The 72,089-nt window shown below is 41.5% G+C and overlaps 3 protein-coding genes and 1 pseudogene across 3 annotated transcripts; all 4 read right to left on the reverse strand.

Moving 5' to 3' along the window:
• Positions 1 to 9,518: 9,518 nt before the first annotated feature.
• Positions 9,519 to 10,488, reverse strand: LOC119807968 (vomeronasal type-1 receptor 94-like). The gene has a single exon (XM_038320229.1). It carries the CDS (start codon positions 10,449 to 10,451, stop codon positions 9,519 to 9,521), a length of 933 nt encoding a protein of 310 aa, XP_038176157.1. The 5' UTR covers positions 10,452 to 10,488.
• Positions 10,489 to 14,981: 4,493 nt separating this feature from the next.
• On the reverse strand, positions 14,982 to 43,763 carry LOC119807154 (vomeronasal type-1 receptor 48-like). Its single transcript, XM_038319291.2, has 2 exons — positions 42,814 to 43,763; positions 14,982 to 15,054 (listed from the first exon to the last, which is right to left on the reverse strand). The coding sequence occupies exons 1-2, from the start codon at positions 43,761 to 43,763 to the stop codon at positions 14,982 to 14,984; spliced, it is 1,023 nt and encodes a 340-aa protein (XP_038175219.2).
• Positions 43,764 to 66,591: 22,828 nt separating this feature from the next.
• On the reverse strand, positions 66,592 to 67,676 carry LOC121676932 (annotated as a pseudogene).
• Positions 67,677 to 67,809: 133 nt separating this feature from the next.
• LOC119807155 (vomeronasal type-1 receptor 48-like) lies at positions 67,810 to 68,748 on the reverse strand. Its single transcript, XM_042054528.1, has one exon. It carries the CDS (start codon positions 68,746 to 68,748, stop codon positions 67,810 to 67,812), a length of 939 nt encoding a protein of 312 aa, XP_041910462.1.
• Between the last annotated feature and the right edge of the window lie 3,341 nt (positions 68,749 to 72,089).

Raw genomic sequence — 72,089 nt, forward strand, 5'->3', positions numbered from 1 at the left:
GTATGACAAGAACTTTAAGTCTTTGAAGAAAGAAATTGAAGAAGACACCAGAAAGTAGAAAGATCTTCCATGCTCTTGGGTAGGCAGAATTAACATAGTAAAAATGGCAATCTTACCATAAGCCATCTACAGATTCAATGCAATGCCCATCAAAATCCCAGCAAAAATCTTCACAGTCCTAGAAAGAATAGTACTCAACTTCATATGGAAAAGCAAAAAACCCAGGATTGCCAAAACAATCGTGTACAATAAAAGAACTTCTAGAGGCATCACAATCCCTGACTTCAAACTACTACAGAGCTACAGTACTGAAAACAGCCTGGTATTGGCATAAAAACAGAAAGGAGAACCAATGGAACCAAATAGAAGACCTGGAAGGATCCACACTCCTTTAAACACCTGATTTTTGACAAAGAAGCAAAAAAATATCAAATGGAAAAAGAAAGGATATTTAACAAATGGTGCTGACATAACTGAATATCAGCATGTAGAAGAATGAAAATAGACCCATATCTATCACCATGCACAAAATCAAGTCCAAATGGATCAACATAAAGCCAGCCACACTGAACCTCACAGAAGAGAAAGTGGGAAGTACACTTAAACACATTGGCACACAGGAGACCATTTCCTAAATATAACCCCAGCAGCACAGACACTGAGAGAAACAATTAGTAAATGGGACCTCCTGAAACTGAAAAACTTCTGTAAAGCAAAGGACATGGTCAACAAGACAGAACGACAGTGATGTGGGAGGGTCTTCTGTTTTGTGTTGATTTCATTGGTTAATAAAGAAACTGCCTTGGCCATTTGATAGGCCAGCCCTTAGGTGGGTGGAGTAGACAGAACAGAATGCTGGGAGGAAGAGGGAAGTGAGGCAATCGTCATGCCTCTCATCTCTGGGTCAGATGCCATGGAGCCAGCCACCCAGTCAGACATGCTGGATCTTTCCCGGTAAGCCACCACCTTGTGGTGCTACACAGATTATTAGAAATGGGTTAATGAAGATGTGAAAGTTAGCCAGTAAGAGGCTAGAGCTAATTAATGGGCCAAGCAGTGTTTAAATGGTTACAGTTTCCGTGTAACTATTTTGGGTAAAGCTAGCTGGTGGTTGGGAGCTGGGTGGCAGGAAGTGGCCCGCAGCTCTTTCTTCATGACAGCCTACAGAATGGGAGAAGATTTTCACTAACCCCACATCAGACTTATCTTATATTATCTCTAAAATACACAAAGAACTCAAGAAATTGGTCCTCAAAAGGACACATAATCCAATAAAAAAAAAAGGAGTACAGACCTAAACAGAGAACTCTCAACAGAGGAATCTCAAATGGCTGAAAGACACTTAAGGAAATGTTTAACATCCTTAGTTATCAGAGAAATGCAAATCAAAACAACCCTGAGATTCCATCTTACACCTATAAGAATGGCCAAGATCAAAAACACCAATTGCACCTTATACTGGAGAGGTTTTGGGGGAAAGGGGAACACTTCTGTATTGCTGTTGGGAATGCAACATGGTACAACCCCTTTGGATGTCAGCATGGCGACTTCTCAGAAAATTAGGAAACAACTTTCCTCAAGACCCAGTAATGCCATTTTTGGGTATATATCCAAAGGATGCTCAATCGTGCCACAAGGACATGTGCTCAACTATGTTCATAGCAGCATTGTTTGTTATAGCCAGAACATGGAAACAGCTTAAATGCCCCTTGACTGAAGAATGGATAAGGAAAATGTGGTACATTTACACAATGGAGTACTACACAACAGAAAAAAATAACGACATCTTGAATTTTTCAGGAAAATGAATGGAGCTAGAAAACATTATTTTGAGTGAGGTTACCCAGACATAGAAAAACAATTATCACATGTACTCACTCATAAGTGATTTTTAAACATAAAGCAAAGAAAACTAGCCTACAAACCACAATCCCAGAGAACTTAGACAACAATGAGGACACTAATAGAGACTTACATGGATCTAATCTATATGGCAGGTAGAAAAAGACAAGAGCTCCTGAGTAAATTGGGAGCATGGGGACCTTGGGGGAGGATTGAAGGGGTAGAGGAGGCAGGGAGGGGAGCAGAGAAAAATGTAGAGCTCAATAAAAATCAATAAAAAAGACTTTTGCCATGTTCTTTCTGTTTCTATTCTGTGGAACACTTTGAGGAGTATAGGTATTAGCTCTTCTTGGAAGTTCTGATAGAATTATGCACTGAAACCATTTGGTCCAGGGCTTTTTTTTGAGGGGGGCTTTTGATGACTGCTTCTCTTTCCTTGCAGTTTATAGGTCTATTTTAATTGTTCACCTGGTCTTGACTTAATTTTGGTATGTGGTACCTATCCAGAAAATTGTCCATTTCATTCACATTTTCCAGTTTTGTGGAGTACAGGTTTTTTAGTATGACCTAATGATTCTCTGGATTTTCTCAGTGTATGTTGTTATGTCCCCATTTTCATTTCTGATTTTGTTAATTTGGATATATTCTCTCTGATTTTTGGGTTAGTTTGGGTAAGGGTTTTTCTATCATGTTAATTTTCTCAACAAACCAGCTCTTTGTCTCATTGATTCTTTGTATTGTTTTCTTTCTTTCTATTTTATTGATTTCAGCCCTCAATTTAATTATTTCCTGTCATCTACTCCTCCTGGGTGAGTCTGCTTCTTTTTGTTCTAGAGCATTCAGGTGTGCTGTTAAGTCACTAGTGTGAGTTTTCTCCACTTTCTTTATGTAGGCACTTAGTGCAATAAACTTTGTTCTTAGCACTGCTTTCATAGTCTCCCACAGGATTGGGTATGTTGTGTATTCATTTTTGTTGAATTCTAGGAAGTCTTTTGATTTCTTTATTTCTTTCTTGTCTCGGGGGTAGTTCAACAGAGCACTGTTCAATTTCCATGAGTTTGTAGGCTTTCTGAAATTATTGTTGTTGTGAAATTCTAACTTTAAACCATGGTGATGCAATAAGATACAGGGGGTTATTCTAACTTTCTTGTATCTCTTGAGGCTTGCTTTGTTTTGAGTATGTGGTCAGTTTTAGAGAAGGTTCCATGAAGTGCTGAGAAGAACGTATATTCTTTTGTGTTTTATGGAATGTTCTATAGATGTCTGTTTAATCTCTTTGAGTCATGACATATCTATAAGTTCTTTCCTTTTTCTGTTAATATTCTGTCTTGTTGACATATCCATTGGGGAGAGTGCGGTGTTGAAGTCTCCTACTATTAGTGTATGGGGATTTGATGTGCGATTAAACTTTAGTAATGTATTTTTTACATATGTGGGTGCTCTTGTATTTGGGGCATAGATGTTCAGGATTGAGACTTCATCTTGATGGACTGTTCCTTTTATGAGTATAAAGTGTACTTCCTTATCTCTTCTGATTAATTTTTGTTTGAAATCTATTTTGTTAGATATTAGGATAGCTACACCTGCTTGTTTTCTTAGGTCAATTTGATTGGAAAATCTTTTCCCAATCCTTTACTCTGAAGCAATGTCTGTCTTTGAGGTTGAGGTGTGTTACTTGTATTCAGCAGAAGGATGGATCCTTCTTTCATATTCATTCCCCTTAGCTGGTGTCTTTTTATAAGTGAATTGAGTCCATTGATATTAACAGATATTAATGACCAGTTATTGTTAATTCTTGTTATTTATCAGTAGTAGTGTTTGTGTTTTTCCCTTCTTTAGAGCTTGCTGGTATGAGGTTATCTGTTGTCCATGTTTTTGTGGGTACAGTTAACTTACTTGGGTTAGAGTTTTCTTTCTAGGACTTTCTGTAGGGCTGAATTTTTGGATAGGCATTGTTTAAGTCTGGTTTTGTCATGGAAAATCTTGTTTTCTCCATTGATGGTGATTGAAAGTTTTGATGGGTATAGTAGTTTGGGCTTACATCCATGGTCTCTTAGTTCAGGACCTTCTGGCTTTCAAGTTTTCCATTGAGAAGTCAGGTGTAATTCTGATTGGTTTACCTTTATATGTTACTTGACATTTTTTCCTTTGCAGCTCTTAATGTTCCTTATTTATTTTGTATGTTTGTGTTTTGATTATTATATGGCAATAGGACAGTTTTTTTTGTCCAATTTATTTAGTGTTCTGTGAGATTCTTGTACCTTCATAGGGATATCCTTCTTTAGGTTGGGAAAGTTTTCTTCTATTATTTTGTTGAATATATTTTCTGTGGCTTTGAGCTTCTATTTCTTCTATCCTTATTATTCTTAGGTTTGGTCTTTTCATGGTGTCCCAGATTTCTTGGGTGTTCTATATTAAGAATCTGCTGAATTTATTGTTTTCTCTAACCAGTGAATTTATTTCCTCTATAATATCCTCAGCACCTGCGATTCTCTCCTCTATCTCTTATATTCTGCTAGTTATGATTACCTCTGTAGTTCTCATTCATTTATCCAGATTTTCCCTATCCAGAATCCCCTCAGTTTGTGTTCTCTTTATTCCTTCTATTTCAATCTTCAACTCTTGAACTATTTGCTTCAACTGTTTAATTGTTTTTTCTTGGTTTTCTTGAGTTTTTTGGAGAGATTTATTGAGTTCTTTGAATTTTTTGTCTTTTCCTCCATTTTTAAGGGAATATTTCTTTTCCTCTTTAAAGTCTCCATCATCCTCATAAAGTTACATTTAAAATAATTTTCTTTTGCTTCTTCTGGGTTAGGATGATCAAGTCAACTGGGTTCAGGTGTTACCGTGTTGCTTTTTAGGTTGTTGGATGAATTCTTGCATTGGCGTCTACCCATTTTTTCCTTCAATTGGTGCCGGCAGTGTCTTTGCGTCTTGGTCTAATCTTTGCAGTGGCTGTCTGTGTCTTTGGGAACTGTTCTAGGTCTGCTCTGTACTGTCACTGTCTGTATTTCAGGAAGCCACTAGGGTCTCTTTCAGCCCTGTCTCTTGGTCTGTTCTCTTGGTCCATTCTGTGCAGTTACAGCTTGTGCTTCAGATTTCCTCTCTTGGTTCTCTGTTTGTAGTTGCAGCTTGTCTTTCAGAGTTCCGCTAAAGTTACATGGGGCATTGATAGGTTTGGGAGTGGAATGAGATTTGTAACTTTCAGGGCCCAGTGGATGGGATGGGGGTGTTGGAGCAGCCTACCTGCAGGAACCTTGCCTGCTGACTGGCTAGAGAAGCTGAGGAAGGTGGGACTGGCCTGGGATTTTGCCCCAGTATGGAGAGCCTAGAGAGTGGGGTGTCCTGCAGGGTGTATGGTCACTCACCTCTTGATCCTCTCTGGGTACTAGCAGGCTGTGTTTCAGAGTTCCACTGAGGTTGCAGGGGGTATAGAGGACTTGGGAGCAGAGTGAGACTTGTAGATTTCAGGGTCAAATGAATGGTATGGGGGTATTGGAGCAACCTACCTGCAGGAACCTCTCCTGCTGGCTGGCTAGAGAAGCTGAGGCAGGTGTGGGAGGGGCTCAGGGATTAGCCCTGGTATGGAGATCCTAGGAGTGGGGTGTCCCACGAGGTAGGTGGTCACTCACCTCTTGGTCCTCTCTGGGTACTAGCAGGCTGTGTTTAAGAGTCCATTAAGTCTTTCAGCCATTTTAATCTATAGAGAGTTTCTGTTTAGTTCTGTACCCCATTTTTATTGAATTATTTGTTCTTTTGATGAGCAATTTCTTGAGTTCTTTGTATATTTTGGAGATCAGCCCTCTGTTCAGTGTGGGGTTGGTGAAGATCTTTTCCCATTCTGTAGGCTGCCATTTTGTTTTCTTGACTGTGTCCTTCACTTATAAAAGCTTCTCAGTTTTGGAAAGTCCTATTTATTATTTGTTGCTCTTGGTGTATGTGCTATTGGGGTTATATTTAGGAAGTGGTCTCCTGTGCCAATGCATTCAAGTGTACTTCCTACTTTCTCTTCTATGAGATTCAGTGTGTGTGGTTGGTTTTTGTTAGGAAAAAAAATCCAAAAACGGGAAGCTCTGCTGGTGCAAAAAGATCCAATTTGGTCAGATTAAACCAAATTAAGATGTCCATTGTTTTATTAAATGCAGCACTCTCAGGTGGGAATGCATGGCAGGGGGAAAGGAAAGTGAGGAGAACATGCAAACCCAGAACCACAAGTTACTCCTCTGCGAGCCCACTTAGATACCCAGTGGGAGTGGTCCTGATCCTCCCCTGGGTGTAGTGAGGAACAGTGGGCTGTGTTCCTGCCACCCAGCTCCCAGCCGCCTGGCTAGCTTTATACCCAAAATAACAACACACAAATTGTATTCTTTTAAACACTGCCTGGCCCATTTATCTCCAGCCCCTTACTGGCTAACTATCACATCTTGATTAACCCATTTCTATTAATGTGTATAGCACCACGAGGTGGTGGCTTACCAGGAAAGATTCAGCATGTCTGACCTGGCAGCTGGCTCCATAGTGTCTCTCCCAGAAAGGAGAGGCATGGCAATTGACTAACTTCCCTTCTTCCCAGCATTCTGTTCTGTCTACTCCACCTATCTAAATTCTGCCTTATCCAAAAGCCAAGGCAGTTTCTTTATTAACCAATGAGAGTCCTCCATCACCTGGGGAGGGTTCAGAACCTGGCATGCTTGGATTTGGAGAGTTCAGACCAATGCAACTCCCAGGCCAGGGGCCTGGGATGGATGACAGGGGCTGGTGTAATGCTCCTGACTTAACAGTTTTATGTTGAGGTCTTTGATTTATTTGCACTTGAGTTTTGTGCATGGTGATAGATATGGATCTATTTTCATTTTTCTACAGGTTTATATCCAGTTATGCCAACACCACTTATTGAATATGCTTTCTCTTTTACATTTTATATTTTTTGCTTCTTTGTCAAAAATCAGGTGTTTGTATGTGTGTAAAAGAGAAGGAAGCAAAGAAAAATATATAGCTCAATAAAAATAATAACAAAGAATAAAGGAAAAATGCCCAACCAAACTAAACAAAAGAAATAGAGATAAAACTGAATTATTAAAATTAGACACAAAAAGGGGGAGGCTACTACAGATTAAAATGAATGTAAAGAATAATTAATGAATATTTTAAAAGGCATATTTCAGAAATCTGGAAAAGTAAAAGAAATAGACAAATTCCTGGACACTTATGACTTAGAAAAATGGAAAGGTAAAAATATTTATAGAGATACATTGTGATCAATGTGACTGAAACAATATCAAGAAGCTTTTGAACTAAGGAAGGTCCAAACAAAATGGATTCACTAACAACTTTCACCAAACCTGTAAAGAAGGGCAAAAATTAGTCCTTCTCAAAGTGCTGAATGAGGTAGGAGGAGGAGGCCAGGAAATAGCCCAGATGTTCATAAACAGATGAGTGAATAAAGAAAATGTGATATAAAATGGAATTTTGTGCATCTATGAATAAAAACTAAATGAGTACATTTGCAGGAGGATAATGCAATTAGAAATTGTGTTTAATGAAATAAATCAGACAAATACAAAAAAAGTAAACCCTGCATGTAATATCCTTTGTTTAGGTTTTTTCCTGACCATTATTTATAACAGCTTGTATCCAACACTCTAAACAAAGACAAAATTCCATAATCCATTTTGGGGCAATGTGGGAGTAGTTTTCTATGCTACTTCCTGCTGATTGGGGATGCAAGTCATCTTATGCAGATCCAAAGAAAGTTTAGGATGATGGTCAAGTCTTGACTGGAGTGTTCTGTGAGGCTGGATCATCTCAGGCAGCAGTCTTAAAGCTGTTCTGGATGCAGAACTCAGAGGTAACTGCAGCAGAGGTGCTCTGAAATGTTGGATCATCTGGACCATCTGTTCCTGCTAGAGTTTTTTTTAGGACATCTTCCTTGATGAAACCTTATTTTTCTTTAGCAAGAATGAATCCACATCCTCTCATTTCCTGTGGAAACAAAAGCAAAACCTCTTGTCCAAACTAACCTATCTTTTGACTTAAATTTTGAAGTCAAGGCATTTAAAATATATAGGTTGGAATAATTCAGCAGCATTTATAACCAAATATCTTTTAGTAGCCATTGTTCCTTCCTCAGCAGTCAAACAATTCAAAGACAACACAATAACATACAGTATCCATATTCTCTGTGTATTTACCATTTTACATGGCCTTTTTTACTCTATTTTTTTATTTTTATTTTTGATTTTTTTGACACAAGGTTTCTCTGTGTATCTTTGGCTGCCCCGGATCTCACTCTATAGACCAGGCTGACCTCAACTTCACAGAGATCCACCTGTCTCTGTCTCCCAAGTACTGGGATTAAAGGTGTGCTCCATCATGCCCAACTACTCTATTTCTTTTAAAAAGAACTTTATCATTTTCTTTTCTCTCCCAAGCATACGAATATCTTTAAACACACTGTAAACAATTTCAAGGTTTTTTTTTGTCTGAATCTGTCTTTATTGGTAATTCTCTTTTTCTGTTTAATCTGCTAAGAGACATGGCTAGGATTAAAGCTGTGGCTTTGGTGACTGCCTCCACCCCATTCCTTAACTTTTTGGGAGTCCAGCTTCATGGTGGAAGTACAGGCAACAGCCAGTTTATTACCACAACTCTGCAGAATTTCAAGGTCGAAGCCACCACCAAGAAGCCTACCACCAGCTGCTCATAAACACCATTAAAGTATTTTGTAGCAGGGCCTCTTAACAGAGCTGTGAGATTTTTTGCCACTAATGCTGAGTTAGGAGCCGTGCCTATGCTTGCCACTGGCAAACAGAGCCTACCGAAGTAAAGCTGGTTACCAAGAAGTTGTGCTTGACTCTGTTCCTGTCTGTCTAGAATCCCCTTTTTAAAGCTTTCTCAGGATTTATGTGAAAATCCTTGCCAAACATTTGGACACCTTTTGTATACAGAAGTTTCTGTCCCAGCCAGTTATGCAGCCATTCAGTCACAAAGAAACACACAGAGGCTTATATTAATTATAAAAATGGTTTGGCCTATTGGCTCAAGCTTATTATTAACTAGCTCTTATAATTTAAATTCACCTACAATTCTTGTCTATGTTTAGACATGTGGTTTGGTACCTGTTCTCAGAGAGGCATTCTCATCATGCTTTCTCTGCATCTGGCTTTTACTGTGTCTCTGCCTTTCCTCTTCCCAGAATTCTCCTAGTCTGGTTGCTCCATTTATCCTTCCTGCCTGGCTTCTGGCCAATCAGTTTTTTATTAAACCAATATGAATAACAAATCTTTACAGTGTATAAAACCTCTTTCTCACAGCAGTGGTCACATACTTAAAAGTAGGACAGGTTCTCCAAGGCTATAATATGTAAGAACAACCTCATAGTATTCGCTTAAAGACTCATTGTTATGTATATCTAAATTGATATATATGTATATATATAAAACAATGAGTTATATTTCATATATCTTATATATGTGATATAAGATATATATCTTACCACATCTCTAGGGAAATGTGGTTTAATTTTCTGTTACATGTTTGTCGCCACATGGGTAAAAGTAAATAATTGTAAGAGGAAAAAACATAACTTCATAGTTTCATGTACAACAAAGCAATAGACACTATGCTATGATTGACAGCTCTAATGCCAGCACATTGACTTTTCAAAGACTGAATATTCAAACATTTATTACTCCCTTAAACATGGACCTCAACAGGTTACCTATATGTTTTTCAGTGCTCATAAACACAAAAGGACTCACTGTGGCATAGATATGTACCATAAAAAGTTGGATGTAGTAAAATGTTGAATCATCCAGGAACATGGTTCTTGAGCAGGAGACAATGCTGTCCAGGAGGGACATCAACACAAAGAAGCTCAGGAGCAGCAGGATGGTCCAGGTGGCCCTTAGCTCTGGAGAGGCTTTTGGAGAGAGGCTGGTGCTGTGAAGATGCCGGGACAGCTTCTTGTGCCTGCACAGGAGAGTCAGCATGTACCCACTGGAGAGGGCCATGAGACCAATAAGAAAGGCTTCCCTGAGGGCCAGCAGTGTGGAAAATATACTTCGCATGAGATAACTCATGGGTAGAATAGAGCAGGACTGAGTAACAAACATAAAGTTATTCAAGGTCAAATTGGGTGTGGCGATAACGGACACTAAGAGGTGACTACTAATGAACATATAAAACATGCTCAGGAGAAGAAGGGCACATGAGATGTGATAGGGAGATTTGTGCTTGAAATTTGCCAAACAGGAGCTTCTGGGACTGAGGATGATAGCCTGGAGCACACTCAACAGGCTGGTGGTACACAGGGAGAGACCCCTAAAAACTCTGTACAAGTAGACGAGGAATTTACATGTGATGTCATCCCATCCCTGCCAAGAAATAAAAATGTCTGTAGCTGTGACCGCCATGATCAGTAGCATCAGTAGGTGGATTAGGGCCAAGAGACCAATGGGCAGGTCAGTGGGTTTGGGCCTGTGCCCACCAAAGAACTTGAGGATGTGGAAGAGAAGAAGGATGCTATTGGCTGAGATCCCAATGCCAATTTCAGAGAGAAGGGTGTTCCTCAAGCTGGAACTCGTGTGGAGTCTGCTGTTCTCTGTCATCTTATGTGGGCACAAACAGTGGCTGAGGAGATGCAACAATGATACCATGAGCACAACCACATGGAGCCTCCTGACAGCTCTGCTGCCTCGGGGAACACGCAGATGCCCACACCTGTTCCACTGAAGATCTCAGTGCCACCTCACACTCCACTGACCGTCCTCACGCTACCACGTGTCCTAAGCTTCAGAGCCATGGCTGGATGCTGTGTTCCATGGTGGCCGCATCAGTGCGTGAGCTCCTTCCACATTAAAAACAGCATCCACCAGAAATGAGGTCTTTTTGCATTTCCCATGGTTGGGTTTTACTGGAGCAGGAGCAGGATCTTGGTTTTCATCCACAGCGTCTTGATTGCCAGGTCCATTATAGACAGAGCTTTACTATTCAGGGCGAGTTTGAATGCGGATGATTGTGTAAAGGAGGAAGTCAGCCCTTGGCAATGGCAGAGGGTCCAGGGATCGGGCATGCCTGTATTCTATTCAAGGCTGTCTTTACTCGGTTTACTTATTGTAAACTTAAATTTCTTAATATATTTTGGTGGCAAATGTTGGGAACTGTGAACTATGAATCCAGACATTTCACACCCCACACACCATCAGCAGTTTCCTGAGTGTGGCCTTTAGCCTGCTAAGGCTGGGTTCCAATTATCTCCTCTGGAACATATGGACAGTTATGTTCCTGTGTCAGGGAGACACTCGGTGTGTAAGAACATGCTTTATACACACAAAACATGGCCGTGTTCCAGCACATGGTTGTCTCTGTCAGTGTTTCAGATTTTCTAATGCAGCGGCTTATGTTTGTGCTCTGGGAGAGCTAAGACAGCTCGTAGTGACTGGTCAGCTCTATTCATGCCTGAAACAGAAGATAAACGGTAAATGAGAAAATAACTGAACACTGGAGCTGAGTCCTCTCCAGAGAACACAGATGGACAGTTCCGTGTTTGAGCGCTGCTCTATGACTGCGTCTCCAGTGTTTCTAATCCTACCCTAGAGCCATCTCCAGGAGAAAAGCACAGTGTGACTTCAGCCGTGCATATTCCACGTCCTTCTTCAGCCTGGGAAGTCAGGGGAAAGACTACAGCTCTCAGACTCAGGGCTCCCCATCCCACTTTATGGAACTAATTAAAGGAAAATGGTGCAACTCGGTCTTGAAAGGAGGGCTCCATGGGAGTCTAAGTTCCCGCTCTCCTTAACTGAGAAGTGATACTTCACATCCCAAATGCCAACTCCAAGTTTATATTAAGAATTGTGCTGTAAATGTTATTGAAATGTTGCAGTTTATTTGATTAGACACTGACTAATTAAAATACCATATCCAAAAACAAGTTGGGGGTAAGCCTTTACTTCATGTTATAACTGATAATCCAATATCCAGGAAAGTTGGGAAAGGAACTTAAGGCAAGTACTGGGAGACAGAGACAGGCCATGGAAGAGTGCTGCTTACTGGCTTGTGCCTCATGACTTTCTCAGTCTGTGTTCTTAAGCTTCCAGGACTACCAGCCCAGAGTCTGTACCCATGGTGAGCTAGGTCTCTCGCGTCAGTCATCAACCAAGAAAATGTACCACAAACTTCCCGACAGGCCAATCTGGTGGGCACACTTTCTCACTTTCTCAATTGAGTTTCTTCCTAAATGGCTCTAGCTTGGGTCAGTTTGACAAGAAACCATCCAGCACAGTTGACAGCTGACCCCTTGTCAACTCGACAAACACACCACTGTTACACTATAACCTTTCCTTTTTTCTTGTTCCCAAGATATCATACTAATATCAACATCACAATAAAACAGAGTCCAAAATTTAAAAGTTCCACAGTCTTTAAAAGTTAACTCTCCTTAAAACACCCAAAGTTCCTTTCGACATTCAAACTTTCTCCAAAATAGCGAGTCTCTAAAATATCAAAGTCTCTCTATCATTTTCCAAGTCACTCAAAAATCTCCACCATCTCTCTAGAGCCCCAAAGTCCCTGCAAAACATCCACATCTTTTTAAAATGTGAAATCTCTTACCTGTGGAATCCTATAAAATAAAAAATTTAAATGTTTTTGTGTCCCAAAAGGGAAGAACCAGAACACAGTGAAAATCAAGCTCAGCAAGGTCCAACATTGTGACTGCCAGTGTCAGACATCAGGGACTCAGTAATGGTTTTCTGAACTTCTGGGACTCACTAACGGTCCACGGTGCTTGGAAAGCCATCGAAAGCACACACAGCTGTCTTCACCCGACAGAAGCTGCTGTCCTGGTAGTTGGCCCATGATATTGGCATCTCCAAATTGCTTGGCTCTCCACTGCAACTGGACTGCACCTTCATCGGTAGCCTCTACTTGGCTCTCCGCAGGGACTCTAACACTGCCACATGTGCCAAGCCGCATTTCTCTCCATGATCCCTTCATGCCTTCAAAACCAGTACCACCCAAGAAACTCTCACGCTACCAACCTCAGCTGCCAGCATGGTACACACCCTCAGCAGTATCTGGACCACAGTGTCCAGGGGACGAACCTGAGAAAAACGCTTTCAGCAGATTTTAATTGCTCCAGCAAGGTGAATGTTTCACTTCAGTGGTTCTTAATTCAAAATATGAATGACCCTCATAACATCTTTAACGGATTCTCAAACTTCCCTCTGGACCTTCACAAGCCTCCACCATCTGCACTGTTCTCAGCATTATTTTCTAAGATCATGCAGAATAACTCACTAGGATATCAGCATTCAGTGGATTCTTTCAGTCCCAAGTTCCAGAGTCCTTCCACATTCCTCAAAAAAACTCACTGTCAAGACAAGACCTAGTACCCATGTCTGTCCTTGTCAGGATTTCTGTTGCTGTGATAAAATACCATGACCAAAGGAAGTGGGTGGGGAACGTGATTATTTCACCATCCAGCTCATTGTTCATCATCCAGGGAAGCTGGGGAAAGAACTGAAGATGTGAACTTGGAGGCAGAAACCGCTGGAGAGGCCATGATGTGGGGTTGTTTACCAGCTTGCTACTCATAGGTGCCCAACCTATTTTCTACTCCCACAACCACCATTGGCCATACTGAGCTGTGCCCTCCCATGTCATCAATCAAGGTGCTTTCCCCCAGGTCAGTCTGGGTGGGGGCATTTTCCAAGTTGAGATTCTTTCTTCTACAGTAATTCTACCTTGTATTAAGTTGACATACATCTAACAAGCACAGACACCATGAATATGGGGCATGTAATGTTGAAAACAAATTCCTGTTACATAGTAAAAATTTATCAATGAAAGTCAAAGGTGAAGGGTGAAATTGTCTTATACTTATTTAGACCACATGACCTACAATGGGAGATAATAAGGAGAGGGAAAAGGAATAGAAATCACAAGTACAGGGTACCGTTTAAGACTTAGACCTAAGGCTCCTAGGTGGTGAAAACATTTAACAAAGCTGATTTTCCAAATAAAAATTTTATAGCATTGCTAGAAAAGGGTTGATCCTTTATATGATTATAGACCATGTATTCTAGATGGCAGCAGAGTGTTGATTGAATGAGTGGTGTTTAATTATTCCTATTGAATTGTGACATTCTTTATAACCTCTATGGGTTTGTTTTTCAAATCCCGGTCACAAGAATCAGAACACAGTAAGGACTTAGGGACAGCAGGAGGAGGTAGTGACGTTTTCCAGAGATCAGGTAACTTGGCAGTTTTCTCTACTTTGAAAGCTCTAATGTCTGAGTTGTGCCATGATACAGTGGGGAAACAAAGGAGATAGCAGTAGGGCTCCACTGTCTCCCAGCTGTGTGGGACAGACGACACCAGGAGCACACACTCTGAATGTTGCTTTGTGATCTGTGTGCACTGAGCAGCAGGTGTGTGTTTAAGACACTAATTTCATGGAAGAAGGAATGAACCTGTAGAGTTAAAACAGCAGTCTGCATTGCATGCATATCAGCATTGGTGCTGTAGGAAACCCTACAGCCAGTAGCCTTTAAGTTACCTGCCCTTGTGGCGTCTTGTACTATATATGCCAATTAAAGTACGCATCCGGCCTCTTTTCCAGCTGCGGGATCAGTTGCTATTCTCCATTCCAGCAGAGGATATTGATTTATGAGTCTACCCCTAAATAAACAAGCCTCTATTATTCTCAATTCTGAGCTAGTGTGGGATTTCTTTTAAGCTTCCATCTTCATCTGGCACCCATGTGGATTCAGACTCCACACCTCCCAATGGGCAGCCTAAAGGCCATACCAGTCCATGGCCCAGAAAGTCTCCCAACCCTGCCCACTTGGCTTGCTTTTACCTAAGTGGTTTTTTGTAGAGCCCCTGCCACAACGGAGCTTACTGTGACCTGGAAATTTCCCAAGCACATGCACACCTCCCGCCTCCACTGTCGTGTTCCCTGGTGCTCTTCCCTGGCACAGTTCCTTGCTGCGTGGTATCTTTTGTGCAGCATCTGGTTTGTGCTCGCTGCCCATGAGTTCTGGGTTTCTTACTCTGTGTATGGAATTGATTTAATTGCTTTTAATTTGTAAAGTAAAGCGTATTTCTCAGTATTTAATCAGCACCAAGGCGGGAAACTAAGGCTGCTCAGGACGGTTCCTGTCACCACCATTTGCGTCACTGCTGGTCGCGACTCTGTAACCATGACACCTGCTGGACAATAACAATTATTACACCTAAAACAATTTACTGGATCTCATAACAGGTAATTAATAAATCAACATGGCAGACTACATTAATATTGAAACTTTTAGGAACATTTTTGCTAATACTATGAATTGCGTTCTGTAAGGCTTATATGGTTATGGTAATACTTCCATATATTGGATATTGGGACTCAGTTTTTTATTCATATTATATCATTAAGAAAGAATGTGACATGTTTAGAAATGATAGTCTTTACAGACTAATAATGAATAGCTAGTTGACAGAATTAATACCATCGAAAGTCAAAAGTTACCTGAAAAAAATTAATACTATTAAAAAGGGTAACATTAATTTAGCAGACAAAATTGAATCCATATCTAAGGGTACTGAGAAATTATCTGAAAGAATTTATACTGCTGAATTTGACAATCAAAATTTGTTAAAAGGTTATGATAGGTTAGCAGGTAGAGTATCTCTCCAGGATGGCAACGTGCACACTATCCAAATTATATTCAAGGATTAGGTGTTATCTTTAAAGCAGAAACTTCAGATCTTGGAATCACATGTGCAGTATGAGGACCAGAGCCTAGGTGCCTCAATGAAATCACTAGAAATATATACAGGCCAGAAGATTCAGGCTTTACAAAAGAAAATAGTAAAAAGATTTGAAATGATTGAGGAAATTATTGGAGCTGATGAGCAGGGAAAGAAGGCACAAGGGCAGTATTCAACACTGCCAGTAGCTGACAGAGATGACTTACCCAGAGTTTTAGCCTCCTACCCTGTAATCTACTCTGACAAAGCATTAAGTTCTGAATGCCCAAAAGGATCCAAAGAAGGTAGATGGATACCTACAGGAATGAATGATCTAAAAGAAATTAAGCAAGCTGTCGTAATTTATGGCTTGCATTCTGCATTTGTTAGGGAGATGATAAAGACATGGGCTTCTAGCATTAAAGTCACGCCACATGACTGGCTTCAATTAGTTTCAGTAGTCCTGGATGATGGGTCCCAGTGGATGTCTAAATGTTATTTCAAAGAAGAAGCTAAAATTTTAGAATAACAAGGAAAATCAAAAGGACTTAAGACTTCCCAAGATCAAATACTTGGTGAGGGTACTTATGCTGACCCACGGGTTCAAGCTTTTTATGATGAAAAAATCTTGTCCCTATGCCACAAAGCAGCCTTACATGCTTGGGACAGGATTCAAGAACCAGAAAATTTAATTGAATTATATACCAGGGTTAAACAGGGCCAGAGAGAACCCTTTAGTGACTTTTTAAAAAGATTAACTAAGGCTGTACAAATAGGAGTAACAGACCCAGATGCTAGACAAGTACTTATTGAATCTCTGACTTTTGAAAATGTCAACTTAGAATGCAAAAAAATAGTTGGGCTTTTAAAGGTTAGATCATCACTTATGGATGAATGGATCCTGCATACAATAAACATTGAGACACATAATACTGAACCTTGGGTAGGAGAGGCAATTTCCAAAGGAATGAAGAGACATCAAAATGCCAAATGTTTTAAATTGTGGTAGAATAGGGCATCTGATAAGAGACTGTAGACAAGGAATTCCTAGGAATAATATTTCTACTGGGAAAGGCAAGAATAGGAGGACTCAGCCTTCATGTTATGTAGAAGGTGTGGAAAAGGTCAACAATGGACCAATGTATGCAGATCAACAAAAGACAAGGCAACCAGATAGCATTAGGAAACTCCTTGAGGGGTCTCTTGCAGGCCCCCAAAACAAAAGTGTCCCAGTCATTCCCAGTCACTGTGGAGGACATGTCTCACCAGAAAAATTAAAAAATCCATAGCCTTGTGTAAAACACCATACTGTTCTAGATAATGGCATAAATATAGAGGATAAATCTAAACTTCTGATAGGACATAGGAAGCATATATTCTGGCAGACTTCTATAAATGGTCAAAGACCAAAGCTATTGTTCTTATTGTATATAATTTTGCATTAAGCTTAGAACTCTCTTATTTAAACAAAAGGGAGAGGTACTGTAGGAAATCCTACAACCAATTTCCTTTAAGTCACCTGCCCACTTGGGCGTGGCCTCATACTATTTATGCTGATGTAAAGCGTGAGTCCGGTCTCTTTTCCAACTGTGGGATTTAGTTGCTGTTCTCTGTGCCAGCAGAGGATGTTGATTTGTGAGTCTACCCCTAAATAAACAACCCTCTATTATTCTCAGTTCTGAGCTAGTGTGGGATTTCTTCTAAGTGTCCATCTTCACACGGGATATCTATGAAGTCAGGGAGTCCTGAAATCTTTTCTCTTGTGCTGTTTCTGGAAATGTGCGTCTTTCCTTAATTCCACTGAACTAAGCAGAACAGAAAGGGAAGTTGGTCTTCATGAGCACATCGCATTGCCAGTCTGCCCAGGCACTGTGCTGTCAGCTGTGCAGAGCTGGGCATGGCTGTGCTCTTTGCAGCATCTCTTCAGAAACCCAGCGCTGCAATCCTGAAGCACTTCGGAAAGCCAGGCAGGTGCAGAGGCCATGAATCCTCACTGCCATTCTCACCCTCATGGCGTCAGGGATCCCTGCTCTGAAGCCACTGGCAAACCTCATCTTCTGGCAGTGGAATTCCACAGTAGCAAGAGAAGACTGACAGTGACACGGCTGCCTGTGGTCGTGAGCACAGCTTGCCAGGAGATGCAGAGACAGCATCCCTGCACTCACCGCTACCTCCAAATTACATGCACCATACAAACTGATCTGAAGTTTACATAATAAGAATGAGTAAGGCACACGGACGCTAGGATGACGATTTCAATAGAAAATGTTCTGATGCGAATGAACCCTTTTCCAGTAAAAGTCACAAGGAATCCTCTGGCCTGGCCCCTCCCAGATGAACCTTAACAGCTCAGACTTTCCCATCTGAACATAGATTAGGAGACCAGGAGACAAGGCCGACACTCTCAGACCTGCAGAATGACTTAAACGGCATTTGTCTAACAGAGAGGGTGAGAGAGAGTAAGCTGTGAGGGCCTGGAATAGCCTGGGATAGCCTGGGATTTGGATCATGAACTGTGATTGATTTAACACAAAGTAACAAAACAGGCTTTTTCCAGAGACATGAAATTCTGTACATAGTTCCAGGAAAGGTCCCACACTCATGAAGCAGGTTCCATTAGAAGAGTATATATTGGAGAAGAGGAAGGGAAGACATTGGGAAGACAAGAAAAAAACAGGTGTAGAGCAAGAAATGACGAAGAGAATCTAAGCATTCCTCAGTTAAAGCCAACTGTGAAGGCTGCAGCTTCTCAGGACAGAGGAACTAAAACTCCCTGTGCTGTCTGAATCAAGGAATCAAGACTTTAGGCTTTGTGTCCTCCCACAGTTACCCAAACCATGGACAACCCACCATCCATGCATCACCAGAGAGAGGGGAGTTTTAGGTCACACGGGTCGTGCTTCATGCATGTGACTTGAGGATGAGGTTACCCAGTCAGGATGTTTACCTTTGGCAAAACGCAAACTTTAAAACTAGGAAGACACTGGCGAGAGACGACTGGCACACCAGGAAGGGAAAACCATCGCCAAGCATATGCCAGCACTGTTTTCAGAGACCAAAGTAAGTGAACTGGAATGTGATGGGCAAACCATGAAGAGCCTTTGGGATACGGAATGACAGCTGTTTCTGAAAGACTGTGAGAATTGTATTTTTAAATTTTGAAACATTGGAAGCTGCATCTCTGTGCTCAGACTGGCAGCAAGAATGTCACCTGATGTTTCTAAATCACCCTCCAGAATCAGCAGGAGCAGAAGGACAGCCCCAGAAGAACAGCATGGCACAGACTCCAGCCACCAACACGGGACCCTACACAGTGCTTCACCACAACCTGCTTCCCTCACCACCCTGTGACGCCTGCTGAGAGCTTGGCTTTGCTGCCGAGGGCTCTGACCTCCCTGTCAGAGCATTCATTGCCTCAGTGACAAGAGAAATGAGTTCCTGCCCATCTCTTCACATAGTTCATGAAAAGATGGGGTTTGGGAAAAATCTGAACCCAAGTAGAGACAGCAGGACAGAGTGGAGTTGAGTAGTCCAAAAAAAATCTGGAAACAAAATGAGATTCAAATTTTTCCATTATAAAAAAATTATCTACAGTGCATGACAAGAACATAGAGAAAAGGTAAAGCAAGCAACCATTCTTCCTGGGAAGTCCTATACCTAGGTCTCAATGAGTCAGAGAAGGAACCTGCCATTGTGTTCAGTGCAACTTAACAATTATGATCCTGGCAATCTCATCCTCATGGCCACTCAGTGACAGTTCCTACCGGACTGGTAGAGGCTAAGGACCAAGACCTCTGATTTGTGATTTCAGGAATTGGATTAGGATGAATAGTGACCACGAGCAAACACTGGCAGGCACTTTGCAGTCCTGTGATGTCACCCTCTGTGGGATGTGGTTTAGAATCTGCAGCCTCGATTGTTACATAGATTTTTAAACCTTTGATAACTGAAACTCAGAAGAACTTGCATTACTATAGCTCTGCTGCGTGTACCACAGACAGCTGAGGACATTTAGTTACAGTGAGAATTTCTGAGCTTTCAGCTCTCTGATAGTTTCTCTTAGGAATAGGTAAATCAGTAAAATGCTTTGAAACTGACAATTTTTCCAGCTTATTCCTTGTGAATTACTTATTTCTTAGGAATAAGTGTGGATCCAAAATTAATTTTGAGTGTCTGTAAACTATGGAAAAGAATATCCTAAGAAGAAAACACCCTCTTTGTCCTGCAGCACAGTCCCTGTGCCGAGGGGCTGTCAGAGCTCAGCATCTCCTCTGCAGATGTTGAAAACCTCCCTGAGCCCCACTGCTCCTCCTCCCACAGCCTGCCTGGGACCCGACCACCTTCTGAGTGTGCACCTATGTGCAGAGCACTTACCCAGATGGACCTCGGAGATGAGGACTGTGTCTGAGGAGATCTGCCCAGGCTCAGGTAGAAGGGTTTTTAATGAATCTCTGCCTTTTGTAATTTTAGTGTCTGTTGAAGGTAACAAGTTCCCGCTGGGGAGCACGGAAATGTGGCATCCCAGTGGAGCACCATGCCTGCCTGTCACAGTACTTACTCTGTGCTGGATAACAGCCATCTGGGGAGGGATGAGCGCAAACTTTTTCTGAGCTCCCTTGCCACACTTCACCAGGGATCAGAAAGAGTGCCTGAAGTAGACATCCCTAACTTTTCTCAGCTTACTCCTTAGAATTAATTTGGACCAATTTTCTGACCATGAAGCCTCTCTTTCTCCTTATCCTCCTATGAGTTCCCTGTCGACCTGAGGGTTCTCCCTCTATAGTGTGACAGGCAGCTTCTCCTGGAGTCAGTCCTTCCATGAGCTCTTGTTTTCCAGGTGGTGTTGATTCTGGTTCCCAATATCCCCAAACTCCCGTTTTAGGATTTTAGCTGTGAGTGAAATTTGAAAGTGAACTGTAACAGAACTTAGACGGAATGGAGAGGTCGAGGCAGAGCTGGAGAGCCAGGGTGACCAGAGGCATATGGAACATAGCTGAGGCCGAGACCAGGAGGGCTCTGCTCCATAGGAGCCCCAGTGATCAGCACTGTTTTCAGCGACAGAAGGAGGAACAGGCTCTGAAAATAGAAGCGATTTTGCTTCTTCTCCAACAGAGCTAAGAGGTATAAAAAGCATATGAGTCCTGTGACAAAAGGAACCGCAGCTGAAGCCTGCAGTCACGCAAGCCCGGTGGTCTCTCCTGATGGCTGAATAAGAGATGACTCCACAGTTGGAGGCAGAAGGATTGTAAGTGAGAGACTCAATTACAGAAGTAAAAACACAATGATTTCATGAGAAGTGATTAATATTTCAGATACTAGAATTTGAAAAGAATGTTTTAAACTCAAGTCAAAAATTAAGTGGACACTATAAATGGGAATATTATATCTAGAGAGAATGGGAAATCCCAGAGGGATTGAATGTTCCTCTTCTTTTCGAGGCAGAGTCTCACCATGTAGTTGTAGCTGGTCTGGAGCTCACTATGTACATCAGGCTAGCCCTCGACATTCAGGGCTCTGTCTGCCTCTGCCCTTAAAATAACTGCCGACACTAAAGGCATGGACTACCCTCCCTGCATCTGTTCCTGTTTTTACACATTTCTGTTTGGCAGTTTCTTCATGTCTCTCCCTATTCTCAATCATTACACATCTGTAAATATTCTGTCCTTCATCTTTCAATACTTGCAACATTCTTCAGTGCAGCCTATTCCGTTTTGTTAGGCGATGGGCCCGGGGCCAGGCATTTCAGCTAACCCAGTGTGGACAAAGTGGGCCTAATAATCTTTCCTCACGTTGCCTCCCTCTTCACCTAATTTTATTTTAGAAATTTTTTATTATTTATACTAGTCATTTATTTTACACAATTTAAAAATATTTTCATAGATTCTAGTAGCTTCCCCACATGTTGGAAATTTTGTCAGTAAGACAAATTCCCCTTACTCCCCTCTCACGGCTCGTCGGTGGCCCAAGAATTTACTGTGTTCCCATGCACACACAGTCACATGCTAGCTCTTATATATTTACAATATATAAAGGTAATATTGTTTAAGAGTTGCTGCCTTTATTTACATTTTTCCTTTTTATTTGAGTTCTTTGAGAATTTTCTACTGTGTGTTTGATCATCTCGAGCTTTTCCTATCATCTTCCTAGAGTCTCCTCCGTGCCCTTTGAGGACAGTGGAGAGCTGTGGGGAGAGGGAGGGTGAGCTTTCTGGAAGGGTGCAGCTCCTGGTGGGTGGACTGTCCTCCAGTGAAGGCCATACACCCAGGAAAGCATATGTGGGAAGCATAACCTACACTTGGATTAAAAACTCCCATTTTGGTGGATTCTTCCCTTTGGTTAGTAGGTATTGTTTTCCCTGTAAGTACCAGTGCTTACTCACAGGGCCAAGACTAACTGTGATGGCCTATGTGAGAAGCATTTTCCTCAGGCATGTGTTGACGATTTCACACCAAGGCTAACTGTGATGGCCTATGAGAGAAGCATCTTACTCAGGTGTGTGTTGAAGGTGTCACACCAAGACTGAGACTGTGACAAGTTCATTTCAAATGTTTCATATCCTAATCAGAAACAGAATATAACTGTGGTTGCCAGGATCAATACAATGGTAGTTTCCGGGTTATAATGGCATTTGCAAGCTATACAAGGTACAGAAGATTAATGGTTTTTTCCAGCAGATTATTTTTTATTGCTTTATAAAGAATACCATTCAAAATTTCCACTTCCTCCCCTCCTCCCATTTCCCTCCAGCTCCCCCTCTCACCCTCCACCCTCCCTCTCCAGTCCTAAGAGAGGGCAGGGTACCCTGCCCTGTGGGAGGTCCAAGGCCCTTCCCCCTCCATCCAGGCTTAGGAAGGTATGCATCCAAATAGAATAGGATCCCCAAAAGCCAGTACATGCAGTAAAGACAAATCCCAGTGCCATTATCATTGGCTTATCAGTCTGCCCCAATTGTCAGCACATTCAGAGGGTCCAGTTTGATCCCATGCTGGTTCTCTCAGTTCAGCTGAATTTGGTGAACTCCCAGTAGATCAGGCAAACTGTCTCAGTGGATGGACCAACCCCTCATTGTCCTGACTTCCTTGCTCATATTCTCCCCCTTTCTACTCTTTAACTGGACCTTGGGGGCTCAGTCCAGTGCTCCGATGTGGGCCTCTGTCTCTATCTCCATCCATCGCCGGACAAAGGTTCTATGGTGATATTCAAGATAGTCATCAGTCTGATTCCGGGACAAGGGAGCCATTTTGGGGTTGGCAAGAGGCTTGGATCTAGAGGGGTTCCCAGGTATCCACAAGGATGTCCCCAGCTAGGACTCTGGGCAGTGGAGGAGAGGGTGCCTGAACAATACCCCATTTTTTAATTGGGTTATTTAGAATTTTAATGTCTAGTTTCTTGAGTTCTTTATATATTTTGGAGATCATACCTTTGTCTGATGTGGGGTTGGTGAAGATATTCTCCCATTCAGTAGGTTGTCTTTTTGTCTTGATGACTGTGTCTTTTCCTTTACAGAGCTTCTCAGTTTCAGGAGGTCCCATTTATTCATTATTGCTCTTATTGTCTGTGTTACTGGGGTTAAACATAGGAAATGGTCTCCTGTGCCCATGTATTGCAGGATACTTCCCACTTTCTCTTCTATCAGGTTCAGTGTGGTTGGATTTATATTGAGGTCTTTAATCCATTTGGCCTTGAGTTTTGTGCATGGTGATAGATATGGATCTATTTTCATTCTTCTACAAGTTGACATCCAGTTATGCCAGCACCATTTGTTAAAGATGCTTTCTTTCTTCCTCTGTATAATTTTAGCTTGTTTGTTAAAAATCAGGTATTAATAGGTTTGTGGATTAATATCCAGGTCTTTGATTCTATTCCATTGGTTAGCTTCTCTGTTTTTATGCCAATACCAAGCTGTTTTCATTACTGTGGCTCTATAGTAGAGTTTGATGTCAGCGATGGTAATGCCTCCAGAAGTTCCTTTATTGTATCAGATTGCTTTGGCTATCCTGGGTTTTTTGTTTTTCCATATAAAGTTGAATCAAGACCAGGTGAACAATTTAAATATACCTATATATAAATCACAAGGAAATAGAAGCTGTCATCAAAAATCTCCCAACCAAAGAAAAGCCCAGGGCCAGATGGTTTTAGTGCAGAATTCTAGCAGAACTTCTAAGAAGAGCTGATACCTATACTCCTTAATGTGATCCACATATTAGAAACAGAAGAGTCATTGCCAAACTCTTTTTATGAAGCTACATTTACCCTGATACAAAAACCATACAAAGACTCAACCAAGAAAGAGAGTTACAGATCAATCTTGCTCATGAACATCGATGCAAAAATTCTCAATAAAATACTGAAAACCAAATCCAAGAACACATCAAAAAATCATCTATCATGATCAAGTAGGCTTCATTTCAGAGATGCAGGGCTGGTTCAACATTCAGAAATTACATCTATCAATGTAATCCAGCATATAAATGAACAAAAAAAACCAATAAGATCATTTCATTAGATGCTTAAAAAGCATTTGACAAAATTCAACACCCCTTTATGATAAAGGTCTTGGAGAGATTAGGGATACAAGGATCATATCTAAATATAATAAAAGCAATATACAGCAAGCTGACAGCGAACATCAAATTAAATGGAGAGAAACTCAACACGATTCCACTAAAATCAGGAACACGACAAGGCTGTCCACTCTCTCCATATCTCTTCAATATAGTGTTTGAAGTTCTAGCAATAGCAATATGACAACATAAAGAGATCAAGGGGATTCTAATTAGAAAGGAAGAAGTCAAACTTTCGTTATTTGCAGATGATATGATAGTGCACATAAGCAACCCCAAAAACTCTACCAGAGAAGTCCTACAGCTGATAAATACCTTCAGTGATGTGGCAGGATACAAGATCAACTCAAAAAATCAGTAGCCCTCCTATACACAAAGGATAAAGAAGCAGAGAGGGAAATCAGAGAAACATCACCTTTCACAATAGCCACAAATAGCATAAAGTATCTTGGGGTAACACTATACAAGGAAGTGAAAGATATATTTGACAAGAACTTTAAGTCTTTGAAGAAAGAAATTGAAGAGGATACCAGAAAATGGAAGGATCTCCCATGCTCTTGGATTGGTAGGATCAACATAGTAAAAATGGCAGTTCTACCAAAGGCAATCTATAGATTCAATGCAATCCCCCATCAAAATCCCAACAAAATTCTTCACAGACCTCAAGAGAACAATAATCAACTTTATAAAGATTAATGTTTAAACCAGTTTTCCTGTCAAGCCTCTACATGCTTTGCTGACTTCTAGGGAACACAGAGAAACACAAGGTGACCCGAATGTTTCACCTACTGTGGTGAAATCTCAGTTACTCAGGAACTGAATGGCAAACAGTGCTCCTGGATCCATGGGCCTTCACCTCAAAAACCTATGAAGCACGTTCTCAAGGCAGCTAGGCCATGCCACCTCTATGGTTCCCCAATTTCCCTATATCTTCTGATTAGTTTTGGTTAAAAGTCTATTTTGTTAGCTATTAAAATGGCGACACAAGCCTAGGTTAGCCATTAGGTTTGTTTGCTTGGAATATCTTTTTCCAACCCTTATCAGAGGTAATGTCTAAGATACTGAACTGTGTTTCTTGGATATAGCAAAAAAAAATGGATAGAGTTTTCACATCCGTTTTGTAAGACTGTGTCTTTGTTGTGGAACTGAAAGGACTGATACTGGCAGATAACAGTAACCAATGATCGCTTATTTCGGTTATTTTGTTTTTTGTGATGGTAGTGCTGCTGGTGATGTTGTTGCTGTTGGTGACAGTGGTGGTGCTGGTGGTGTTGATAGCTATGGTGTATGTGTGTGTGTGTGTGTGTGTGTGTGTGTGTGTGTGTGTGTGTGTTGAATGTGCTTGTATGTTTACCTTCTTTTAATTTTGCTGGTCTGAGATTATTTATCATCTGTGTTCATATTTGTAGTTAACATCTTTAGGTTGGTATTTTCCCCCTAGCACCTTCTATAGGGTGGGATTTGTAGACAGATACTCTTAAACATAGTTTTATGAAGGAATATCTTTTTTCTCCATCTGTGATAATGGAAAATTTTGCTGGGTATAGTAGCCTGGGCTGTCACCTGCAACTTCTGCAGCATATCTAGCTAGGCTATTCTGGCTCCTAGAGTCTCCATTGAGAAGTCTGGAGTAATTCTAATAAGGTGCCTTCATATGTTAATTGATTTTTTCCCTAACAGTTTCTAATATTATTACTTTATTCTATATAATTAATGTTTTCATTATTATTTTTCAAGTGGACTTTTTTTCTTGTCCAGGCTGTTTGGTGTTCTGTATGCTTCTTGGAGGCACCTCCTTCTTTAGGTCAAAGAAATTTTCTTCTATGATTTTGTTGGAAATATTTCAGGGCCTTTGACTTGGATTTAAACAGATCCATAAATCCTAGAGAAATTGAAATACCGATTAAAAGTATCTCAGCCAAAAGCAAAAAGGCTAGAGTCTGGTAGTTTTACCACAGAATTCTACTAGACTTTTAATGAAGAGTTAATGCCAATATTCCTCAAAATATTTCCCCAAAATAGAAAGAGAAGGAACATTGCTTAGTTGATTTTATGAAGCCACAGCCCTCAGTTACACAAACCACATAAAGACCTAAGAGAGAATAAGAATTACAGTCAGTATCCCTTTTGAACATAGACACAAAAAAACCTCAATAAACTACTTCCATCCTTAACCCAAGAACAGATTATCCTTCATGATCAAATAGATAATTTTATCCCAGAGGTGCAGGGATGGTTTAAATAAGAAAATCAATAAATTTAATCCTTCTTATAAACACACTGAAAAACAGAAACCACATGATCATCTCATTAGATATAGAAAAGTCATTTGACAAAATCCAAAATGCCTTCATGATCAAAGTCCTGGAGAATATAGGGATAAAAGGGACCCACCTAAACACAATAAGGGCAGTTTACCACAAAATTCTAGTCAACCAATTTAAAAGGAGAGAGGCTCAAGGCAATTGCACTAAAATCAGGAATAAGACAAGTTTGTCCTGTTTCTCCATACCTATTCAACATGTTATTTAAGTCTTAGCTAGAGTAGTAAGATAACTGAAGGAGATCAAGTATATACAAATGGGAAAGAAGAAGTCAAAGTATCTTTATTTACAGATGACATGATAGTATACATAAGTGACCTGAAAAGTTCCACCAATAAAGCTCAGCTAATAAACACTTTTAGCAGGTTAGCTGAATACTAAACAAGCTCACAAAAATCAGTAGCCTTCCTATATACAAATAACAAATGGACTGAGAAAGAAACCAGGGAAATAACACCCTTACCCTAATCTCAAATAATATAAAATACCTTTGGGGGGGGGTTAACTCTAACCAAGCAAGCAAAAGACTTATATTATAAAAACTTCAAGTCTTTGCAGAAAGAAATTGAAGAAAATATCAGATGATGGAAGGATCTCCCATACTCATGAATGAGTAGAATTAACAGCAAAAATACCCATCCTATCAAAAGCAATCAACAGAGTCAATGCAATCCCCATCAAAATTCCAATACAATTCTTTATAGATCATGAAAGGACAATTATAAGCTAAGTTTGGGAACACAAAAAGACAGAATAGTTCTAACAACCCTGAACAATAAAAACTGCTGGAGGTATTAGCATTCTGGATTTCAAGTTATACTACAGAGCTCCAGCAATAAAACAGCATAGTATTGGCATAATAACAGATAATGTTGATCAAAGGAATAGAACTGAAGACCCAGGTATAAATCTACGTATCTATGGGCTTCTGAATTTGATGAAGAAGCCAGAAATATACACTGGAAAAAAGACAGTATGTTCAACAAGTGCTGTTAATGGAACTGGATGGCTGCATTGCAAAAATCCAAATAGGTCCATACATATCACCCTGCACAAATTTCATTATCAAATAGATCTAAGACTTCAATGTGATACAAAATAAACTGAACCTAATAGAATAAAAAGTGGAGAAAAGGCATGAACTCATTGGCATAGGAAAAGACTTTTTGAGCAGACCACTATTAGTACAGGCACTAAGATCCACAATTAATAAATGTGACCTCATGAAACTGAAAAGCTTCTGCGTGTTTAAAGACACCATCATTTGGACATAGCAGCAGCCTACAGAATGGGAAAAGATTTTTACCAACTCCACATTCAACAGACTAATATACAAAATATATAAAGGACTCCAAAAAACAAATAAAATAAATATCAAATAAAATAGTAATAAATATGAAAAATACAAATAATCCAACTAAAATGGGGTACAAATGTAAGCACAGAATTCTCAGTGCAGAGACTCAGATGGCTGAGAAACACTTAAAAATGCTCACCATTCTTAGCAATCAGAGGCATGCAAATTAAACTACTTTGAGATGTCTTGTTATTCCTGACAGAGTGGCTAAGAACAATGACACAAATAAATGACAACTCATGCTGGCAAGGTTTTGAAATAAGTGGAACACTCAGCCTTCCTGATAGGCACTTGCACAGCCACTGTGTAAATCACTGTGGTGGTTCTTCAGAAAGATGGGAATCAATCTACCTCATGATAAATATATACCATTTTTGGGAACATACCCAAAGGACACTTCACACTAATACAGAGACACTTGTTCAACAATGTTTATTACTGCTCTATTCATAGTAGCCAGGAATTGGAAACAACCTGGATGTCCACCCAGAAGAATGGATTTAAAAAGTGGTACACCTACACAATGGATTCAGCTGTAAAAACAAAACAAAACAAAACAAAAATGATATCATTTAAAGACAAAGCTATGGAACTAGAAAATCATCCTGAGTGAGGTAACATAGACCCAGAAAGATATAAATGGTGTGTATTTGCTTATATGTGGATATTGACTGTTAAGTAAATGATAACCAAGCAACTTTCAGTAGACCCAGAGAGGTTAGATATAGAATAAGGGAAATGTGTATAGAGGGGGAACATATGGATCTCCATGGGAGGGAGAAATAGAATAGATTTTATGGGTGTACTGGGAAGGGAGAAAGAAAGGAACAGGGTTCTCAGGTGGGGAGAGGGATTGAAGAGGGCTTTTTTGAACAGGAATTCAGGTAGAGACAGCTAGAATTGAGGAGCACTTGAGGGGTAATATGGAAACCTAGTGCAATGGAAACTTCCTAAAATATATGAAGTCAGGCTCAATGTCTTGAAAAACTTGGGGAGATAGAGTTCCAGCTGAATTTCTCTTGTTACCAAGCAAATCTTCTAGTACAGGGACTGAATTACACCCACTTGAGTTGTTAGTCAAAGGGAAGGGATCCCATGGAAATCCCCAGAGAACTCAGAAAGTCCATGATAATAATAGGCTATTCTCCACAAACTGACAGCAAAACCACATTGCTGAAGACAACACCCACATAACTCATTGCACATGGAGAGGTGGAGCTGGAGCCCCTATAGAACCTTGACCCATACCTAGTGTCTTTGGTACAGAAAGGCATTCTTCAGGCTACCCAAAACAAATGTAAACACCAACTCAGCCACAAACACTTTGACCTACAATGCTGTCCTGCCTTTAAAATAACCTAGGGCAATGGTGGAACAAAGTTTGTGGGAGTAACCAACCAAGGTGTGACTTGACTTAAGACCCAGTCTACAAGATGGGACCCATACCTGACACTATGTGGATGACCAAGAACCAGATATTAGCCCAGAGACCTAGGATTAAAACTAACCACTACTAGGCTTAAAAAGAAGGGAACGATAAAATGAGTGATAAAGATAATCTGCTGTACTCATTGATCAGTGCCTTATTCAGTCATCATCAGAGACACTTTGTTCTGTGATAGGAACAAATACAGCAACCCACAGCCAGGCATTAGACATACATACAAACATACCTTGTAATACACAACTCTAAATTTGATCTCTCCATCAAATCCCTCTCCTGAGAACTCAGGGAATCCAATAGAATAGGAGGAAGAAAGAGTGTAAGAGCTACAAGGTATGAAGGACACTAGAACTAGGCCCTCTGAATCAGCTGAGAATGCTCATATGAACTCTCAGAGACTGAAGCAGCAAGCACAGGGCCTACATGGGTCTGCACTAGATCCTCTGTGTATATTTTATTGCTAAAGTTTAGTATTTCTGGGGGACTCCTGGGTGTTGAATGATTGGGTCTCTGATTCTTGGGTTCATAGTTTTTGTGTGACAAATACAGATTAATCACACAACTACATCCACACAAAACCTGAGAGAGCTTGGGGAAGAATTCTAGACATAAAAGAACAGAGTTCAGTGCAGCTTCTTGGTAACCACACTTTTGGAATGGGCTCTAGATTCTTTGATGGAGTTGAAGAAAGATAGTTATAATTATAGAAGATATATTAGATATAAAACTTTAGACACAAAGATAGGATAGATGATAGAGTATTTTCCTTAATTTGTCAAATGTAAATGGATTAAATATTGTAACTATAATTCTTGCTTGAAAGCTGTTCTATTATATGTAATTTTACTATGTTAAAGTTAAACCTTCCTTTTATTTACACAGAAAAGGGAAGGTGATGTGGGATTCCCTTCTGTATGCTGTGAATATGTTTTATTACCATTGGTTGATATTGAAACTGCTTTGGACCTATGACAGGGCAGATTAGAGCAAAGTGGGAATTCCAAACAGAGAGAGAGGAGAAAAGAAGGCAGAACCAATAAGATGCCATGTAGCTGCTGAAGGAGAAAGATGTCCACCAAAAGGAACCTTACTGGTAAACCATGAGCCTCAAGATAAAATACAATATCCAGGAGGATTACTATATATTTTTCTTTGGGTTCACCTTTTTACTATCTTCTCAGGGATCCTGAATTATAGGCTCGATGTCCTTTAATTATGGCTAGAAACTGATTATGAGTGAGTACATCCCATGTTCATCTTTTTGGGTCTGGGTTACCTCACTCAGAATAGTGTTTTCTATTTCCATCGCCGGGCAAAAATTGGGAACTTGAGGGTGGGGTGGGACAGGGCCAAGGGGAGATGGGGAGAGAAAAGTGTGAAGGGGAGAATGGGGAGAGCTCGGGGGAATGGGATGCTTGGGATATAAAAAGGGTGGATATGGGAGCAGGGAAGCATATATCTTAATTAAGGGAGCCATCTGAGGGTTGTCAAGAGACTTGACTCTAGAGGGGTTCCCGGGTTTCCAGGGAGATGCCCCCAGCTAGTTCCTTGGGCAGATGAGGAGAGGGAGCCAGAAAAGGCCAGATCCTATAGCCATACTGATGAATTTCTTGCATATCACCATAGAACCTCCACCTGGCGATGGATGAAGAAAATGACTGAGCCCCACATTGGAGCACCGGACTGAGCTCCCAAGGTCCTGATGAGGAGCAGAAGGAGGGAGAACATGAGAAAGAAAGTCAGGACCGTGAGGGGTGCGTTCACCTATGGAGACGGTGGGACAGAACTAACGGGAGATCACCAACTCCAGTTGGAATGGGACTGATGGAACATGCGACCAAACCTGACTCTCTGATTGTGGCCGATGGTGGAGGCTGACTGAGAAGCCAAGGACAATGGCAATGGGCTTGGATTCTGTGGTGTGGATGGGCTCTGTGTGGGCCTTGTCAGCTTGGTTGATCACCTTCCTGGACCTGGGGGGAGTTGGGAGGACTTTGGACTTAACATAGAGTAGGGAACCCTGATGGCTCCTTGGCCTAGAGAGGGAGGGAGTGGGGGTATGAGTGGAGGGGTGGGGAGGGAAGGGGGAGGAGGAGGGGAAGTAGACAAGATTGCCGGACAAAAAATGGGTACTTGGGGGTGGGGTGGGATGGGGGGATGGGGGGATGGGGAGAGAAAAGTGTGAAGTGGAGGATGGGGAGCGCTTGGGGGAATAGGATGGTTGGGATATAGGAAGGGTGGATATGGGAACAAGGAATTATATATCTTAATTAAGGGAGCCATTCTAGGGTTGGCAGAGACTTGGCTCTAGAGGGGTTCCCTGGTATCCAGGAAGATGCCCCCAACTGGTTCCTTGGGCAGCTGAGGAGAGGGAGCCATAAATGTCCAGATCCTATTGCCATACTGATGAATATCTTGCATATCACTATAGAACCTTCACCTGGCGTTGGATGGAGAAAATGACAGAACCCCACATTGGAGCACCAGACTGAGCTCCCAAGGACCTGATGAGGAGCAAAAGGAGGGAGATCATGAGCAAGGAAGTCAGGACCGTGAGGGGTGTGTTCACCCATTGAGATGGTGGGACAGAACTAACGGGAGACCACCAAGTCCAGTTGGAATGGGACTGATGGAACAGGCGACCAGGCCAGACTCTCTGAATGTGGCTGATGGTGGAGGAGGACTGAGAAACCAAGGACAACGGCAATGGGCTTGGACTCTTCAGCATGGACGGGCTCACTGTGAGCCTTGTCAGCTTGGTTGCTCACCTTCCTGGACTTGGGGGGAGTTGGGAGGACCTTGGACTTAACATAGTGAAGGGAACCCTGATGGCTCTTTGACCTGGAGAGGGAGGGAGTGGGGGTATGGGTGGAAGGTAGGGGAGGGAAGGGGGAGGAGGAGGGGAGGAGATGGAAATCTTTAATAAAAAAATGAGAAAAAATAAAGCTTTTAATATAAAAAATAAACCATGGAAAGAAAAAAAAACAAAAAAAGATAAAATACAAAATAATAGGAATGGGTTAATTTAAGATGTAAGAGTTAGCTAATATCCAGGAGGATAACTATATGTTTTTCTTTGGGTTCACCTTCTTATATAGCTTCTCTAGGATTTTTTTATGAATTATAGGCTCGATGTCCTTTATTTATGGCTAGAACCCAATTATGAGTGAGTACATCCCATGTTCATCTTTTTGGGCCTGGGTTACCTCACTCAGGATGGTGTTTTCTATTTCCCTCCATTTGCATGCAAAATTCAAGATGTCATTGTTTTTTACCGCTGAGTAGTACTCTAATATGTATATATTCCACACTCTACAGCATGGACGGGCTCACTGTGAGCCTTGTCAGTTTGGTTGCTCACCTTCCTGGACATAGGGGGAGCTGGGAGGACCTTGGACTTAACATAGTGAAGGGAACCCTGATGGCTCTTTGTCTTGGAGAGGGGTGGAGAGGGGGTATGGGTGGAAGGGAGGGGAGGGAAGGGGGAGGAGGAGGGAAGGAGATGGAAATCTTTAAAACAAAATGAGGAGAAAAAAAAGAGTTAGCTAATAAGGAGCCTGAGGTAATAGGTTGAACAGTTTTTTAATTAATACAGTTTCTGTGTTAATAGTTTGGGTCTGGGCAGCCAGGAAATGAATAAGCAGCCTCCGTCCATACTTGTCCAACTTTAATATGTTTTTTATCTATTATATTTTATTTTGTTATGTTTTGTCAGTATCTCTTTGAAGCCTGTTTTTTCTAATGAGAGAGAGAAATGGAGTGGATCCAGATGGGAGTGGAGGTTGGGAGTAACTAGGGAATATAGTGTAGAGAAACTGTAAACAGGATATATTGTATGAGAAAAAAATATACTTTCAATAAAAGGACAAAGACAAAAATGGTAGAAATAAAAAATGTCTAGTGTGCTGCTGCACAGTGTGGTGTGTGGAGGTAACAAGGAATCACCAGAGATTTCAAACAGCAGGAAAAAAGGCTCTAGAAAATGTTTATGTAAGAAAGTGACAAGTGTTGGGGATAAAGTATTTAGCTTGATATAAACAGTCCTTATGTGATATATGGATATATTAAACACTGCATGGTACCCAAAATAAAGGGGACATGTGCAAGCTGGGAACTTCCAAAGGGAAAGGATATCTCCCCAAGGGTGCTGCTTAACTGAAGGTCTTCCCTCCTTTTTCTGGGAAATTGAAGGTAAGGAAAGCATTAATAATAATGTTCCATCCTCTGCCTGGGACGAATTCATCATAAGGTCTCAAAACTGTTGGAAATTTAGAGATTGGTACTTTTAGAATCTTTTCATTTTTAATTGCAGAGGCCATACTTTCTGCAGCACGTTCAAAGTAAATGCACTTTTTCAGTATGAGAAAATACACATAACACCAGCGTTTCCCATTCTGAACACTGGACTACAGTCAGTGTCAGTCAGCACGCTCACCTTATTGTGCAGACAGAACACATGATTCTGCAGCATTCTCTTCCTGAACTAAAACTGTCTCCATCAGCAAAAAATCCACAATGTCTACTTTCTTGAAATTCTAGAATACCCTCCTGGGATTTGCTCCTGCTGGCTTCTCTGAGTCCTGACTTTATTAGTAGATTCATACATAACTCCATTCTGGGAATTGAGGCAAATACAACCCACAGATGTTGACTCAGTTCCTGATGTATTGATTTAGTCACTGGAACAAGGTCAGGATGGCCCACAGATGCTCCCCCTTATGTCACCGGATCAAGCAGCTATCCTGCTGCCCTGAAATAGACCAATCACTGCTAGTAACCCTTTAAATAAGCCAATCCAATAAGTTGGAAAACAACAGGTTCCCCCTTTGTGTCTATGGCTTTTCACTTTAAAAGATGGGTTGTAACAGCCATCGATGTCCTTCATATCCTGAACATGAAGGGCCCTGTCATGAATAAAACTCTCTTGCTTTTGCATCAATTGTGGTTGTGTGAATGGTGTCTGGAGCAACTCCTTCCTGATGTTTGGACTCCTGAGTCCAGCATGGCCTGTGGCCATGAAGAAACATGAATATGTGGATGAGGAGAAGGAAGCTGCTGGCTGAGATGCCAATGCTTATTTCAAAAAAGACATTTCTGATAGTGGTTTTACAGTATGGTTCACTGTCTTTATTCATATTGTGCTGGATAGAATCATATAGTAGATGTCTAAAGAGACATCAAGAAACTCCTTTATTACAGCATTGCCTTCTTCATCCACAAAAGGAACATTACCCAGAAGGTGTACACATGCATCCCAATTCACCCTCAACTTACTAAGATCTCAGCTCTCCCACATGCCATCCAGAATCCATCCTTGCTCTCACACTTATCCTAACCTTTCCCAACTGCGGCTAGCTTACATGCCCCATGCTCAACCTCTATCAGGGTGTCAACTTTGTTCAACAATAAATTGCATATACTATAGAAAAAATTTTTCTTTCTTATTACATTATGTGTCCATTTCTCTGGGCAGTGTATCACTTGGTTTTCACTGGCATCATCTTGGCTGTCAGGTAGTGATAGCTATATGTTTTTAGTTAATTTGAAGGGGGAAGTTTTCACAAAACAAAATGAAACTTTGCCAAGAAAGGAGTGCCCATGGACTAGTGATTTTATTAAGGTTTTCTTTACATGTCCATTTATTGCCAGATCAAATATTCTTATCATAGTTCCATTAAAAATGCTGGTATGCTGGGCAGTGGTGGATCACACCTTAATGTCAGCATTCCAGAGTCAGAGGCAGGCGAATCTCCAAGAGTTTGAGGTCAGCCTGGTCTACAGAGCTAGTTCCAGGACAGCCAGGGCTGTTACACAGCGAAACCCTGTCAAAAGAAAAGAAAGTAAAAGTAAGGAAAGGAAAGGAAAAGAAAAGAGAAGAGAAGAAAAATGCTGGTAAGTGTGAACTCAGAATTCACACTTCTTCAGATTGCAGGACCACTTTCTGAGTGTGACCTTGAACACTCAGAGGTTCAGCTGCAGTCACCTGATCTAGAATATAGGGACAGTCGTGTGCCCAAATAGGGAGTCAAAGGGTGTGAAAGAAAATAACAGATACAAACCAGATGTGGAAGTGTGTAGTGGTATTTCATTTGTATTTTAATAAATAAAGCTTTCCTGAAGATAAGAGAGTAAAACAGTCCCAGTGGTCAGCCTTATGGCCCAGGCAGTGGTAACAAGCACCTTTAATACCAGTTTACCATAGAAACAGGATGGTGCACGCCTTTAATCCCAGCCCTAAGAGAGGTTTATAAAATGGGAGGAAACAGCTCCCAGTCTCATTCTCATTCTGAGATTCCTAGAGGCAGGACAGCCATTTTGGTCTGAGTTCTAGGTAAGAGCCAGTGGCTGGCTGTTTTGTTTTTCTGATCTTCAGGTTGAACCCCAATTTCTCTCTGTGTTTTTATTAATCCTGTTTCATTTGCTGCCCAACATTTGGGGCATGAATTTATGAAAAAGCCACTTCCCTGAGGCTTTTTAGCCACCAGCCCATGCCAGAGCTGGGACTGGAATTTCAGCTCTAGGAACTGGAACCTAAACCTAGCACCGGAGTTTGAGGAAAGCACTAGCGCTCCGGCTCCCATCTGTCCAGGCTTATCGTCCTCCTGCTTCCTTGTCCTTGTTCCACCCCAGAGGGCACACACATGGCTTACTGTGGCTCCTGCTGTCCCAGGGCTTGCCATCAACACCAAGTGTGTGCATCTCCTATGTTACTGCAGCTTCCCCTGACTCCGACAACCCATGCATGACTGTCCCGACAGGTTTCCCTTTAACAAAATTCCCTTCAGTTTGGTTTTCAATTCTGCTTAGGAAATCTAAAGTTTTACATAATCTCCCAAGGCAGCATAACCATACATTTCCACACGTGTGTGGTATATGCACACACATGTGCAGAATCATACGCAGTCAGACACATTGCTCTTCTTAGAATTTGATGAATTGAGTGGAAAGTACATGAATTAGGTTTTGTCCACTTTACACATACCTAGGAATATATAGAAAAGGGAGTCTCAACTGAGGAAGTGCTTCTATAAGCCTGACCTGTGGATATTTTTGTGGGACTTTTTTTTTAACTTCTAATTGATGTTTATGGCCCAGCCTTCTGTGGGCCTTGTCTCCCCTTGGCAGGTGGACTTGACCTGAATATTCAAGTAGCTGAGGAAACCAGGTGAAGCAAGCTAGTTAGCAGAGTTCCTCTGTGGTTTCTGCTTCAGTTTCTGCCTCTAGGTTCCTGTTTAGGCTCCTATCCTGGCTGGCCTTGATGATGATGTTAACTAGTAAGCTAATAAAAATACTTTCTTCAGCAAAAAAAATCTACATTTTTTTTCTGGTCTACATCATTATTATACCTTTAAAGTCTCAACTAAAACAAGATTTTAACAAAGGAAGTCATTTGCTAACTATATATATTTTTAATTTGTAAACAACTCCTAAAATAATTGCAGATAATATCCCCATCCAAGAATTTAATAACTTTCTCATTTCTATTATGGATGGAATATTAGGAGAGATATAAGACCTACCTGGGATTTATACCTTCTTAGCCATAGCTGCTATCAGTTTGATAATTTATATTATATCTTTAAAGTAATGATTTGGTAACAGAGTCAAGAATGAGAAACTTTCAGAAATGATACAGACTTTACAGACTGGTAATGAAAAGTTGGCTGAAAGGATTCATACCTATGAAAATTATAACATTGATTTGATAGAAAAAATTCAATCCACGTCAATGGGTTATGAAACCTTATAAAATAGTACTGAAAGATTATCTAAAAGGATTCATACTATTGAATTTGACAATCAAAATCAAGCTAGCACATAGAACATTCCTCTTGGAAGACAACCTACATGCCACCCAAATAATCTCTAAAGATGAGAAGAGAACATTAATGGAAAAATCAACTTAAATCTGGTAATCACGTGTGCAGAATGAGAACCAGAAATTAACTGATTTGATGAAATCATTAGAAATATTCATAGGTCAAGGGATTCAGACTTTACAAAAGATAGTGATAAAAAGATTTGAATAGATTGAAAAACTTGTCAGATCTGATAAACAAGAAAAGGAGGTACAGAAAAAAGACAATAGTAAAGATTTAGTGTCATCAGTACCTCTCAGCATCTGACATGACTTACCAAGTGTTTTATCTACTTATCTTATTATTAGCTCGGAAATATCAGAAAATGCTCAATATCCAAAAGTATATACAGAATGTAAATGGAACCTATGTGTATAAAAGATCTGAAAGATATTAAGCAAGTAGCAGTATCTTATGTCATGCATTCACCATACGTGAGGGAGTTGATAAAGACATGGGCTTCAAGAAATAAGGTCACTCCACACGAATGGCTTCAACTAGTCTGAGCGGTACTAGACCATGGCCTACAGCTTCAGTGGAAGAATTTTTGGAGAGAAGAGGCTTAGACCCTTACCAAGGTAGAGTCAGAAGACTTGAGGCCTCCCAAGGTCAAATTATCAGTGAAGGCCCTTAGGCTACATTGTATTAGGATACATACAATGAACACATATTGTCCCTATGCCACACAGTAGCCTTGAATTCTTGGAACAAGATTCAAAAACCAGGAAAAAGAATTGAATCATATACTAAGGTTAGACAAGGCCCAAGAGAAACATTTAGTGACTTTTTGCAAAGATTAACTAAAGTTGTACATATAGGGGTAGCATATCCAGAAGGTAGACAAGTACTCATTGAATCTCTGGCTTTTGAAAATGCTAATGTATAATGCAAAATGATGCATGGGTCCTTAAAAGTCAGAACAGAACCAGTGGATGAATGGATCCTACTCACAGCCAACATTGAGTCTTTCGACTGTCACACTGAGGCTGGAGAACTAGAAGAAATCTCCAAATGGATGAAGAGACATCAAAAATACCAAATTCTTTTACTGTGGTGGATATGACATCTGAGAAGGGATTGTAGACAGGGCATTTTTAGAAACAATGTTTCTTCTGGGAATCCCTCAAATAGAAGCCCCAATCGTCTGAGTTATGCAGAAGATGTGGCAAAAGCTAACATTGTACCAATGAGTGTAGAGCAAAAACAGACAAACAAGGAAACATGTTATGATTGGGAAACTACTTGAGGGGACTCTTGCAGGCCCCTAGATTAAACATGGTCTAGTCATTCGCAGTCACTGTGGAGGACACACCTTCCCAGGAAAATTAGAAAACCCATTGTCTGTTATAAAAACACATACCACTCTGAAAGATAGAAAAACCACGGAGTATGAATCAAAAATTCCAATAGAAAACATGTATTTTTGGCAGACTTCCACAAACAATCAAAGACTAAAGCTAAGAGTATGAATAAATAACATTTTAATGCAAGGATTATTAGACATAAGTGCAGATGTGACTATTATTACTCCAGAATCTTGGCATCTAAATTGGCTTCTTCAGTAGACAGATGTTCATTTCTTAGGAATTGGAACCCAATCTCAGGTAAACAAAGCACAAGATGGGTTGAATGCATAGGACTAGAAGGACAGAGAGGAAGGCTAAGGCTGTATGTGGCTCATAAAGCAGTGAATCTATGGGGTCATGATCTGTTTCAATAATGGAATACCTAGATAAACATTCCTTCAGTCTCAGAAACAGACCATAAACCAACTCATGTTTCTGGGAAGGATATTTAAAGGTACTATAAAAACAGATACTGACCATTCAGACTGAACAAAAACACGGAACAACACCTGACAAGCTCTCAGAGGTACCAATGGCCCTAACTTTAAACTTGTTGACCAGTATGGGTGAAACAATGGCCTTTGACATTAGAAAAACTTCAGGCTTTAGAGCAGCTGGTACAGGAGCAATTAGATGCTCAACATACTGAAGAATCAACCAGTCCTTGGAATTCTCCTGTATTTGCTGTTAATAAAATCTGAAAAATGGAGAATGGTGACAGATCTGAGAGCTGTTAATAAGGTGATTCAACCAATGGACCCTCTAAAATCTAGAATTTCTTGGCTTCCTGCTACAAGCTGCAGTATTATTCAGTAATTGTGAAGCCACCTTTTGATGAGCAAGTTATCAGAACCAAGGGATCCGATAAAGGTTAAAGCAAAAAGCAAGGCTTTTTGGAATTATTGCTTTGTGAATAAAGTGACTGTCCTTTGCTATGGATTTTTTTTGCTATAGCTGACTTCCATTTCTGTTACAAATTTGGGAATTAATTCCCACAGTTCAGACCTGTTTCCTATGTCTTTCAGCTACATGAAAACAGTTTCTCACTGCCAGGCCTCCGTTCTTCTCCCCTAGGTATAAGCAGAGTCCTGCTTCCTGCATTTATATTTATCAGAAGGCATTTTGTCAGGGCATAGGAATGCTTAGGGCATTCCCTTTAAGATAATCACAGATCTCCAAGAACACAGAATTACTACATGCCAAAGCTGGTACTCTGGTTTCACCCCTACTTAAAAGATTCTTAACAGCATATGCTCATTTCACCTCAGTTTATTGATGATTTTAATTCAGGAAATTTACAACTATTTCATATCAGTAGCCACCTGGCATGGAACAGAAGGAAAATAAGATCTAGGGACTAAGGTTATCAAAACTCCACTTTCAAAATTTTACTTCTCCCCATACCTACTTTCATCTCTATGGTACCCTTCTTTGAATATGTGTATATTGGCGTTCAAACTTTCTGTTTTGCTATAAATAAAGTTTTCCACAGTGAACAATACATTTTCCTACAGTAATGTTTGAAGTCTCCAGGAAGAAAATGGAGCCCCACAACAATTTTACCTGCCTTGAATGATGCTGTTTAGCTGATAGTACCATTTAAAGATCAGCTTTGGACTACAAATTCTTTAGAACAATTTTGAGGTGCTTAGCTGAAATGATCCAGCCTCACAGATTACTCTAGTCAGGACTTGAGACAAGCCCTACACATTCCTATTATACACAGACTGAACAAAAAATGATGCAGTTGCCCCTCCCAGGACTTGAGAATTAACCCTTTTTTTTCTTTCAGCATTCCGTAAAGATACCATCATCCCCAGACAGCAGAAAGTAAATTTAAGAATGTGATGCCCACATTCCCAAGACATGGGGTGTGTGGGTTTTGTTTGTTCAATGGATTATGGATATTATAAACATGAAAGGATAAAAGGGTAGATTATTGAATCTACTCTGAATCTACTCTGAAGAGAAAAAGGGAGGATATAGAGATGATAAAATTATTGAATCTACTCTTTAACAGCAACTACTAGTTTGCCAACTACTAGCTTTACAATGGATTTGACTTTTGTAAATTATATATAAATTTTAAATATTGATAAAAATTGAGATTAATTTTTTAAAAAATATTATGCATACATTTCAAATCTTGTTCAAGGTATTTTGCCTATGCAGCTCCTTTAACTATGTAATGCAAATTCCTAGTCCTTAAAAATTATTATAACCAACCATTTAGGATAATAAGGAAATATAGGTTAGTAGTTAATCACCTAGTAAAATCAAACTTGTAGTCATATTAGGTATGCTTTCAAGGTCAAACAAAGATATATTTCAGATGAACAGGTCATATTCTACAGAATATGGCATGTAACATATTTTAATAACCTAGGTTCTTCTTTTTATGACAATGAGACATGTCTGCTACTGGTAGCTCCAATCTACTTCAGAGAAGATAATGGGCATCAAAACACTCTTTGTGGAGTTTACCTTCTTTGTGGCAAAAGTAAGATACAGAGCAAGAAAATGCCCCTACTTTGACTGCTGACAATACGCTGTCCTAATTAAACAAGAAGGACACAAAATATCCTGCTTCGCAAAAAAGGTTGTCGGATATGCTAGGGCTCTAGGCCAAGGATGGATGACCCAATATTGCAGAGGAACTTTGGATGACTGTCCAGGCATCCAAATGACTGCTGTTTCTTTCATTACTAATATTCTTTTGAATTGGCCTGCTTGCACCTCCTGTTTACTCAGTTAATATTATTTCTTTCTCAGCTCTCTGAGGTAGTTGAAGACTAGATAGTTATAGTATCCTTGTTTATGAGAATTAGACAAGAAATTCACTAAAGAAACATAAAGTATATAAGTTTGAGAGATAATAAAAGTTAGTTTTGGCTCATAACACAAGTTTTGATAGAAATTAAATTATGTACAGGATTTTAGATTCACTAAGATAGGATAGATAATGGAGTATTTTCTCTGAATTTGTAATATACAAATGGATTAGACATTGTTGATGTAGTTATTGCCTGTTTATTTTGTATATAGCTATCATACTTATTGTAAATAATTTTTCTTATATTAGTTATATTCTTATTTTTTCTTTTAGACAAAAGGGGAAATATAGTGACATTTTGTTTGTGTTTTAACAAATAAACCTTGCCTAAAGTTCAGAGTGCAGAGCTAAGCAATTAGCCACAGAAACCAGGCAGAGGTGGTAAGCACATTTAATCCCTGATGTGGAATTTACCTCTGTATGTTATGAATATGTTTTCCTACCATTGGTAAATAAAGGAGCTGCTTTTGATTATGGCAGGCAGAATGTAGCTAAGTGGGAAATCTAAACAGAATTCATGGAGAAAGAATCAGAGTCAGATAGATACCATGTATCCACCCAAGAAGCATGATGTGAGGTATGAAAACATGTTCCTTTTGGTAAAATATAAAATAATAAAAAAAATAGGTTAATTTAAAATGTAAGAAGTTTCTAGGAATATGCCTGAGCCACTGGCCAAACAGTGTTGTAATTAATATAGTTCTTGAGTGATTACTGGTATCTGGGTGTCTGGGAAACAGAAGTGCAATCACCTTTCACAAATCCCAGCATTTCAGATCCCATGCCTTTAATCCCAGGACTAGGAAGGTGGAGACAGGAGTGATATGGCTAGTTGGAGAAGGAGAATATAAGGCAGGAGAAGTCTGAGGGGCAGTGAAGTCTGAGGTTTGATGAAGACAGACCTAGACTGGAGATGCAGTCTGAGACAAGGATTGCCCCTTTGGTTTTAACATTGGTAGACGTAAAAGAGTTCTCTAGTAGTGGGAGCTCTGCTTCTCTGTTCAGCATTGACCCCTATAAATTCCTCTGTGTTTTGATTACTAATAACAATTAGAATTCATGCTGCAGATGCCCTTCTTTTTCCTTGTCAGTCTTATCCATCGAGGCAAACTCTGTCACTGATTGCGAATCCAGGCTCTTGACTAGCACAACCCAGGGATCTCCCATCTGTATGTCCAGTTGCTATAGGTACATATCCATGGAAAAACCCCATGTCTTTGTGTGAGCTTGGATACTGCATTCTGGACATTGCTTTTGCATAACAAGTCTTCTTAGCCACACATTATCTCCTCAGCCTATAAATGTGAAGTTTAACTCAACAAAAAAAATGTTCATTCAGAAAACACAGTATTGGAACCCTGAGGCAGGACTGGAAGACGTCAATGAGTGAGTCACAGAGTGTGGTGTGAAATGAATCCTTCTGGAGAAATTATTTGCCACACAACATGTTAATAGAGATCTGTGGATCTGACTTAACATACCTCATTTTAAGGACACTTACCTATCACTGAATAATGAAATACTCACTCTTCTCTCACACATGGACCTTAAAAGGCCAATTATATCCTTTTCAGTGCTGATGAACACAAAAGGACTGACTGAGGCATAGCTATGGCCCACAAGCATCAAAATAGGGTAGATTATTGGATCATCTTTGAACATATGCCTTGAGAATATCATAAAGCTATCTAAGATACACATGAGCACAAAGAAGCACAAGAGCATCAGGATGGTCCGGGAGGCCCTTTGCTCTGGTGATGCTTTTGGAGAAGAGCTGGTGATGTGAAGATGCTGGACCTGCTTCTTGTGTCTACACAGGAGAATGAGCATGTACCCGCTGGAGAGAACCATGATACCCATAACAAACACTTCCCTGAAGAAGAACAATGTGGACATTACATATTTCATTGGGAAACTGAAATGTACAAGAGAGCAGGATTCAGTAATATACAGTAGGTGGTCTGAGGTCACGTTAGGGGTCTTAACCATGAAGATTAAAAGGTAACCGGAAATGGATGAATAGGCAGAACAAAGGGCAAACAAAGACCATAAGTTGTGACATGTGGATAATTTTCTTTTGAACTTTGCTAACCAGGAGTTTCTGGGGCTGAGAGTGATGGCCTGGAGCACACTCAGCAAGCAGGTGGCACAAACAGAGAGACCCCTCAAAAATCTGTATAGGAAGAGAAGAGATTTACATGTGATGTCGTCCCATCCTTGATGAAACATGACAATATCAGTAGCTATGATGCTCGCAACCAGCAGCATCAGAAGGTGGATTACAGCCAAGAAGCCAATGGGCAAGTCAGTGAGTCTGGGCTTGTGCTCACTACTGAGTGCGAGGACGTGGAAGAGGAGAAGGACACTGTTGCCTGAGATTCCAATGCTTATCTCAGAGAAGAAGGTGTTTCTAAAGTTAGTGTAAGTATACAGCTTTCTGTTCTGACTCATCTTATATGGTCAAAAAGCACAGATAAACCTTATGGGAAAAAGCAAGACACCACTCATCCCAAACAGCCTTGACCGTGAATCTTAACCAATGCTATCACCTTGGGAATACATGACCAGTTGAGCTCAGTTCATCCTTCTCCATTGCAATCCTCTACGTCAGCTCACCCCAACCTCAGAAGACACCCTTTGTCCCCATTGTCCTAGTGCTTTTCCAGTGTTGTTGTTCTCTGTCCTTTGTGAGGCTCCCTTGCACATGGGCATTCATGGAAACCAACAACTGTGCATCACAGCACACACGGCCGTCCCCACTGCTGCTGTGATTGCGTCCCTATGAACTGTCCTGTTCTCCCCTGCAGAGTTCTCATCATCAGGGACACAAGCAGCTGTTGGTGGTGAATTCGAATTAGGAAGACTGCATAAACTAGAAATGCCACCTTCACAGGACAGAACGCCCATGGGCTTGACATGAATAGGGTCGTTTATTTCAGTGCCCTCTTTGTTCTGTTACTTTACTACCAAATATTCTTAATAAAGTTTTATTAAAATGTTGAGAATTGTGATCCCTAGTAGACTAGTTCAAATTCTCCCCGTGACCTGCCATTCATTGTCTCAGAGTGTAGCTTTGAGGATTCTGAGGCTGAGTTCCAGACACCTCCTCTAGATCATGTGGACAGCCATGTGCCTGTGTCTGGAATACATTGGGAGTGACATGCAAGGAAGTCTACACACCAGTCATGAAGTGTGTCCAGCACATGATGGTCTCTGTGAAGTGTTGGCTGATGCCTTTCTCATGTATGCCTTATGTGTGTAGCATGGGAGAGTTAAGGCAGCTCTGTTAATGATGTTCAGCTCGATCCGTGCCTGAAATGAAAAAGACAGAAATGAGGGAAGAAAGCAAGAGCAATGTGACATCTGCACAAACCTCTACAGAGCTCCAATGTGCTTTCCTTTTTGAATCCTGCTGTTTCTCTGTTCACCTTGACCATGTTTCAGTACAAGCAAGCTTTTGGTCACTATCAAATATCAGCCAAACACAGGTTCTAATTTTTTCTCATTTAGTATGAGAATTGAGAGTGACTCTGTGAATTCATACAGAACTACAATTACAGTAGCTTCAGGGCCATTCATTCCATCATGTGGTGCCAGAGAAAGGAAAAGCACCCAAGCCAACATGAAATGTGAAATCCTTAGGATTCTGACGTCATCTCTCCTGCAAGTGAGTGCTGTTATTTCTCCAGACTCAAAGGTCATGACTCTAAAATTTCTACCAGGAAGTTAGTAAAATGGTCTGCTGGCAGAATGTCTCGAATAGAACACGTATTTGATTTCATGTAGCGTCATCCATACAAAGCAGGTGGTGCAAGCAACAAGGACATGTGTGGTGGTGCATGCTGGTGGGCTAGTCTTAAGAGGTAGAGACAGGAGGATAACAACTTTAGACATGGATATGAAAGCTTGATTCCGAGTCAATCTTCAGAACCCATGGAAGGTAGAGAGAGAACCAGCTCTACAATGTTTTTCTAGCACACATGAGAGCACTAACATTTTATAGTTTGTCCAGTGAGATGGCATTAAGAGAAATGTCATTTAAAAGTATAGGTTATAAGATAAAGTTATTGTATAATAATTTAGACCATGTGACTGTAGCATCTGGTACTAAGGGAAAGAAAACATATTAAAATCCATAAACATACATGTTTATTTAAGAATTCAGAATTGTGATGAATAATTGGTGAAAATATTTTTTAAAGATAATATCCAAATATAAAAATTCTATAGTATCACAAGAAGAGCTAATTGATTAGCAGATAGACTGGGTATTCTATATAGCAATAGTATCTTGGGTGAATAGTTAGATTAAATTATTTCCATTTAATTCTCCATGTCCCTATAAAATATAAAGGTATTTCTCAGGTCTCAGTCAGTGGGGGAGAAGGGAAGGAGGAGAAAGATCAATTTTCCCAAAGGAAACAGAAGGAAAATAATTTTCTGCACACATGTATTGTGTTCAAAATGGATTCTCTTGAAATGATCCTGGGGAAATCACAATGAAGTCGCAATAAATTTCTATGAGACTCCAAGTTCCATGTAACACACTGTCACCAGTCCATGGTGACCTCTGAAGACTTACAGAATAGATGCTGAGTATGAAGCATGTGTATGTGTGTATGTTTGTGTGTTGAAATTCATGCAGTTCATGTTAAATAACGCATACACTGAAACACTCTAAAAGACAAGCTTGAAGGGGCGGGGGAATGGCGCCAAGGATGAGAGCACTTGTTGATGAAGCAGAAGATCTGAGCGTGGGCCTCAACACCCACATAAAAAGACTAAAAAGACTAGCGTGGGAGACTGAGGGAAGGCTCAGCAGTTAAGAGCACATACTGCTCTAGCAGGTAACTCAGGATTGGTTCCCAGTTTCCATAACAACCAGCTTCCAACTGCTTCTGACTCACTCCAGCTTGAGGGGATCCGATGCCCTATTGTGGACTCTGTGTACATCTGCACACCTGTCTGAACACACACACACAGAGAGACACACACACACAATGCAATTAAAAATGAACTAAAAATCTTGGCTGTAGAGATTGCTCAGCGGTTAAGAGCACTGCTCTTCTACAAGAGTTTGTGAGTTCAATTTCCAGTAGCCACATCGTGGCTCACAACTGTCTTTAGCTGTAATCCCCATGGGATCTGATACCTGTTTCTGATGTGCAGATGTATATGCAAACAAAGCATTCATTTACTGACAATACATACATAAACAAAAACAAATAAACAAATAAAATAAAAATCTAAAGACAAGCTAATCTGAAACATACATTTTAGCCCTTATATGTAGCATGTTATTACTGTGTAATACCCAGTTTTTACTTGGCACTTTTAAGTTAAAAAAATGAAGAGCATAATTCCTTGTTCCCATAGCCACCCTTCCTATATCCCAACCATCCTATTCCCCCAAGCTCTTCCCATCCTCCACTTCACACTTTTCTCTCCCCATCCCCCCATCCCCCCATCCCACCCCATCCCCAAGTTCCCATTTTTTGTCTGGCAATCTTGTCTACTTCCAATATCCAGGAGGATAACTATATGTTTTTCTTTGGATTTACCTTCTTATTTAGCTTCTCTAAATGTCCAGATCCTATTGCCATACTCATGAATATCTTGCATATCACCATAGAACCTTCACCTGGCGTTGGATGGAGAAAATGACAGAGCCCCACATAGGAGCACCAGACTGAGCTCCCAATGTCCTGATGAGGAGCAAAAGGAGGCAGATCATGAGCAAGGAAGTCAGGACTGTGAGGGGTGCGTTCACCCATTGAGACCGTGGGACAGATCTAACGGGAGACCACCAAATCCAGGTGGAATGGGATGATGGAACAGGGGACCAAACCGGACTCTCTGAATGTGGCTGACGGTGGAGGAGGACTGAGAAACCAAGGACAATGGCGATGAGTTTGAACTCTACAGCATGGACGGGATCACTGTGAGCCTTGTCAGTTTGGTTGCTCACCTTCCTGGACTTACGGGGAGCTGGGAGGACCTTGGACTTAACATAGTGAAGGGAACCCTGATGGCTCTTTGGGTTGGAGAGGGAGGGAGTGGGGGTATGGGTGGAAGGGAGGGGAGGGAAGGGGGAGGAGGAGGGGAGGAGATGGAAATTTTTTATAAAAAAATAAAGAATTTTAAAAAAAATGAAGAGCATGGAGAAGAGAGAAGAGAGAGAAAGAGAAGGGGACAGAGGGAACCTTAATTCTTACACAGATATCTCATTGTCACACTCCTGTGTGCTGTGTTTCATTACCTATAAAACCTCATGTTCACTGTCACTTCAGAAACCACAGCCCTGAAACCTTAAGTTCTTCAGAAAGCAAGGCAGGGGCAGAGGCCTTGAACCCTCAGTGATACTCCCAACATCTTGTCTTCAGGGTACACTGCTTTGAAACAACTGGAAGAGCTTTTCTGGAGGTGGAATTCCACAGCACCAAGAGAAAGTTCTCCTCCTTTCTACAAAGCACAGACCAAGGATAGGGAAATAATTTTATATAATAATGGGCACCAGTTTGCCAGGAGACACACAACGCCCTCTCATTATACACTACGTCCACATTTTGCAGGACACCCAATTGCATTCATTCAATTTCTACATCAAAGCAAACATGGTGACAAATTCTTTACATATTTCAAAGTAAGTCCTGCAAAGAAAGATGCTGCTGGCTTGGTTAATGTGTCACTGTTATGGAGAGCATTCTCAGAATTGTGCACCCTTCAGGAAACAAGCTATAAGGCCTCTCGTGGCCTGTCTACCCTTCCAGATCAGCACCTCAGTTCACATCTGCCCAGCTCAGCATGGTCTTTGTGGTCAGCAAACACAACAGACATTCTATGACCTCAGCAGGGTGATTTAAGAGGCACTTCTCAACATAGAACTTGGATGGAATATGCTGAGATGGCTCTGGGAAGGCCTCTGCATAGAGAAGGTATCCTGCAAAGAGAAAGGGTTGGTGTTCTGAATATAAGGGCTTAAGTAACAAAGAAATGATGGGGCTTTGTGAAATAAGAACCATGAGAGAGGCCACACTGGGAAAGACAATAGAAAGGCTTAAAAAACAGAAGAGAAGACAAAACCGCACTGGGATGAAGAAATGTCCAGAAGGATCCTGAGCATTTCCTGCTAGAAATGGCTGTGAGGGCTTCAACTGCTCAGGACTACAGAATTAGAATCCCCTCCCTGTACTGCAAAGAGCCAGGAAGTCATGACTGTAGACATTGCGTCATTCTGTCTTTACCCAAATCATAGACAACCCGAGGTCACTGACATCATCAAATAGTTCTCAAACCAGTGACCAGTGGTCAGGACAATGACCTGAACTTGGGATCTGGAGGGAAGTGGAGAGTGGAAGGGAAAGAAGAAACCTTTGCAGTCCCTAGTACCTGCTGGGTGCCTAGGGCCCTGTGGGTGCACTGCACCCAGGGAGAAGACAGTCAGGAGTAATGGCTGCTTCCTCCTCTGTAGCATATATACAGCCCACCCATCATCTGGTGCTGAGAGCAAACAGAGCATCGTCTATGTCAGGGCTGAGGAATGGCTGTCTACCCTTATTTTTATGAAATATGCCCTTGATTTTGCCAACTTTCTACAGCTCACCTCTGCTGTTTTTATCTGGATTTAAATCTTCTGATGTTACCCGTGCTCTCCCACTTTTCCCTCTATGGCTATTTTCTGTCCACTAGCCACTGGTTCCGCCTCCTGACTTCAGGTTTTCATGTAATTAACACAGTCTCAGGTTTACACTATGATCAGAATCCAGCGATGCATCCTTAGCATGTGGTCGTCATTCTCACCCCTGCCGTGAGACAATACAAAATGCAAGGGGTGGTCTGGAAAGGGAACCTGCTCCTGCCTCCTACATGTGGGCTTAGGAGGAGGTGAGGCCAGTATCCTCTGTGTGTTGCACAGTTCGACCTGCAAAGCTGGAACTACACTAGAGAGATGGTTGGTGTATCAGGAGAGGCAAGCCATCACCAAGCAGAGGCCAGCTCTGTGTTCAGAGAGGCCATGAATAAATCAACATCAGTAATAGATGAGCAAAATCACAAGGAATATTGGGCTAAGAAATGAGAGCTATTTCTGCAAAACTGCTGAAATTAGCCTTCACGTTTGTTTTTGTAATTGAAATGATTACAGGCCTTCCCAGGGCTCAAGCCTGCAGCCAGAATGTTCACTAAGTGTTTGCATACTCCTCCAGAAACTGAAGTAGGGCAGCTTTGCTTTAAAGTGAGAGAGAGAAATCTGCAGAGCCTGGCCACAGACGCCACTGTCAGCTCTGGGAAAGTCACAGGGGCTGCAGAAGAACCTGCTGTCCTGATCCACCCCACAATGCAGTCACAGCCAAGACTGGCTTTCTCCCTAAGTGGCTTTGCCCTCCTTGTCACACGCACTGTGAGTAACAGTAAAAGTACTGAGGACTGAGTTTATCTCCCTAGAAAAAGGAGCAGTTTGGGAAAATATTAAAGCTGTGCACAGAGCAAAGGAAATGAATGAGATAGTCTGTTCGTCGGCTTCTCTGTAGAGCAGAAGGGCCATGAATTTCCCCTAGCAGAGGAATTGGAAGTGATTTTTATTTCATTTAATAGGACATAAAGATTGTTTCCCCCGAGGTCTGCCCTCACCAGTTCCTGGTTCCTCAGGATCCAGAGAGGTCATCACATCTCTGTGTGTTCAGTGATTCGGTGTCAGCAGCCTCATCTCCATGATCCCTTGCTGATGTTTCTTATCTTCTAATGTTTGGGCAGGTACCAGCACCATCAGTAGTAACATCTGAAGATGAACTGAGAAACACAAATATAACACAAAAACATGGATAGATGCTTTGTAGCAATCTGAGAATATTCTCTAAGATATGAAATTGGGGTGGGACTCACTTCAAAAGATCCCAAAATTACTTTTAATTTCCCAATCTTCAAATTTCACTTATAATACTTATATTTGGGATATGACAGTCATGGATGCTTTATAATTTTGTATATAATTTTTATGATTTTCATATTTATATATAAATTTTATGTAATTTTTATAACAGAGGATTTATAATTAAAATGTGAAAAAGAAATGTCAATTCTCTGATGGTATGCTTGTAAAAGTACACACAAATAATATGAATGCTCACACAGTCAACATGAATCTTTACACTAAAAAATACAGGCTTAAAGTTAATGCAATATAAATAACAGGAGATTCTAAATTACAAAATCACATATCCTACAGTGTGAACCCTCACTCGTGTAGTACACTGTCCCCTCTGTTGAGGGGCTGTCAGAGCTCAGTGTCTCTTCTGCAGACACTGAAAACCTCCCTGAGCCCCACTGCACCTCCTCCCACAGCCTTCCTGGGATCCGACCACCTTCTGAGTCTGCACTTGGGTTTAGAGCACTTACCCAGATGGACGTGGCAAGGGAGGATTCTGCCTGAGGAGATCCTGAACAGACTTAGATAGAGAGGGTTTAATGCATCTCTGCAGTTTGTAATTTTAGTGTTTGTTGAAGGTGACAAGTTCCCACTGGGGAGCACGGAAATGTGGCATCCCAGTGGAGCACCATGACTGCCTGTCACAGTACTTACTCTGTGCTGGATAACAGCCATCTGGGGAGGGCTGTGGACAAGCTAGTGAGCTCCTTTGCCACACTTTAAGGATGGATCAGAAAATAGGCACCAAATCAACAACCCTAAGTTTTCTCACTTTACTCCTTAGACTTAATTTGGACCAATTGCATCACCATGATGTGTTCTGGGATGTCGCCCTACTGGGCCACTTATAAGTTCCCTGTCATAGGAGGATTCTGTCTCTAAATAAATGACAGGCAGCCTCCCCATAGATCCATTTTCCCATGGAGTAGAAAGTTTGCACCAAATAGACAACCCTAACTTTGCTTATTTTACTCCTTAGACTTAATTCAGACCAATTTCATCCACTGTGTTGCCTCTTTGGCAAGTGGAGCTATGGGTGTCATATGACTTCCCATGGCTTGGAGGATCCTCTTCCATCATGTAGACTGAGAAACTGTTGCTGTGTCAGTGCTCCCACGGAGTACCTCGTTTCCAAGTACTGTGGATTCTTTGTTCCCTGATTGCTGAAATCTATTTCAGAATTCAAGATGTGATTTAAGTTTGGAAATCAGTCCTCTGTCAAATGATGGTTTGCTGAAGTCTTTCCCATTCTGTGGCTGCCGTTTTGCCCTATTCAAGGTGTCCTTTGTATTCCAAAACTTTTCAGGTTCATGAGGTTCCATTTACTAATTGTCCATCTTAGTGCCTGTGCTCTTGGTATTCTGATGAGGAAGTTGTCTCCTGTGCCAATGAGTTTGAGATTATTTCTATCATGTTCATTGGTCTGATTTCCAAAATGTATAAAGAACTCAAAAAACTAGATATCAACAAACCAAGTAACCACATTAACAAATGGGGTACAGATATAAACAGAGAATCTTAACAGAAGAATCTCAAATGGCCAAGAAACACTATGGAGACATTCAACATCCTTAGCCGTCAGGAAAACAAATCAAAATGACTCTTAAGATTTCATCTTACACCTGTCAGAATGGCCAAGATCAGAATCACAAGCGACAGCTCATGCTAGAGAAGATGTGGATCTGGGGAACCCTCCTCCATTGCTGGTGGAAGTGCAAAGTTGTACAACCACTTTTGAAGTCATGGATGGTTCCTCAGAAAACTGGGAATCAACCTGTCACAGGACCCAGCTCTACTGCCCTTGGGCATATACCCAAAGGATGCTCATCATACCACAAGGACGTTTGCTCAGCTATGTTCATAGCAACTTTACATCTTGTAGCCATTACTTGGAAACAACCTAGGTGTCCCTAGTTTACTTAGTTGTTCAAAACAAGAACACCAGGAAATTGGAAGGCAACTAGATGTAAGTAGAAAAAAATTATCCTGAATGAGGCAGCCCAGATGAAGAAAGAAAAACTTGGTATGTGCTCACTCATAAGTGGATATTAGCTGTAAAATAATGGATAACTATGCTACAATTCACAGACCCAGAGAGAGACTAGGTAACAAGGAGAATTCATGGGGAGACATCCATATCTCCCTGGGAAGGGGAAATAGAAGAGAATTCGTGAGTGGGCTAGGGGCAGGTGGGGAAGGGAACATGAGCAATCAGGATGGGGTATGGTGTGAGAGAGTGCTGATGGGGATTTCTGGGGGGGGGCATTTTGGGGTTGGGCAGAAGCCTGGTGCAGGACTCTCCCAGGAGTCTATAGGAAAAACCACAAGTTAAACTACTAGCAATAGTGGATAAGTAGCCTAAACTGGCTGACCACAATGGTGCTAGCCCATTTGTCATCCAAGAGATATCATCCCACAGCTGAAGGAGGCAGATGGAGAGACCCACAGGCAAACATTAGGTATTGCTCAGAAGTCCTCCTGAGAAGGAGAAAAAAAGTGTAGGAGCCAGAGGTGTCAAGGACACCAAGGGAAGGCTCACAGGATCAACTAGGCTGGGCTCATAGGGGCTCACAGAGACTGCACCGATGACCAGGGAGCCTGTGTGAGATTGACCTAGACGTTCTGCATATGTTACAGAACATATATGAGAGTCATGAGAATCCTAACTGCAGAATCAGGTGCTGTCTCTGAGTCATGCATTGGTTTTTGGGACTCCTCCTCATACTGGGTCACCTTGCTATATTAATAAACAGTGTGGGGGATAAGGTGCTTAGTCTTACTGCAACTTGATATGCCATGTTTTGTTGATACTCATAGGAGCCTTGCCCTTTCCTGAATGGAGACAAAGAAGAGGGGAATTAAGGGTGGGAGAGGGGAATGGGAGAGAGGGACTGGGAGGAGAGGATGGGGAGGAAGGCTGCCACCAGGATGTAAAATAAACAGGCTGATAAAAAGTAAAGATGTGAGTAAATTTTAAATGTGAATCTAAAAGAAGTGAAATGAAAAACAGAGAAGTAGGGGCACAGCTCAGGACTGAGGTGCTCACAGGCAGATGGAGCCTAGCTGAGGCTGAGGCCATGCCTGAGCTGGACTCCAGTCCCTGAGGAGCAGGAACCGCCAGCCTCATCCACACGATGATGACAGGAAGAGGCTGAGCTTCATCTGAGTGGAGCGATATGCACTGTACTTCCATATCCTGTGCAGACCTGGTGCACACTCCTGCACCGTGGACTCAGGAGAGGGAGGCAGGAGCTTACTTAGTTCAAGAGCAGCCTGAGACATGAACATTTCACACAGCATAACATCAAGCAGTCCAGGCAAGAGTAGTTTCTTGCTCAAATGGCTAACAAACTCTAGAAGGAGCCTCTTCAATGACCAAATGGTGTGGAAAGTTCTTCTGTATATGTGTTTCTTTTATTGGTTAATAAAGAAGCTGTTTTCAGTCAATGGCTTACCAGAATATTGTCAGGCTGGAATATTATATATATATATATATATATATATATATATATATATATATATATATGGAGAGAGAGAGAGTAGGGAGTCAGTGAGAAGCCATGTAGATGTACGCGGAAGACAGATGCCTCCATCAGAGCCCACTGGAACTATGTTGATAGGCCACAACCTCATGGTGATGCCCAGGTTAATGGAGATGGGTTATTTTAGGATGTCAAAGCTGGCCAATGAGAAGCTAGAGCTGCAATAGGCCACACAGTGATTTAATTAATACAGTTTCTGTGCAGTTACTTCTAGTCTGGACAGCCTGGATGGAACAGCCTCCAACAACACCCACCACTTAGTTGCATCTTTAGAGGTATTCTCCTCACACACTCTTCCCTAGTAGTACCAACCTGTCCTATCCACTTGGTGAGCAGAGACCCCTAACCAAAATAGGGACCTTTAATATTTTGTGCCCTACTTCTGCTTAATCCCAGGATCGTCAGCCGTTCCCCTCCTCCTCCAAACCACACATTCGAACACTACTTTTCCTTTACCAGCTCTCAAGTAGAACCCCAGGTGTGGGACACCCAAACCCTTCTGCAATGATCAAACTACAAAGTCTGATCAAATGTATAACTAAGGCCCAATTCCCCTTCTCTCTTCAAGCTTCAGGGGACTTAAGCATATCCCGGACAGAAAACTGTTAATCTGTTAACCCAGTGACTCACATTCCCTACTACAAAAGATGAAATTTCCTAGGAACTTTCAGTTTTTTATGCTCTTCAAATCCTTCTTTCTCTCTTCCTGCACATCACCTATGTAAAGCTGCCTTTGGCCCTCACACTAACCTCCTCTGACTCCTGTCAGCAAGCCATTCTGTAAACTTCAACAGGCCCTCCCCCAGGTTCCAGCCCTACAACTTCCAGAGTTAACTCTGCCCTTCTCTCTCTGTTACTAAAAAGGAGACAGCACTACTTCAGGCCACGTATACATGACACACAGATGGCGGCTCCCCCCATATGAAGGAGTATGTAAGCAGGAGATGCTATTGTTTCAGAAACCATAGTGGTTGAAGTACAGGCCCTTCTGACCCAACCACACATCAGCAGGCTACATTGGTAGCTCTATCCCATGCCTGTCAACTAGCAGATGTGAAATCCCTAAAATTATAGAGACTACCAGTCTGCCTCTCATCCCAGAAGAATGAGGCTTCACAGGCCCGTCAAGACTCAAGACCCTCCCCACTGTGTTGTGCCCTACCTCTTCCCCTTCCCCCTACTCACCCCCATCACTAGCAGACTCTATGTATGGAAATTTGAGGTTCAGGAAGTACATATTCAGTAGTTCAACCAGGCCACTCACATGGTAGGGTCTGGGGACTGCTGGAGACATGATGCTCACTCTGAAAAACACTCTGCCTTTATGAAGAACAGGATCTTTTTCATCCTAACTAGGGACTCATGGTGCCCCAGATGGAAAATGAGTGTCAGTGGTAAGCTTTCCTATAGCATTTCTCACAGTCGCCCGTCCACCAAACATGCTAAAAAACTGAGAATTCCCCATCCCACTCTCTAGACCCTGTGGTGTAGACACAGTAGAAGTAATCCAAAGCTCCTCGAAGGTTCTTACAGCAGTAAAAAACAAGAGCCACCAACTCCAAATGATCTTCAGAACCAGAAACAGCTTGATATCTTTAGCCAGCAGATCACTAATAGTCAGATACGGAATTGGATTCCACCCCTTTCTTCCTAATTTTTCTTAGTCCTACACATTGCATCCTGTCTCATAAACATCTTGCCTAGATGTCTTCAACAACAGATCCAAAAGATTTCTAACCAGACTTTGACCAGTTACTCTTATAGGGTTAAGAGCCCCTAGCTACGGAGCCAGAGATCTACAGCATCTGGTTATGTCCTGAGGATAAAGATTGGCCAGCAGGAACAACCTGCTTAAGTAGCCTGGGCAAGAAGAAGAAAAAAGAGGAAGGTGCCTGCTTAATCTGTGCCTTTGAGACTCAGTGGAGGGTGGTCGTAGTAGGTGTTTGGGTTCCCACACAACACAGCAAAAGCTATGCCTGAATTCCAGAACCCAAATCACTACCATGATGCCGACTCAGATGCAAAAACAAGAGACCTTATTCACGAGTTGACTTGGCTCCCTCTGCCTGTCCAAAGTGGCAGCAGCAGCAGCAGCAACTGGAACAGCACAGGAGAGAGACCTAGAACAGGGGAAAACGGGGGTTTATTGTGATTGGCTGCCCCCTGGTGGCATGAGGGAGAATTCTAGAATTCCAGGCTTGGGATTGGCTGCCCGCTGATGAGGTAAAGGGGCTTTCCAGGCCTGAGGGGAATTTCCAACTGCCTTTGACTACCTGAGGCTCTGATTGGTCCTTTTTCCCTTTTCAGGGACTGGCTGATTTCAAGTTAGGGGGAGAAATGGCTTCATTTCTGAGGCCAAACTGTGTTTCTTCTTCTGGTTCTTTTTATCTTTTTAATCATGGGGCCAAGGCAAATATCTTGAGTATGCTCTTAATTGAGGGACCTGGCGTGTTGTTTTGGTACTAGTTTCAGGGTTCTGGGGCTTTTCTCTGACTCTAGGTTCGGGGACAAAGTGTTTTTTCCCCTTGTTCGAGTCCCGTTTTCAGGTTGTTTCTTTCCTTGACTCTGAACCCAGAACCAGGCTGCTCGGGTTGTGATAGGGCTAAGGACTCAGTAAATCTGTGGGGACCTGGGCCTCTCACTGGAGATGGCACTGAGAGTTGTATATCTTAATCCTCAGGAAGCAAGAAGAGACTGAAAGACTAGACCTGACTTGAGCATCTGAGACCTCAAAGCCTGCCCCCAGTGGCATACTTCCTCCAACAATACACATCTCCTAAAAGGGTTGTTCACTATGGGCCTATCGGAGCCATTTTTATTCAAACCACCACACTCCATTCCCTTGCCTCCATAGGCTTAAAGCCATATCATAATACAAAATACATTCACTCTCACTTCAGTAATTTCCATAGTCTATAACAGTCTCAGACTTGTTTAAAAGTCCAAAGTCCAAAATCTCTTCTGAGATGTATGAAATCTTTCAACTCTAATCCCCTGTAAAATCAAAATCAAAAAGCTTTCATCACATGCTTCCAACATGTAATGGCACAGGATATACATTAGCATTCCAAAACATTTAAGAGAGCATGGTGAGGAAACACTGGACCAAAGCAATACCAAAATCCCTCTGGGCAAACTCCAAACTCTGCATCTCCACACCAAATCAAATGTCAAAGTGCTCTCAGACCTGCAGCTCCTTTCAGCTTTGTTGACTACTGAAAGACCCTAATTTCTAGGGTTCAGGGAAGGCTCCCCCAGACTCAATAAGCCATACCAATCGATGAAAACACCAAGAGGATTCTTTAATGTCGAAGGCGTCAACGGGGAACTCAATACTCCAGTGAGACTGAGCCCCCTTGGTATTTTTCCAGCAAGCATTTATAGGGTCTCAGGGTTACATAACAGGGAATCATAGCAACCGCAACATCATTGGTCAACTCAAATTAACATATGGGGGGGTCAACATCAGGACGAAAACAAGTCTAACAGGATGAAAACAGGACAAAAACAAGTCTAACAGGATAAAAACAAGTCTAACAAAACAAATCAGGACAAAAACAAGTCTAAATTAAGCCAGTTTTCAGCCAGCCAGTTTCTGCCTCCCTGAGCTTTGATACACAAAGGACTGGGTGTTTTTCTCAAGGCTGCTCCTGCTGCCCACCGATATCCTGTTTTTGCACCCTTGGCAGGTGTAGCCGGATTACTTTTGCTGCCCACAGGTATCCTGTTTTTACCTGGCCTAGTTGATCACAAAATCATCTTAAGATGGAGACTAGGGTTGGGGTCTTTCATTTCCCCCCTTTTTCTTTAACAAGGATTAAATCTTTATATCCTTCATTCTCGTTCCCTGTTTGGGGCAGTCTCGGGATCTGCCTGATTAAGCATCTGGAACTGTTGGGCCAAGACCATGGTCTGTATTATAGACAGTCTACTTTTTATAAACTGAACCATCCTATTAAGAATGCAGGGTGCACATTATGGTCATGCATGCGGACAAACATCCATAATCCCAGGAATTGGTATAGAAAGGCAGAGTAATGCAAGCTATCCTTAGCTCTATACCAAGTTTGTTGCCAATTTGATTACATATAATTTTATATTAAAAAGAAACAAGAAAGAAAGACATTTTATATGGTGTTATTGATACCCATTATATGATTTATAATGTACTTTAAATTGAAATAATTTAATAAACTTAAAAGAATTGCTCTCTATCACATTTCTTATATTTTATTCAATGGTACTAGATGAAGTTCTCTGGCTTCAACAAAAACATAGCTCATATGTCATATCCTTTGATTTACTGAAAGAAGGACATGTGTAATTATATGTGTTCACAATTATGTTCTTGGCTATCTGGCTAATATATGTAAATATTTGAAAGTTAGTTCTATAAGTCATGAGTATGTTAAAGTATCCCATAAATGGTTACCACCAAGTTAATTTAATAAATATTCATATTATTTTAATAAAAAAAAAGAATGCAGGGTCCAAAGGTCAGAATCAAAAGCAAAATTATAAGGGGCCCCATGATGGTGGATATTAAGGTCAACCAAGGGGATCTGTGAAACCATCCTTCAAACCAGTTCTGTTGGGCCTCATATTCTCTGCGTCTCTCTTTGAGACGCTCCCTAAGCTTAGCCATGGAATCTCGGATGACCCCAGAATGATCTGCATAGAAACAACATTCTTCCTTAATGGCAGCGCATAAGCCCCCTTCTTTAAGAAACAGCAGATCCAGTCCCCTCCTGTTCTGTAGGATGGGGTTAGGTCCTATGGGAGCATAATTCTGATCTATTCTTAGCTGTATTTTAAAAGCTAACCCCCTATTTTCTCTTCCCATATACCATCGCAGGCCCCAGGTATGTCCCTTTAACCAGCTTTGATAATCAAGTTTCCCTTGAGGGGTAAATGAAATGTTAGGGGGTAGACAATATCCCGTAGTGCAGGTCCATTCACCTGTTCCATGTCTACAATCCCCTGTTTTTAGGATCTTTCCAAGGGGAGCTTTTTCCAACCACAGCGGACTATAATTTTATCCCAGGAGGAGGATGGTTTCCAATATGCATCACCTGTGGTCTTGCATCCCCAGGCAGCACAAAAGTATTCCCCATAGCCTCCATATTGGTGGACAGTAGCCTGATCTCTCCCATCCCAGGGACAGACATAAAAATCAAGTAGAACAAGAAGACATTACCTAATAAGATTGGAGCAGCCTTCTACCCCATCGCCTCCAGAAGTTGGTTCCACGTTAAGTGTTAGCTGATCATGTTTATAAGCAGCTATATCCCAAGTACCAAGTGCTACAGCTAATTGGCAAAAATCAGGGCTAAGGTTAGGCCACCAAGTCCCAGGGGGTGGAAGCCAGTAATGAACCAGACCATATCTCCCATTTGGGAGAACACCTGCCAAGTAAGTTGCTTGGGCAAGTGAGGGCTCCCTGAGACCCTGGCATTCAAAGCAAGGAGGGCCAGGGTTATAGTCAATGCTAAGCCCTGACAAGTCTTATCTTTAATGGGTTTTGAGAGCGTTGGAGTCCCCATGATGACCCCAGGTCCTGATTGTCAGTGAGGTGTTCAGTCTGGGCTGCTTTGACGTGTGATGTGTGGATCCAGGCAGCAATTCCGTCCACCTTTAGGGCAGTTGGGGGTGTGAGGAATACAGTATATGGACCTTTCCACCGAGGCTCCAGAGTCTTGTTCTGATGGCATTGGACCCAGACGCTATCGCCTACATTGGTGTCAAAGTCCCAGTCCAGGGCGATTGAGAGGGAAGGTGGTGTCAATCTCATTGGGGAGTTGGGTTGGAGCCCTGTTGGCCCCTGGAACATTCTTGTGAGCCTTGAGGAAAACGTTTTGTTTTTCCTCCAAAGTCAGTAGAGCCTGCAGGAGTTGTTGGCAATTATCCCAAGTGGGTCGATGGCAGGGGGTCCTCTGTTAGGAGGTCTATGTGTGGTCCCCCTGAGGGAGGGATGATGTGGGAGAGTCTTCTGTTTGTGTTGATTTCATTCTTTAATAAAGAAACTGCCTTGGCCCATTTAATAGACCAGCCCTTAGGTGGATGGAGTAGACAGAACAGGAAGAAGGAAGTGAGGTAGATGGCTCAGACAATTGCCCCACCTCTCCTTTCAGAGACAAACGCCATGCCTCGCCTCTCTGGGGCAGATGCCATGCCTCTCCTCTCTGAGACACACAAGATGAAGCTCCGGCCCAAGATGGATGTACACTAGAATCTTCCCAGTAAGGCACTACTTCGTGGTGCTACACAGATTATTAGATATGGGTTAATCAAGATGTGAGTAAGAGGCTGGAACTAATGGGCCAGGCAGTGTTTAAATGAATACAGTTTGTGTGTTTTTATTTCGGGTGTAAAGTTAGCTAGGCGGCTGGGAGCTAGGTGGCAGGAATGCAGCCTGCTGCTCCTCACTACAGAGGGAGGACCAGCTTGGGCTTGTGGGCTTGGGCTTAGGTTTCTCCAGGACAGGACAAAGATGGGCAGGTTGGGGTTTGAGGGAGGCATAGGGACCGGGTGTAGGTTGCAAAGGGGAGGAGGGGGGAGGAGGTTGAGGAGCGGAGGGCTGTGGGGAGAAAAAGGGGGAGACCCAAGAGGATGGGTCCCGGGCCAGAGATTCCCAGGTAATGATATAGGGAATCTGGTCTGGGCATCCTTGGGGTCCTGGGCTGAAGATCTGCTTCTTAATCTGCAAGATAACATTCAAGTTAAAGGTACCAACATTTAGCTAGACAGAATTAAGAGTCAGCCATTCGGAGGCACAAAGGAGCTGCCATTTCTTCTTCTTGACATCCACCCCTGGCCATCGGCCCAGATAACTGTTTTGTTATATGTAATTTTACTATGTTAAAGTGAAAGTCTTTCTTTTTTGTTTAAACAGAAAAAGGGGAAATGATGTGGGAGAGTCTTCTGTTTGTGTTAATTTCATTCTTTAATAAAGAAACTGCCTTGCCCCATTTAATAGACCAGCCCTTAGGTAGATGGAGTAGACAGAACAGGAAGTTCTGTCTCCAGAGCTTAAGTTTGTCCTGGAGTCAAACTTAAGGGGGTGGTTAGCTTTTGTCCCATATTGGGCTTTTCTTCCAAATAGATCAAGATAAAAACTATACAGACAAAACAGACACAGAACAGACAGACAGACAGCAGGCCAGAAGCCATGTGGCACGGAATCGGCACAAAACCAAAAGCAAAAATTCAGATGGAAAAAAAAAGAAAAAAATTCAGATGGAGAAGCAGGGACTGTGTCTCCCATGTCCTCCAAAAGAGTGGCCTGTTCACTCTCAGAAACAAATTGGACTCCAAAAAAATCGGGTCCCCAGAATTCCCAGAACATCTTCCAGGGTGACTAGCGACGAGTATGTAACCTGTCAGCTCCATCCTGCTTAGCCTATGGAGCATTTGTATGTACAAACGACTTACAGAAACACATAACAAATCACACAACAAAACACATAAAGACCAGCCAGCTTAGCTCCCGATTGGCACTGTGGATTACTGAGTAGGGGAATCTCGGTGGGACCTCCAAGATGAAAGACCCTAATTTTTAGGGTTTAGGGAAGGATCCCCCAGACTCAATAAGCCAGGCCAATGGATGCAAACAGCAAGAGGATTTTTAATGTCAAAGGCACCAATGGGGAACTCAATACTCCAGTGAGAGTAAGCCCCCTTGGTATTTTTGCAGCAAGCATTTATAGGGTCTCAGGGTTACATAACAGGGAACCATAGCAACCGCAACATCATTGGTCAACTTATTAACATATGGGGGGCAAAATCAGGACAGAAACAAGTCTAACAGGATAAACACAAATCAGAACAAAAACAAGCCTAACAGGATAAAAACAAGTCTAACAAAACAAATCAGGACAAAAACAAGTCTAAATTAAGCCAGTTTTCAGCCAGCCAGTTTCTGCCTCCCTGAGCTTTGATACACAAAGGACTGGGTGTTTTTCTCAAGGCTGCTCCTGCTGCTCACAGATATCCTGTTTTTGTCCCCTTGGCAGGTGTAGCTGGTCTCAAGACTACTTTTGCTGCCCACAGGTATCCTGTTTTTACCTGGCCTAGTTGATCACAAAATCATCTCAAGATGGAGACTAGGGTTGGGGTCTTTCAACTACCACACACATCCTTTCCTTGAGCTGGTTCCACTCCCTGTTAGCAGCTTCTCCATCAGGTATCCCATGACTCTGCCATCTCCAATATTTTTAATCTCCAAGTCAATCTAGGTTTCACCTTTGCATATTCACACAATGGTCTCTCTAGGCCTCCATTCATGGACACCCCTGACATATACCTGGCCTCACAGCTTTCCTTAGTTGTAGAGGGAGATTCCGTAACACCTTTCTTGTGTCTTTGACTCTGAAGCCAGAACCACATGAATGAGGCTGCTAAGTTCTTTTGCTTGCTGGAGCTGGGGCCCCTTTGTTCAATCACATCTTCACCATCTTTCTGGTTTTGATGGTTTCCTTCACTTCCCAAGCTTGGCTGCCCTGAAATGTGATCTCATTTCAGCTTTCTTGAACCTCCAAAATGACATGATATTTTATCACTCTAAATTTAAATACTGTGGATTACTATATCTTTTTTTGGGAGTTCACCTTCTTATTATCTTCTCAAGGATCCCAAATTTATAGGCTCAATGTCCTTTAATTATGGCTAGAAACCGATTATGAGTGAGTACATCCCATGCTCATCTTTTTGGGTCTGGGTTACCTCACTCAGAATAGTGTTTTCTATTTCCATCCATTTGCCTGCAAAATTCAAGATGTCATTGTTTTTTACCGCTGAGTAGTATTCTAGCATGTATATATTCCACAGTTTCTTCATCCATTCTTCCACTGAAGGGCATCTAGGTTGTTTCCAGGATCTGGCTATTACAAATAATGCTGCTATGAACAAAGATGAGCATATGCTTTTGTTGTATGATTGGGCATCTCTTGGGTAGATTCCCAATAGTGGAATTGCTGGGTCCTGGGGTAGGTTGATCCCGAATTTCCTGAGAAACCGCCACACTGCTTTCCAAAGTGGTCGCACAAGTGTGCATTCCCACCAGCAATGGATGAGTGTACCCCTTACCCCACAACCTCTCCAGCAAAGGTTATTATTGGTGTTTTGGATTTTAGCCAATCTGACAGGTGTAAGATGATATCTCAAAGTTGTTTTGATTTGCATTTCCCTGATAGCTAGGGAGGTTGAGCATGACCTTAAGTGTCTTTTGGCCATTCGAACTTCTTCTGTTGAGAATTCTCTGTTCAGTTCAGCGCCCCATTTTTTAATTGGGTTAATTGGCATTTTACCGTCTAGTCTCTTGAGTTCCTTATATATTTTAGAGATCAGACCTTTGTCAGTTGCAGGGTTGGTGAAGATCTTTTCCCAATCAGTAGGCTGCCTTTGTGTCTTAGTGACAATGTCCTTTGCTTTACAGAAGCTGCTCAACTTCAGGAGGTCCCATTTATTCAATGTTGCCCTTAAAGTCTGTGCAGCTGGGGTTATGCGTAGGAAATGGTTCCCTGTGCCCATTTGTTGTAGAGTACTTCCCACTTTCTCCTCTATCAAGCTCAATGTGTTCAAATTAATATTGAGGTCTTTAATCCACTTGGACTTGAGTTTTGTGCATGGTGATAGATATGGATCTACTTTCATTCTTCTACAGGTTGACATCCAGTTATGCCAGCACCATTTGTTGAAGATACTTTCTTTCTTCCATTGTGTACTTTTGGCTCCTTTATCAAAAATCAGGTGTTCATAGGTTTGTGGTTTAAGATCCGGGTCTTCTATACGATTCCATTGGTCAACTTCTCTGTTTTTATGCCAATACCAAGCTGTTTTCAATACTGTAGCTTTGTAATAGAGTTTGAAGTCAGGGATGGTAATGCCTCCAGAAGAACCTTTATTGTATAAGATTTTTTTGGCTATCCTGGGTTTCTTGTTTTTCCATATAAAGTTGATTATTGTTCTCTCAATCTCTGTGAAGAATTTTAATGGGACCTTGATTGGGATTGCATTGAATCTATAGATTGCTTTTGGTAGAATTGCCATTTTTACTATGTTGATCCTCCCAATCCACGAGCAGGGGAGATCCTTCCATTTTCTGGTATCCTCTTCAATTTCTTTCTTCAAAGACTTAAAGTTCTTGTCTAATAAATGCTTCACTTCCTTGGTTAGAGATACTCCCAGATATCTTATGCTATTTGTGGCTATTGTGAAAGGTGATACTTCTCTGATTTCCCTCTCTGCTTCCTTATCCTTTGTGTATAGGAGGGCGACTGATTTTTTGGAGTTGATCTTGTAACCTGCCACGTTACTGAAGGAGTTTATCAGCTGTAGGAGTTCTTTGGTGGAGTTTTTGGGGTCACTTATGTATACTATCATATCATCTGCAAATAATGAAAGTTTAACTTCTTCCTTTCCAAATTGAATCCCCTTGATTCCCTTATGTTGTCTTATTGCTATTGCTAGAACTTCAAGCACTATATTGAAGAGATAAGGAGAGAGTGGACAGCCTTGTCGTGTTCCTGAATTTAGTGGGATAGCCTTGAGTTTCTCTCCGTTTAATTTGATGTTAGCTGTCGGCTTGCTGTAAATAGCTTTTATTATATTTAGGAATGACCCTTGTATCCCTAATCTCTCCAAGACCTTTATCATAAAAGGGTGCTGAATTATGTCAAATGCTTTTTCAGCATCTAATGAGATGACCATATGGTTTTTTTCCTTCAGTTTATTTATATGATGGATTACATTGATAGATTTTCGTATGTTGAAGTAGACACGATCGCCAGACAAAATTGGGAACTTGAGGGTTGGGCAAGACTGGGCCAAGGGAAGATGGGGAGAGAAAAGTGTGAAGGGGAGAACGGGGGGAGCTCGGAGGAATGGGGTGCTTGGGATATAGGAAGGGTGGATATGGGAGCAGGGAAGCATATATCTTAATTTAAGGAGCTACCTGAGGGTTGTCAAGAGACTTGACCCTAGAGGGGTTCCCAGGTTTCCAGGGAGAAGCCCCCAGTTAGTTCCTTGGGCAGCTGAGGAGAGGGAGCCTGAAAAGGCCAGTTCCTATAGCCATACTGATGAATTTCTTGCATATCACCATAGAACCTCCACCTGACGATAGATGAAGAAAATGACAGAGCCCCACATTGGAGCACCGGACTGAGCTCCCAAGGTCCTGATGAGGAGCAGAAGGAGAGAGAACATGAGAAGGAAAGTCAGGACCGTGAGGGAACCTCCAGCTGGCGACAGATGGGGAAGGTGACTGAGCCCCACATTGGAGCACTGGACTGAGCTCCCAGGGTCCTGGTGAGGAGCGGGGTGGGGGGCGAGAACATGAGGGAGAAAGTCAGGAACGAGAGGGGTGCGTTCACTCATGGAGACGGTGGGACAGAACTAATGGGAGATCACCAACTCCAGTTGGAATGGGACTGATGGATCATGCGACCAAACCCGTCTCTCTGAATGTGGCCAACAGCGGGGGCTGACTGAGAAGCAAAGGACAATGGCTCTGGGCTCTGATTCTTCTGCATGGACGGGCTCTGTGGGAGCCTTCTCAGCTTGGTCGATCACCTTCCTGGACCTGGGGGGAGTTGGGAGGACCTTGGTCTTAGCATAGAGTGGGGAACCCTGATGGCTCCTTGGCCTTGAGAGGGAGGGAGGGAAGGTATGGGTGGAGGGGAGGGGAGGGAAGGGGGAGAAGGAGGGGAGGGAAGGGGGAGGAGGGGGGAGGGAAGGGGAGGAGGAGGGAAGGAGATGGAAATTTTTAAATATAAAAAAATAAACCATGAGAAAAAAATTTAAATACTGTGTGTTCCACCCTCTCTCAGTCAATCTACATAATATTTTTTTTCTCTCACTGAGTTATCTTACTTTGTGTAGCAACTTCATGGTTTGTTTATGTTCCAATATGGCAGAAAAAAGCAAAGGAAGACACACCCAAGCTGAAGCTTGGTTGTAAATATATGTGTAATTCCTTTTCTTTTGGAACAATGACTATTTATGATTAGAAATGTTAAATAGATATAACAGAGGAAGTTGAAATATTGAGAAATATTAGAAGTTGTCTATAGAGATAATTTTTTCCCAGAAAGTGCCATAGTCATTCAGTCCCAAAGACATACAGAGTCCTATATTAATTATATACTGTTTGATCTATTAGATCAGGCTTATTATTATCTAGCTCTTACAACTTGAATTCAACCATAATTCTGATCTATCTTTAGCCATTTGGCTTGATACGTTTTCTCACTCAAGCATTCTCATCTTATTTCATCTACACCTGGCTGATGAATGTATCTCTGTTCCTCTTCCCAGAATATTCCTAGTCTGGTAACCCTGCCTATAATTCCTGCCTGGCTACTGACCAATTAACATTTTATTAAACAAATACAAGTGATGAATCTTTACAATGTACAAAAGCATTATCGCACAGCAGTGGTCACATACTTAAAAGTAGTATGGGATATCCCTGGTCATGATATGTAAGAGCCTTCACACAGGACTCATTAAAAGACTCATTGTTATGTATATATAAAAATTCATATATAGAGAAAGATAGATAGATACAAAAAATGTTATATATCAAGTAGCCTACATGTATGATATAAGATATAAGTCTTACCACATCTCCAAGGGTATGTGGTCTAATTTCCTGTTACATATTTAACACCACATAGCTTAAAGTAAATAATTATAATAGAAAAAACAAAACTTTATATATTCATGTATACCAAAGCACATAGATACTATGCCATGATTGACAGCTCTAATGCCATCACATTGGCTCTTCTTAAAGGAACTTGCAAACATTTAATATTCATACATTTATCAGCCTCTCACACAGGGACATCAAAAATGATCTATATGTTTTTCAGTGCTCATAAACACCAAAGGACTGACAGTGGCATAGCTATGGACTACAAAATGTTGGATGCAGTAAAATGTTGGATCACCCAGGAGCATAGCTCTTGAGCAGGAGACAATGCTGTCCAGGATTGACATCAGCACAAAGACGCTCAAGAGCAGCCAGATGAACTAGGTGACCCTTACCTCGGGAGATGCTTTTGGAGAGAGGCTGGTGCTGTGAAGATGCTGGGACAGCTTCTTTGCCTGCACAGGAGAATTAGCCTGTACCCATTGGAGAGGGCCATGAGACTAATAAGAAAGGCTTCTCTGTGTGCCAGCAGTATGGAAAATGTACTTTGCATGACGTAACTCATTGATAAAAAAAACTAGAATTAGGTACCATACATATAGTTTCCCAAGGTCAAAATGTGTGTGGTCATAATAGACACTAAGAGGTGATTGACTATGGACCTATAGGAGACATTCATGGGTAGAAGAACAATAGGATGTGATAGGGAGATTTGTGCTTGAACTTTGCTAAACAGGAGCTTCTGGGACTGAAGATGATAGCCTGGAAGACACTCAACAGGCTGATGGTACACAGGGAGAGACCCCTAAAAAAGCTGTATGAGCAGACAAGGAATTTACATATAATGTTCCTATCCCCGCCAGGAAATCAAAATGTCTGTAGCTATGATCATAAACAATAACATGTGGATTAGGACAAAGAGATCAATGGGCAGGACATCAATTACTAGGATGACATATTAGTTGATTCAAGTATAAATACTTAACCAAAAATTTTGATTATGCTTGCCTCTGTAGTAAAGTCTGTGGTTTTGTGAAGACAGAGGCAGTCTGGGGATGCAGTCTGAGGGCAGGATCACCACTTCAGTTTGAGTATTGGTAGAAGTAAAAAGAGCTCTCTAATGACTGGCACCCTGCTTCTCTGGTCTTCAGCAGTAACCCCTGTATATACCTCTGGGTTTTTATTATTAATACCAATTAGAATTCATACTGCAGGTGTTCTCCCCTTTCCCTGTCTTTCTTACCCATCTAGACAAAGTCTCTACTAACACCACATCCAGGCTCTTCAGTACTAAACCCTGAGGATCCTCCATTCTCTGTATCTTGTTGTTATCGGTGCTTATGCGTGACCAAAACCAAATTCTTTGTGGAGGCTATGATATTACACTATGGCGACTGTCCTCTCACATATGGACAAAAAAAGGACAATTATATCCTTTTCAGTGCTGATGAACACAAAAGGACTGACTGAGGCATAGCTATGGCTCACAAGCATCAGGATAAGGTAGAATATGGGATCATCTTTGAAGATATGCCTTGAGAATATCATAAAGCTATCTAAGATACACATGAGCACAAAGAAGCACAAGAGCATCAGGATGATCCAGGAGGCCTTTTGCTCTGGTGATGCTTTTGGAGAAGAGCTGGTGATGTGAAGATGCTGGACCTGTTTCTTGTGCCTGCGCAGGAGAATCAGCATGTACCCACTGGAGAAAACCATGATACCCATAACTAAAACTTCCCTGAGGATGAACGATGTGGACATTACATATTTCATTGGGAAACTGAAATGTACAAGAGAGCAGGATCCAGTAATATACAGTAGGTGGTTTGAAGTCACATTAGGAGTCTTAACCATGAAGATAAAAAGGTAAGTGGAAAAGGAAGAATAGACAGAACAAAGGGCAAACAGAGACCATAAGTTGTGACATGGGGATAATTTTCTTTTGAACTTTGCTAACCAGGAGTTTCTGGGGCTGAGAGTGATGGCCTGGAGCACACTCAGCAAGCAGGTGGCACAAACAGAGAGACCCCTCAAAAATCTGTATAGGAAGAGAAGAGTTTTACATGTATTATTGTCCCATCCTTGATGAAATATGAAAATATCAGTAGCTATGATGCTCGCAACCAGCAGCATCAGAAGGTGGATTGCAGCCAAGAAGCCAACGGGCAAGTCAGTGAGTCTGGGCTTGTGCTCACTACTGAGTGCAAGGACATGGAAGAGGAGAAGGACACTGTTGCCTGAGATTCCAATGCTTATCTCAGAGAAGATGGTGTTTCTAATGTTAGTGTAAGTGTACAGCTTGATCTTCTGACTCATCTTACGTGGTCAAAAAGCACAGAGTAAACCTTGTGGGCAAAAATCAAGAGACCCCTCATGCCAGACAGCCTTGACCGTGAATCTTAACCAATGCTATCACCTTGGGAATACATGACCAGTTGAGTTCAGTTCATCCTTCTCCATTTTAATCCTCTACGTAAGCTCACCCCAACCTCAGAAGACACCCTTTGTCCCCATTGTCCTAGTGCTTTTCCAGTGTCGTTGTTCTCTGTCCTTTGTGAGGCTCCCTTGCACATGGGCATTCATGGAAACCAACAACTGTGCATCACAGCACACACTGCCATTTCCACTGCTGCTGTGATTGCGTCTCTATGAACTGTCCTATTCTCCCCTGCAGAGTTCTCATCATCAGGGACACAAGCAGCTGTTGGTGGTGAATTTGAATTAGGAAGACTGCATAAACTAGAAATGCCACCTTCACAGGACAGAACGCCCATGGGCTTGACATGAATAGGGTCGTTTATTTCAGTGCCCTCTTTGTTCTGTTCCTTTACTACCAAATATTCCTAATAAAGTTTTATTAAAATGGTGAGAATTGTGATCCCTAGTAGACTAGTTCAAATTCTCCCCGTGACCTGCCATTTTCTCAGAGCGTAGCTTTGAGGACTCTGAGGCAGAGTTCCAGACACCTCCTCTAGATCATGTGGACAGCCATGTGCCTGTATCTGGAATACATTGGGAGTGACATGCAAGGAAGTCTACACACCAAGCATGAAGTGTGTCCAGCACATGATGGTCTCTGTGAAGTGTTGGCTGATGCCTTTCTCATGTATGCCTTATTGTGTAGCACGGGAGAGTTAAGGCAGCAATGTTAATGATGTTCAGCTCCATCTGTACCTGAAATGAAAAAGACAGAAATGAGGGAAGAAAGCAAGGGCAATGTGACATCTGCACAAACCTCTACAGAGCTCCAATGTGCTTTCCTTTTTTGAATCCTGCTGTTTCTCTGTTCACCTTGACCATGTTTCAGTACAAGCAAGCTTTTGGTCACTATCAAATATCAGCCAAACACAGGTTCTAATTTTTTCTCATTTAGTATGAGAATTGAGAGTGACTCTGTGAATTCATACAGAACTACAATTACAGTAGCTTCAGGGCCATTCATTCCATCATGTGGTGCCAGAGAAAGGAAAAGCACCCAAGCCAACATGAAATGTGAAATCCTTAGGATTCTGACGTCATCTCTCCTGCAAGTGAGTGCTGTTATTTCTCCAGACTCAAAGGTCATGACTCTAAAATTTCTACCAGGAAGTTTGTAAAATGGTCTGCTGGCAGAATGTCTCGAATAGACCACGTGTTTGATTTCATGTAGCGTCATCCATACAAAGCAGGTGGTGCAAAAAACAAGGACATGTGTGGTGGTGCATGCTGGTAGGCTAGTCTTAAGAGGTAGAGACAGGAGGATAACAATTTTAGACATAGATATGAAAGCTTGATCCCGAGTCAATCCTCAGAACGCATGGAAGGTAGAGAGAGAACCAACTCTACAATGTTTTTCTAGCACACATGAGAGCACTAACATTTTATAGTTTGTCCAGTGAGATGGCCTTAGAATAGATGTCATTTAAAAATGTAGGATATAAGATGAAGCTATTGTATAATAATTTAGACCATGTGAACATATCATCTGGTATTAAGGGAAAGAAAACATATTAAAATCAATAAACATACGGGTTTATTTAAAAATTCAGAATGCTGATGAAAAATTGGTGAAAATATTTTTAAAGACAATATCCAAATATAAAAATTTTATACTATCACAAGAAGAGTTAATCGATTACCAGATAAATAGACTGGGTATTCTATATAGCAATGGTATCTTGGGTGAATAGTTAGATTAAATTATTTCCATTTAATTCTGAATGTCCCTATAAAATATAAAGGTATTTTTCAGGTCCCAGTTAATGGAGGAGAAGGGAACGAGGAGAAAGATCAATTTTCCAAAAGGAAAATAATTTTCTGCACACATGTATTGTGTTCAGAATGGATTTTCTTGAAATGATCCTGGGGAAATCACAGTGAAGTGGCAATAAAGGTTCTATGAGACTCCAAGTTCCATGTAACACACTGTCACCAGTCCAGGATGACCTCTGTAGACTTACAGAATAGATGCTGAGTATACAAGCATGTGTATATGTGTGTTTATGTGTTGAAATACATGAAGTTCATGTTAGATAACACATGCACTGAAACACTCTAAAATATGAGCTTGAAGGGGCAGGGGAATGGCGCCAAGGAAAAGAGCACTGGTTGAGGAAGCAGAAGATCTGAGCGTGGGCCTCAACACCCACAAAAAAAGACTAAAAAGACTAGTGTGGGAGACTGAGAGAAGGCTCAGCAGTTAAGAGCACATACTACTCTCGCAAGTAACTCAGGATTGGTTCCCAGTTTCCACAACAACCAGCTTCCAAGTGCTTCTGACTCACTCTAGCTCCAGGGTATCCGATGCCCTATTGTGGACTCTGTGTATATCTGCACACCTGTCTGAACACACACACACACATGCACACACAGACACACAGACACATACAATGCAATTAAATATGAACTACAAATCTTGGCTGTAGAGATTGCTCAGCGGTTAAGAGCACTGCTCTTCTATCAGAGGTCGTGAGTTCAATTTCCAGTAGCCACATCGTGGCTCACAACTGTCTTTAGCTGTACCCCATGGGATCTGATACCTGTTTCTGATGTGCAGATGTACTTGCAGACAAAGCACTCATTTACTGACAATACGTACATAAACAAAAACAAATAAAAAACTAAATAAAAATGTAAAGACAGGCTAATCTGAAACATACATTTTAGCCTTGGTATATAACATGTTATTATTGCCAAATACTCAGTTTTTACTTAGCTCTTTTTAGTTCATAAAAAAACATAAAGAACAAAGAGAAGAAAGAGAAAGAGAAGGGGACGGAGGGAACCTTTATTCTTACACAGATATCTCATTGTCAAACTCCTGTGTGCTGTGTTTCATTACCTATAAAATCTCATGTTCACTGTCACTTCAGAAACCACAGCCCTGAAACCTTAAGTTCTTTAGAAAACAAGGCAGAGGCAGAGGCCTTGACCCTCAGTGATATTCTCAACATCTTGTCTTCAGAAAACACTGCTTTGAAACAACTGGAAGAGCTTTTCTGGAGGTGGAATTCCACAGCACCAAGAGAAAGTTCTCCTCCTTTCTACAAAGCACAGAACAGGGATAGGGACATAATTTTATATAATAATGGGCACCAGTTTGCCAGGAGACATACAACTCCCTCTCATTGTACACTATGTCCACATTTTGCAGGACACCCAATTGCATCCATTCAATT

This window comes from Arvicola amphibius, chromosome 2 (genome assembly GCF_903992535.2).
Source record: "Arvicola amphibius chromosome 2, mArvAmp1.2, whole genome shotgun sequence".
In the NCBI taxonomy this organism is placed as follows: Eukaryota; Metazoa; Chordata; class Mammalia; order Rodentia; family Cricetidae; genus Arvicola; species Arvicola amphibius.

What these genes read in the sequence shown, in the direction of transcription:
- LOC119807968 (XM_038320229.1), bottom strand. Translation starts at nt 10,451, where the DNA reads ATGACAGAGAACAGCAGACTCCACACGAGTTCCAGCTTGAGGAACACC.
- LOC119807155 (XM_042054528.1), bottom strand. Translation starts at nt 68,748, where the DNA reads ATGAGTCAGAAGATCAAGCTGTACACTTACACTAACATTAGAAACACC.
- LOC119807154 (XM_038319291.2), bottom strand. Translation starts at nt 43,763, where the DNA reads ATGAGTCAGAACAGAAAGCTGTATACTTACACTAACTTTAGAAACACC. An exon ending in ATTTCATTATTCAGTGATAG is followed by an intron (nt 15,055 to 42,813) that starts GTAAGTGTCCTT and finishes ATTGTCCAGCAG; the next exon opens with GTGTCATGGTTACAGAGTCG.